General features: G+C 41.3%; 1 long non-coding RNA gene across 1 annotated transcript; it reads left to right on the forward strand.

Moving 5' to 3' along the window:
- Positions 1-19,405: 19,405 nt before the first annotated feature.
- Positions 19,406-57,674, forward strand: LOC126471620 (uncharacterized). Its single transcript, XR_007586354.1, has 3 exons — positions 19,406-19,747; positions 24,612-24,671; positions 57,537-57,674. It is a non-coding gene; the product is annotated as an uncharacterized LOC126471620 (long non-coding RNA).
- Positions 57,675-72,089: the final 14,415 nt, after the last annotated feature.

Here is a 72,089-nt window from a genome sequence, read left to right on the forward strand (position 1 = left end):
CTCTACCGACCGAGCTACCCAAGCACGACTCAGGACCCATCCTCACAGCTTTAGTTGTGCCAGTACCTCGTTTCCTACCTTCCACACTTCAAAGATGCTCTTCTGCATACCTTGCAGAACTAGCACTCCTGGAAGAAAGGATATTGCTTTGACATGGCTTAGCCACAGCCTGGGGGAAATTTCCAGAAAGAGATGCACTGATATGAAACTTCCTGGAAAATTAAATCTGTGTGCTGGATCGAGAGTCGAACTCGGGACCATTACCCTTTTTGGGCAAGTGCTTTACCAACTGAGCCACCCAAGTGCAACTCATGACACATCCTCACAGCTTCAATTCTGCCAGTACCTCGTCTTCTACCTTAAAAACTTCACAGAACTTTTTCTAGATACCTTGCAGAACTAGCAGTCCTGGAAGAAAGGATACTGGGGAGACTTGGCTTAGCCACATCCTGGGGGATATTTCACTTAAACAATGTTTTAAGCGCCAATCAATCAAAAGGAAGGATCCTTTTAGCAGAATAATAAGTTAAGTACATGTCAATCAAAGGAGAACAATAGGTTTGCCCATGAGTGCATACCTGTCTCTGATGTAGGCAACCCGCACTAACAAAATGCAGTGGTGCCCCTCTTGCCCCACTACTCCTATCGTCCTTTGACGCAGATCCATGTATGTTTAGAGGGAGATGGCTCTCTTTTTCTGGAAAGCATCAATGACAGCAGTCATCTTGCATGTATTGCTATTACCTCAATAGACATATAGTAGAATGTTGCCATACGGCAACTGTATGTTAGCTGGAACGGCAAGGTTGTGATTGATGGAGAGTTCAGAGAATCACATTCTGTAAGAGAATAGATTGCTTCTACATATACACACTTTAATACTGAAGATAGGAGGCATTCTAGAGACGTGACGTCAAGGCGAAACGGCAATATTATCCTGCATATGACTAATACAGCATAACATCAGACCACGACTTCTGTGTGCAAGAGGAAGGTTACCAGGGGTAGTGGTAAACTGCAGTAAGACTGTTACATGTCCTCTGGCTACTAATGGTGGTATTTACTCCCATCTAAGATGTCACTGTTCCTTTGAATGCCTTTTCGACTGTCAACGAACATTTTATAGTGCTGTTGTGAGCATGTCATAATTTCCAGGTTGTAATCGAGCATGAACTTAGTAAACAGTAGGTCTCATACACCTCTGGAAACATATGTAGTGTTTATGTTACAAGCGTGTTGTTTGGTGAGCAGGGTAGTAGTTTTATCACTTTACAGTTTGTCACCATAGTTTATTCTGGAGAAACTTGGATGGAGAATGTATGACATGCGTTGGGGATACATTTCTCACATTGGAATATTAACAGCATTGCAATCTGCAAGCCAGCCGGTGTGGTCGAGCGGTTCTAGGCGCTTCAGTCTGGAACCGCGCGACCGCTACGGTCGCAGGTTCGAATCTTGCCTCGGGCATGAATGTGTGTGATGTACTTAGGTTAGTTAGGTTTCGTAGTTCTAAGTTCTAGGGGACTGATGACCTCGGATGTTAAGTCCCATAGTGCTCAGAGCCATTTGAACCATTTTGCAATCTGCGCAAATAATAGGTCGGAAGTCCCACCGCTCTAGTGTTAGAGCGTTTTTCAAGTACAGAACCGTGTTGCCTTAGGAATACATGCGTTTATGTTTCACGAACGTTTCTCTCTTACCAATACCTTTTTGCTACTGAACTCCGACACCAGAACAATACTTGTGAATTGATAGTGCAGTTGATTTACGTAAATGTTTCAAAGTACGTCCGTCTGGAGCTCCATCATTCATAAACCTCACGTTTCATTTTTATCACCGTCTGGTATATCACCACAACACTCTCTTATCTACTATTCTCCGGTAAGGGGTGCTAAACTCCTCGACATGCGCGCATCCGGAGATATGTTGTGCACCTGAATTCGTGCTGTGTGTGAGATTGGTGTGGAACAGCGTTCGCTGAACAGCATTTACGGACTCGGCTCGCTCTGTTCCTTCACGAGACGTGGAATATAGTGTGCAGCGGTCTACTTCTGGTCAGCCGCAAATTAAATCGGCGACAGTGTTGCAAGGAGCATTAGTCAAAGACAATGCGAAGAGATCTTTCAGTCTCTAACTTTATCCTAAGAATGTGAGAATGCTCTGTGACTGCCATCTGCTTAGGGAAAGATTGGCTTTTGTAATCGTAAATTATGCCCCAAGATCGAAGTGTTAGAAATATGTAGATTGCTCTCTGGTATACTTTGGTGCATATGTTCGAGAACTAACAATGAATGGACGTACTGCATAGTCATCTGTATTCGCAGTGGCACTCGCAAAGTAATGGAGGGGTGGTTAACGATGATACAGGAATTGGGAATCATGCTGTCATGTCATGGGTCAACGTTGAAATTACAGAAAAAACTGGTAAAATTGCTAAAATTGATCAAACTATCAACTATGGTGTTTATTACAGTTCATCTACGGCGTCTTTTCCATCCCATCTGTCTACTGGTATGCTGTTGATTACTACATAATGATTGACTAACATTACTTGTTTGAGGTGGAGACAGAATCTTGGTGAAAACAATACCTTCCGAGGATGGCCAGCACTGAAACAGGGATTATGTACATGGCTGCAATATTAAATATTGAAATGTAACTTTAAATGTAGGGGTCATCAACGAGGGATTAATTGAAACGGTATACCTAGACATCTGCTTCAACGTCACTGTGAAAGATGAGTTTAAATGTAGAGGTGATCAATCACCCTCGGACAGCTGCTTGAAAATGCCCCACAATGCTGCAAAGCTCTTCCAGTTTCCATATGTCGCAATGTCTTGTGCATTTTTTTGTCAATAAGATACAATGCTCCTGTCTTTTATTTCCTTGATCCTTTGTATTGTGGAAGCAGCAGCAGGATAATTTACACAGTGCGATATCGAGTTTTCTGTGAGAGCCAATGGATGGAAATGTGTTAATTTTGGTTTAGCACCTGACGCAGACCTCGAAGTCATGGTGGAAAAATAAAATGGTGGCTGTATATGTAGCTGTAGTCAGACACTGCTTGAATGTGTTACAGCAGAAAAAACAATGTATCAAACAACAACACAGGAACCCTCTCTTGCAACTGACAGTCTGTGGGATATGGTCCTCCCACAATACAGGTGACAAAACTTTACACTGGTTTGTGGAAGTGAGTTCAATCATTGGCCACCTGTTCCAAAGAACCAATACCTGTATATTTAGTACGATCGCCACATATGCTCGATACCAGCTTGCAGATGCTATTTGTTATCGATGTATGTGAAGAGAGGGACGCAGTAATATCTTACCAAGTTCTCTGTCGGATGACAGTTCGTAGTTTATCTCTGTTGCATGGTGTAAAATAACGATAATAGAATGGTTGGGTGAGGGACATTAATGCACCCTGAGGGATCCAGATCTCCTTCGGACTGCAGTATCTGTATGTAGTTTGGAGACACAGCGCAGTGTAGTAGCAAAATCCTCGTCCTTCTTCCAGTTCCCGTATCATGTGGGGTCTTCACTGTAATTATTTGTACTGTCTTTTATAATACCTCATGTTGCTGAGAAAGCTTGGTTTGGGCGCTGACCTTACACATCGCACACCATTGGTGGAGCTACGACAAAATGTCCCCATTTCCACCAAGTGGTCAGAACACGGCCTTGTCGCATTAACTCAGCTAACCCTGATTCTCCACGGGTTGCAGGAGGTCTTAGATATAGCGCTCTCCGACTTCTACTCAGTTCCGACTTAAATTGGGACGATCGCATGGACGAAGCTCCAGGGAGGGCGAGGCAGAGATTGAGGAACAGGTTCATGCAGACGGACCGTCTAAAGCCACGTTGAAGTTTTACTGTAACAGGTAGGTTCGAAAAAGGTGATTCGTTTCGAAATATGAGAGTGGCATGAGTATGATTCAACAGTGGCTGTAATCATTAAAAGATGTCCGTGGTATCCAACGCAAGTATGTAGTTGAATGGGGAGACTTGATACCAAATAGCGGACAGCATTTCTACCAGAAGGAGTAACGCCATCAGCGACTCGTTTGTGCCTGCAGAACCGAGGCCGCTTTGTAAACAGTGTGACGGTTACATAGCCGTTGTGATCGTGTTTTTAATAGCGTGGCCCTTAAGCGAAACGTGTGTTGCTAGCTGTAGAATCATTCTGTGGCAAGTTTCAGATGTCGGTTCTCAATAGTGTCCTCGAAGAGAATATCTTCTTCTCTCCAGGGATTCGTATTTGTACTACCTGCTGAATGTAATCCAACTACCGAAAAAGAAAAATTACTCGTCATGCAAAGTTACTGTCATGACCAATATAATTAATTAGCCTATCAATTTTATATCAGTGACATACCACCTGGCGGGCGGAGGGGATGTCTAGGACACCACGGAAATGATTCGGGAGTGGGAGCGCTAATCGGGCGTTTTTTTATTTTTCTTTTATTGAGGCGATATCTTTTAGCGATATTTCTATCTCTCATCTACACAGGGAGAGACGAAAATCGTAATAAAATCAAATCTATTTCGCCGTATTTATCAAGTGATACATAGTATAAATCTTAAATTTAAAACTTCTCTGTGCTATTACCTTAAAAGACCTGGTATATTAAAAGACATTTAGTTATCTTAAGATAAAGTCAGAAAGTGAGGAGGCATCCTGTGATGCAGGTAGGTGTTAGCACGCCATTATGATTTAGAAATTACTTTAATATTCTAGTCTTGTGATGTGTGACCTATCCGACAAGAAAAGATTTCTTCGTACCCCGTGAGAAAATGCTTAGAGGAAATGTAGCTTATGCCATACTGTTACAGGATTTTCACAAGAAGTAACGATACTTGTAGCGATGTGAAGAAGCATGTATGCTTCGATTTCTCTTCCTTCGAAAACAATCCCTACAAAAGGAAGAAATCTACATTTAACGTGAGAAATTCGGGGCATATGATAAACAACATCGCTGCCTCGGATTGAGTAAAGCTGAATTTTTTTAAACTGGTGGGTCTATGTCAGGGTGGAGATGTTTAGAACTACTGTATACGTCCAAGCTGCAGCTGCTCGTTTCGCGCCGGCCGAGGTGGCCGAGCGGTTCTAAGCGCTACAGTCTGGAACCGCGCGACAGCTACGGTCGCAGGTTCGAATCCTGCCTCGGGAATGGATGTGTGTGAAGTCCTTAGGTTAGTTAGGTTTAAGTAGTTCTAAGTTCTAGGGGACTGATGACCTCAGAAGTTAAGTCCCATAGTGCTCAGAGCCATTTTTTTGCTCGTTTCGCAGTGCACCGCGGCTGGCTGCAGCGGCAGTCACAAGGAGTCGGCATTCGGGAGCAACGGATTAGCTCAGCTTGTGACAAGTACAAGGAATGCACCAACCTGTCTGATCTTTCCTGTGGCAGCCAGAGCTGGCGAAGCGACAAGTGTGCTGGGTGTAGAGGCCGTCATCTGTCGCCGTATTCCCGCTCGTTCTCGTAAGCGAGACTGACAAGGGAACCTCCCCATCGCACCCCCCTCAGATTTAGTTATAAGTTGGCACAGTGGATAGGCCTTGATAAACTGAACGTAGATCAATTGAGAAAACAGGAAGAAGTTGTGTGGAACTATGAAAAAATAAGCAAAATATAGCTTATTTTTTCACAGTTCCACACAACTTCTTCCTGTTTTCTCGATTGATCTGTGTTCAGTTTTTCGAGGCCTATCCACTGTACCAACTTATAACTAAATCTGAGGGGGGTGCGATGGGGAGGTTCCCTTGTGAGCAGCGAGAATGCTGCCTGCGAGATTATCGTGTTCCGAGAGCGCGGTCTCGATAACGAGGCGACCCAACACACTCGGCTGGCCACCCCGCAGCGCCGCCGGTCGCATGGGACCGTTCCGAACGCGGATCGTGCTGTGTGCGGCTATCCGAGTTACAAGTGTACTAGTAAGGAACAGGCACGTGTGACATGTCACAGTTGTGCTGGTATGTATGAATGCAATTTGGGAGATTTAAGACACATTTCGTTCGAACGAATCAAAACTGAGACATTCGAACAAATCCAGTCCACGTAATTACAAAAGTAAAGCTGCCAAAGCCGACTGAAAATATACAAACCACAGCAACAGACATAAGAAAAACTACAAAATGCCGGATCCACCTGTTGCCAACTCTGAAAGAACCTTAACATTACGATGCTTCAACTCAACAAAGAGAAATGCGTTACGGAATGATGTTCTGAGGTAACTCATCACTTAGAAAGAAAATACTGATTGCACAATAGAGAGCAGTAAAAATAATATGCGATGTTCACTCACGGAAATCATGTAGGCACAATAACTTCAAGCAGGTTGGCATTTTAACTGCGCCGTCAAAATACATATATTTGCTACTGACATTCGTTATAAACAGCCCATCACAGTTTGAGAAGAACAGTGTTGTCCATAGGGAGAACACTAGAGGGAAAAAATATCTTACCCATTGTTAAAGCTGTCAGTGGCTCAGAAAGGAGTTTAATATGCAATAACAAATATCTCTGATTACTTGCCCAATAACATAAAATGTCTGGCAGGTAGCAAAGTAAGTTCAAATCTAACTTAAAAATTAAAATGTCTGGCAGGTAGCAAGGTGAGTTTTAAATCGAACTTAAAAATTACTTCTCCTGGACAACTCCTTCTGTTCCATTGAAGAATGTCTATTGAAAAGGTGGTAGCCAGAGAAAAAAAAAGACGCTATTTCCACATCATTTCCATAAAACAATCATTCAAATGATCTATCGAAAATTTTACTAACTGACCAACTAAAGACTGTTGTACCGGCAGTCGTACAATAGCACCCAAAAGAAAAACGACTTAAAGCAGCATCTGAGGAACCGATCCACCTGCTAAACAGTACGTTGGAATAAATCTGTTATTTAGTGAGGAAGTAGCGTCTTATACATAACCAATTTTCTTCTACTCAAGCGATGTAAACGACCGTAGTACACAATAATAAATTCATTTTATTAAAAGAAAGTGTACATATTCAAAACGAATAATGTAGAATGTAGTTTCGAAAAATAAATCTGAAACCTTAATTCAGCAGTCCCATTTTTGAAGATATTGCACTGCAGTTGAGTCTGTTCTCTTGTTAGTGCCATAGTTATACAACAATTTACTTTACTTAGTATGAAGTATGCAATATTCACTGCGTAATTGTGCAGTCATTACTTATCACTTCTCAGTATTATATTTGATTACGTACACATCTCAGAAGACCAGTTGTCAGTTGCCTTTGCTTCTGTGATTCAAATTTAGGTTATTTGGTTCTCTTATTGTTATGGATGATGAGAATATCATTAACGCGATCGGAATCTAGACAACTTCTTTTCTGAGTCAGTACCAACCCTGCCTTACTAAAATTTCTTTCACTTGGGGCGCTACTGGCAGGTATACAGAAAACCTCTTTGCTGAGTTTCGACAGGGTAAACGAATTTGTTTTCGACCATGAAAGAAGGTCTGTGAACTCATCGTTTGGACTCTCCATGTTCATATATTTCTCAATCTCATCTTTCGATTTTGAGGTGAATGTTCGCCAATTTCGAAATCTTTTTGTGGGAGAAGGCATGACTTCTTTGGTAACGTTCGTATCAACAACGTTATTTAACATTTTTCGCACATCTTGATGAATTTTTTCTCTTCTTTCTTCGGGAACAACTAATAGTTCCTTGAAACAGGGATGCAAGAACGTTGCCACGTAATGAATGTCATATAGTTCATTTAGAACTTTCTGTTTTATAAACAGTTCTGCCCTTTTCTTTAGCTTACACATTGTCACATCGTCGGTTCCAGTTTCGCAGAGACCTATCAGTTTCAAAATCCACGGCACTACAAATGGTAGTGTTGGCTCATTGTCTCCTTCCAAATCGTCCGTGGCCTCTTTGAAAACCTTCAGAAATTGAATAACTCTTTCCACAGTCGCATTCTGATTCGACTTCATCATCTCGTGTTTGTTTGAATCACGCGAAACCGTCTCTATTTGGTCTCTCTGTGAATGGAATGAGTCTAACATCGTGTACACACTGTTCCACCTGGTTTCTACATCATGGTGTAAGGTTTTATCTAATCTCGTGACTAAGCCAGATCGCTTCATACGTACAGTCAGGATGGAGTCATACACTGCTGGAATCTCATCCATTAAGAAACCTTCATTGAATGTGTGCCTCAGTGCTGTATTAATACAGTGCATCACACATGGGAGTCGTTTGTGTGCTTCTAGTGCTTTCTTGATGTTAGCTCCTTGATCTGTAACGAAAGTAACCTGTCTTAGTTCCGAGGAAGTTATCTGCAACTCTGCCATTTGTTCATATATTTCCGTAATGTTATTCTCACCAGTCTTGGCAACATCTGGAAACCTCGTAGTTAAGAGTACACTGTTTTTTAGTATCCATTTCTCCGTCGACTCATCAATATAGCTGGATGTGACAGTCAGGTAATGGGTCTTACGATAACTGTCTGTCCACAGATCGCACGTCATTGAACACTGGTTTTTACCAATTGCGTCTTTTACTTCTGGAATAAATTCACTCCTGACTTCATCAGCCAATTCCTTAATATGTCGTGCTACAATCCTTGGCGAAGGTAGCACGTCTTGGGCGGTGATTTGTCCATATTTTGCTCCTGTATTTATCAGTTCTTGAGCTAAGCTTATGAATCCTTCACCACTTACCATATTAAATGGTCGGAGGTCCGTTGCACACATCAAAACACATTTGTCCCTAACAGATATTTTATCAGCACTGGCAGCTTCAACGCTTGACAAGTATCGATTATCCTTACATTTATGTCTGTTCATTCCAGTTGTGCTTCCTTTGTAAGCAAGCAATGCTCCACAATTTCCACTTTGGCACTGAACGTAACCAACTGGAAGGTGTGTATCTCTTTCAACAACCACCTGAAACAATCGTAATAAACACCTTCATGTATGTTTCACGAAGACAATTTTTTTTTCGTTTACGGACAGAAGAAACGTATCAATTCATTAAAAATGCTAGACAAACGAAGCGATTCGATTAATCAAATACTATCACGTATCGAATTCGGAAGCTCTATTCTGTAATTATTTAGTAATAATTGAAGGGCTTACCTTAAATTTTTCCCAACTGGAATTTGCCATTCCTTACTCCCACTTTATTTATCAGAATGTACGTCCCATCAGCAAGTTTCTTCAACACAACATCTTTTGTGATGGTGGTCATTGCACTGGTCCCGGTTCCGGAACCACTCATGCTGAGTTTAGTCCCGTGACAGTTTACAGCCTATCGCTACGTTACGATAATGTGAGTCTCTCGGCCAGCTCGCGCTCTCGCAGTCTCGGGCCGGCACGTGTTCTATTCGACAACCCTCGTCTCAGCTCAGTTTCGTAGCGTGACGTCAGTCATCCCCACCTCAGCGCCTGTGCCAGCGATAATGAGCCGCGTACTCAGCGAGAAGCGAACGAGACTGAGCAGCGTTTTGACGTGCTCTAGCTGGGTGAGCGTGACAGAAGCGGACGTGTCTGTGTTGCTTGAGAGAAGATTCAAAGTAATTGGTGTTTGCGCTGAATGTATTGATAATATCCGAACTCGTACCACTCCAATCAACCCCAGACGCCCTCCCTGGCCGGGGTGGTTTACTGTGTCATAGACAGGCGTCCACGACAGCGGCTGTGATCGCAATGGTAATTTTCACCGACCTCTGAACGTCGGTGTACAAGGGGACGGGCGCACTGCGTATGTAACTCGGGACAAGTGCACAGGATGTGCGAGTGTTTTTAGCAGTCTCTGACATCTACCCATGGTAACTACTACTATGTACTGGATCATGGTTTAAGTATGTCGTGTTCAGTACTTCTCAATACATCCCAGTGGAATCTGTCTTGCAGTGGTATTTGCTGTTGTCTTTATCCTATCACACAGCACAGCTTTCCTTGTGCCGAATGTAATGGAGAGAACAAATGTAGGTATTCTATGACTTCCTGACTTAGTTCCTGTTGGTCCCTCTGGAACGTAGGGCCGGGATGAAATTCCTCCACGTGGTACGATTTCCAGTAAGGCTCTTCACTTCACTCCAGGTTTTCCCATCCTCTGCAGCTTCTCTCTATCGTCCTTTTCCTGGTCTGTTTGGGACGACCACGTTTTCTAATTCCTTGTGGGTTCCAATCCAATGGCACGCTTTCAACAACTTCATCTTTGTTTCCTCAATGTATGCCCAATTCAGTTCCATTTTCTTTTCTTGATTTGTATATTTATTGGTTGCTGATTTGTCTCCCTCCAAACATCTTCATTTGTCATTATATGTGACCATCTCAGATTTAAAATACGCCGGAGGCAGTGGCTGATAAAAACTTGCAGCTGGTTTTTGATGTGGTTAGTCACCTTCCAAGTTTCACAACCATACAAGAGAACAGCCTTCACATTGCTATTGAAAAGTCGGAGTTTGGTCTTCTTTGAGAGGTTCCTATTTCTCCAAACAGGGTACACTTATACAAACGCACCATTTGCTTTGCGGATGCGATTACGGACGTCCTCCTCAACCCCTACTGTAGTCATGGCTATACTTCCGAGATAGAGGAAAGATTGTACCTGTTCTACGTTCTCTCCATTAATGGCCCGCCTATTCGTGATGGTCGAATTTATCCGCATTTCTTTGGTTCTGCGAACATTTATCTTGAGGCCTGCAACTTCTGCCTCTCTCTGTAACCTGACCAGTTTCTCTTCGATGTCTCGATATCGTTATGCCATTAAGCAGATCTCGTCTGCGAAATCTAGATCTTCGAGCCTATCCCGCATCCCCCATTACACACCTTTCTTCCGTCCCCCCATCACTCTCTTCATCACAGGATCCAACACCAAAAGAAATAGTGTTGGCGAAAGAATACAACCTTGTCGTACTTCCAAGTTAACTTGGAAAGGCTCTGTTAGTTCTCCATTACGTAGTGCTTGACATTCATAGTCTTCATACATTTCCGTTGTGATGTAAATAATTTTCGTTAATGATTTAAAAACCTGGCCGCAACGCCGAATTCCGGGTTTATAGCGATCTCTGACATCTAGCCATGACAACTTATGATGATGGACTGGATTGTGGTTTAAGTGTGTTGTGTTTAGTGGTTCTCAGTACATCACAGTGGACTTTGTCTTGCATAGATATTTGTTGTTGCAGCTGCTACTAGTCCATCACTCCCATCCTGGTATAGTGAAAATAACCAGTCTATAGCGCTTTGAAAAAGAAAATACACTTAGCAGACCTGTAGTGGTCGGGAACTCTGTAACTGTGACTTAATAAATTCAAGTCGCAATTTGAAATTCCAGCTATCATTCCATACACCACAGCTTCCAATCATGACATGAAATAATAAAAGGTTTTGATTATTTAATAAAATTTCTCGTCAAAAACGTAACACTCTTATTTATGTACCCACACTATTGTGCACTGTTGTTCTTTTTTATTTAGAGTATTTTTAAACTGTGTGAAGCAAATTGTTTAAACGCTATGTTAACGATCTAATTAATATTTCTCGTGGTACATATTCTTCAAGATGTGATATTCCGCACCAGATTTAATAACACCTGAAGCAGTTCCTCAAATGCACCACAAGGAAGTGCGCCAGGAAGGCTGGAGTAATTTAGAACCCATGGCGGAATGAAATATCCCATGTTAATTCCTATGTCATCTGCAAAGCAAACTATAGTTCTCTCTCTTTGAACTATAGTTCTCTCTCTTTGTATGCAACGATCTCTTTTTAAAGTGTATCTATAATCAGCCTGCTAGTAGTTTTGTGACATCATCAATTTGCGTGTGTGAAATAGCTACTGAATCTGCCTTTTATCCCCTACATCACGATCATGTGACCGGAAATTAATTACTTATTAACTTCAGAAGTGTTTCTGGATCGATTCCCCGTCAGGTATTTGTTTCGGAAGGAAGGCGTCTCTCACGTGCGCTGGTGTCCGACTGGTTAGTTCATGCATACAGACCACTTGAGATGGCGGCGGACGGCGACAGGAATTTCTCAGGTATCTGTATCAAAGGGGTGCCGCCACTTGACGCTTTTATTCAGGCATTAGCGCGGTACTTCACCTAGCTGTGGAGCGGCCCACAGCCGTGGTGGGTGCTAGACTACAACCCTGCCTCACTCCCTTCTCGATCACTGCTTCCCTTTTATGCCTCTCGACTCACACAACTGCCATCTGGTTTCTATAGAAGTTGTAAATAGTCTCTCTCTCCCTGTGTTTTAACCCCTGCCTCCTTCAGAATTTCAAAGAAAGTATTACAGTCAACATTAGAAGGAAGGTCAGCGTTGACCGTAATTTTGATGATTTATTAATAAATCATCAATAAATCATCAAAATTACGGCCAACGCTAACCCCACTACTAATTTTATTTATCATTTAGTCGTTGTGCACACAGCACTCTATGGAGTCGCCAATCAACAGCCAACATCGTCAAAAGTCTACAAATGCTATAAACGTACGTTTGTCTTTCCTTAACCTATCTTCCAAGGTAAGTCATTGGGTCAGTATTGCCTTGCGTGTTCCTAAATTTCTTCAGAATCTTGTTTGTTAGTATTTTGCAGCCATGACTTATTAAACTGATAGTTCGGTAATTTTCACAACTGTCAGCAACAGCTTTTTTTTTTTTTTTTTTTTTTTTTTTGGAACTGGAATTCATGTCCCTTGTATAGACCCTCTATATACTCCTTCCACCTTCCAGCTTTTCCTTTTTGTATAGGACTGGTTTTCCATGTGAGCTCTTGATATTGATATAGCTGATTCTCTTTTCTCCAAAGGCCTCTTTAATTTTCCTATCTTTCCCTTAGTGAAATCTGCTTCTATAGCCTTACATTTGTCCTCTAACCATCCCTGCTTATCAGTTTTGCTCTTCCTGTCAGTTTTATTTTTTAAACATTTCTATTCCTTTTCCACTACTTCATTTGCTGCATTTTTAAATTTTCTCCTCTCATCAGTTAAATTCAATACCTCTTGTGTTATCCAAGGGTTTCTTCTATGCCTTGTCTTTTTCCTAGTTGATCCTCTGCTGCTTTCACTATTTCATCTCTTAAAATATGTTTAAACCATGCTTTATCTGAAACAAAGTTTTTAATGGTTGCTGGAAATTTATTGAAAATTTTTGGACCAAGGTACGTTATTTTAGGTTTTTATGTAGATTGTTCTTATTCCTAGTACTGATACTACACTCCTGGAAATGGAAAAAAGAACACATTGACACCGGTGTGTCAGACCCACCATACTTGCTCCGGACACTGTGAGAGGGCTGTACAAGCAATGATCACACGCACGGCACAGCGGACACACCAGGAACCGCGGTGTTGGCCGTCGAATGGCGCTAGCTGCGCAGCATTTGTGCACTGCCGCAGTCAGTGTCAGCCAGTTTGCCGTGGCATACGGAGCTCCATCGCAGTCTTTAACACTGGTAGCATGCCGCGACAGCATGGACGTGAACCATATGTGCAGTTGACGGACTTTGAGCGAGGGCGTATAGTGGGCATGCGGGAGGCCGGGTAGACGTACCGCCGAATTGCTCAACACGTGGGGCGTGAGGTCTCCACAGTACATCGATGTTGTCGCCAGTGGTTGGCGGAAGGTGCACGTGCCCGTCGACCTGGGACCGGACCGCAGCGACGCACGGATGCACGCCAAGACCGTAGGATCCTACGCAGTGCCTTAGGGGACCGCACCGCCACTTCCCAGCAAATTAGGGACACTGTTGCTCCTGGGGTATCGGCGAGGACCATTCGCAACCGTCTCCATGAAGCTGGGCTACGGTCCCGCACACCGTTAGGCCGTCTTCCGCTCACGCCCCAACATCGTGCAGCCCGCCTCCAGTGGTGTCGCGACAGGCGTGAATGGAGGGACGAATGGAGACGTGTCGTCTTCAGCGATGAGAGTCGCTTCTGCCTTGGTGCCAATGATGGTCGTATGCGTGTTTGGCGCCGTGCAGGTGAGCGCCACAATCAGGACTGCATACGACCGAGGCACACAGGGCCAACACCTGGCATCATGGTGTGGGGAGCGATCTCCTACACTGGCCGTACACCACTGGTGATTGTCGAGGGGACACTGAATAGTGCACGGTACATCCAAACCGTCATCGAACCCATCGTTCTACCATTCCTAGACCGGCAAGGGAACTTGCTGTTCCAACAGGACAATGCACGTCCGCATGTATCCCGTGCCACCCAACGTGCTCTAGAAGGTGTATGTCAACTACCCTGGCCAGCAAGATCTCCGGATCTATCGCCCATTGAGCATGTTTGGGACTGGATGAAGCGTCGTCTCACGCGGTCTGCACGTCCAGCACGAACGCTGGTCCAACTGAGGCGCCAGGTGGAAATGGCATGGCAAGCCGTTCCACAGGACTACATCCAGCATCTCTACGATCGTCTCCATGGGAGAATAGCAGCCTGCATTGCTGCGAAAGGTGGATATACACTGTACTAGTGCCGACATTGTGCATGCTCTGTTGCCTGTGTCTATGTGCCTGTGGTTCTGTCAGTGTGATCATGTGATGTATCTGACCCCAGGAATGTGTCAATAAAGTTTCCCCTTCCTGGGACAATGAATTCACGGTGTTCTTATTTCAATTTCCAGGAGTGTATGTATTGAGCTATTGGTTGGAAATAAAAATATATTACTCGTAACAAATTTCATTAAGGAATAAATATACTGAGAAGCAGTGCTTAGAATACAAAGTTCCTTGAACAGGTTTCAACATGGTGATTCTTATTACACACATTTGCACGCTAAAAACTTTTGCTCAGTTTGATGAGTTACTCCAGAATATGATCCTGTATGACATAACAGAGTGAAAGTAAGCAATGTATGTGAATGTTTTTATCTGACATCATTCTCGTTGCAAGTAGAGACATGTTTAGGCACTTCAGCAATTCTGTGGTATGCCCTTCCCAGCTGAATTTATTGCCGAATTGCAATCACAGAAATTTAACGATGTCAACCTCTTTGATCTGCATGTCTTCAAATGTTATACACATGCTGGAAGGAAATTTCTTACAGGTTCTGAACTGCATATAGTGGCTCTTTTCAATGTTATGTCAAACCCATCTCCGGCCATCCTGATTTAGGTTTTCTGTGATTTACCTAAATTGTTTCAGGCAAATGCCAGGATGGTTCCTTTGGAAGGGCACAGTCGGTTTCCTTCCCCGTCCTTCCCTAATCCGAGTTTGTGCTCCGTCTCTAATGACCTCGCTGTCGATGGAACGTTAAACACTTATCTCCTCCTCCTCCAAAGTTTAATGAAAGTGAATTAGCTCTAAACTATTTATTAACATCAGTGAAATTTGGTTAGCAATCATTTCTAAATCTGTACTTGACTTGCCACTTGTTACAATGTTCATATCATCTACAAAGAAAACAAACTTAGCAGCTAGCAGTGTAACAGACAAGTGGTGATTAATGTATACAAGAAAAAGCAACGGATCCAAGATGGAATCTTGAGGAACACCACATGTAATTAACTCCCAATCAGATGAAGACTGCTTACTGCACTGGTATTTCGCAATGACACCCTTTGTTTCCTGTTATATAAGATTCAGTCCATTTTGCAGCACTGCCAGTGACACCATAATATTCGAATTTACTTAAGAGAGTGCTGATATTCACACAGTCAAAGGATTTTGACAGGTCTAAGAGAATGCCAGTAGCCCAAAATTTATTATCTAATGAATTAAGCACATTCTCTCTGTATGTGTAAATAGCTTTCTCTATATCAGAACCCTTAAAAGACCCAAACTGTTACTTGAACAATATATTATTTTTAGTCAGATGCTTAAGGAGAACTTGAGTTCAACTTTTCAAATATTTTTTAAAAAAGCTGGCAAAAGTGAAATTGTTCAACAGTTTGATGGTATCTCTTTATCCTCTTCCTTGTAAAGAGGCTTAACTTCAGCATATTTTAACTAATCTGGAAATGTTCTACTCATAAGAGGTTGATCACACAAGTAACTAAAGATAGAACTCAACTCACATGAGCACTCTTTGATTAACTTTGCTGATATGTTATCATACTCACCAGAATATTTAGATTTTAAGGATTTTGTGATGGATGCTACTTGTATCAGAGATGTGAGTGTCATTTTTCATTTTACTGAAGTTATTTTTGAAGACTGGTCTCAGATATTTCATTGCACTGTTCACTGAACCTAATAACCGCAAACTGTCAGTAACAGAAACAAAGTATTTGTTTAAGAGCTTTGCAACACTACTTGAACATGTTACCGATGTCTCATTTATTTTTAGAGCTATCTGGCCCCACCTGTCTCTGTCTTCGCTATATCACATACAGTTTTTGTTTTGTTGCCTGATGTAATTATCTTTTTCTGATAATAAAGCTGCTTTGATTTCTGGATTACTTGCTTCACTATTTTGTAGTATCCTTTGTAATGCATTACAATGCTAACATCAGAGCTGTTCCTAGATAACAGATACAGTCTCCATTTTGTCCCACATGCCAGCCGTGGTGGTCTAGCGGTTCTAGGCGCGCAGTCCGGAACCGCGCGACTGCTACGGTCGCAGGTTCGAATCCTGCCTCGGGCATGGATGTGTGTGATGTCCTTAGGTTGGTTAGGTTTAAGTAGTTCTAAGTTCTAGGGGACTGATGACCACAGTAGTTAAGTCCCATAGTGCTCAGAGCCCCCCTTGTCCCACATCATATCTTTATTCCTTGTGTAATCCATAGTTTATTTTTAGACTTCTGTTTGATTTGGATTACCTTTAGGGGAAAACAGTGTTCAAAAGAGGAAGTAACTTTATTAACGAATGTTTCGATTTTTCATTTGTGTCAGAAGTATTGTAAACATCTACTCAATTCATGTCTTTGAGCAGTCTCCTAAAATTCTCAATTTTTTACTGATTTGTTACCCTCCTATACTCTGATTTAATACATTTTTTATCCTGAAAAGTTTCATCCTGTAACACAAGATGATGCATGTCATGGACAGATAGACCAATTGCTACTGGTTATGTGATATGCCTTTTTCTTAGGTCTGTCTACAAAGATATTATCAATAGCAGTCTCAGAGCATTTTAATTGTAAAGCTCACAGTAGTAATTAAATTGAATGACAGTTTTACTGATTGCAATAACTGTTCAGTGGCACAGCTTTTCAATAAATCCACATTAAAATCACCAGCAAGCACTATTTCCTTGTTTTTTTAGTGTGAGGTGGGACAACAGCGCTTCCGATTTTTGTATGAAGAAGTTACAGTTTCCTGAAGGTACTCTGTGTATACTTACTATAACAAAGGACCTATTATGAAATACTACTTCTGCTGCACAAGAGTCTAAGTGCTGGTCTGGGCAAAATTTGTTACTATCAATATTCTTGAAATCAAAACAGTTTCTGACGAATGTGGCAACTCCTCCTTTCTCCATATTTTCTCTATTGAAATAAGCAGCTAACTCGAATCCTGTAAAATTTAACGTATCTATACCAGTGGTCACATGATGATCACAGAGGCAGATTATATCAACTGGTTTGCCCAACTCTAATTATTCAACATAAATAAACAACTCATTAAGCGTACCCCTTAGTCCTCGGATATTCTGGTGCAATAAGGATAACTGATTTTGTGCACTGGCTGAATTACAGCTGGATGAACGTAATTTTTCTGTCAATTTACGAATATCTCTAGTTTCAACCAGAGGCTGTCTGCATGAATTGTGTACACTAAAATTTGCTTTCTGGCTGCCTGTTTTATCAATATGAATGTCATTTTCAGCCTGTCTATGAACATCTTTTGTTTCTGCCCTCCTTACACTAGAAGAACTGCCGTTCTCTCTCTTGTAACCACAGATACTTTATGACTTGTGCTAGTGTCCTCCCTTAAGTTATTTGCTATTAGCCCAGACAGTTTTCCCTTTCCTGTTGACATGAAGACCATTCCTAGTATAGTCCCACTTACTGATAGAGTCACAGGAGCCACACCATTATGAGGCCCCAAACCGGATCCAAGCAGCCTTTCCACCTCTAAATCAACTCTCCTAACAGAAGCGTTTAAATAAGGCAGGTCATGACACCTCAGACAGTTACAAGCTCAACACCAGTATGTCTCGTTGTTGAAGTTATCTTTACCTGGTCACCCTCAATTGAATAATTAGGGTCCTTGTTTATGTTTTGCCTGCCTCACCCACTATTACCACGGTTTCTTCCTCTGTGAAATGTTTGCAAAGTGAACCTCTATCCTCTACTACGTAACCCAGACTTGCAATAGGTTTAAAAAAACTTGCGACCTGATAATCTGACCCTAGTTCATCCTGCAACAGATGGACCCTAGTTCATCCTGCAACAGATGGCCAACACCTCTACCATGTGAACTACCTAACAACAAACTTTCTTCTTCTTCACAATTTTTCTGGGGTCTTACCCTTCGAACACTATTTGAAAATTTGTTGTGTCTTGTCTGTTCCTACATGTACTCGTGGCTCATCCGTTTCCAAATGTGACAACAGATCAAACCTGTTTTCCACATTCACAGTAACACTGTCCGAGAAAGTCCTATTCCAATTTCTTCTATAACCTGTCATCACTTCCCACATTTCTTTTCCCTTCTCCACCCTTAACCTTTCCAGATATTGTTTTGCTTTATCTAGTTACGCCTGAAGGGCAGCAATCTTCTCCTGCTGTTCTATTATCTTCCTCTCTCTACAGAAAATCCTACACAACCAATAAGCCTTGTTTATTTCCACAATTCCCACACCGCTACAGTCGCCCACATGAAAGAAACTGCAACAGCTCTCACACCACACTCCGGAACTAACAGTCCTATGGCAAGTCATGCACTACTCACTTATGGCAAACAAATTTAGATTTAGTCTAACAAGAATAACTTCCTAGACTACTCAGTTAATATATTAAATTTCTTAGAAAGATTAGGCCTAAAGTTCCGATACTAATTCAAAACTTCTAGAGAAATAAAAACGATTAAACCTGCATCGTTAATGTGACGAAACTAAAGTAAACAAAGAGCTGACTCTACGTTATACGAACTTTTCACATATTTCGGAATTTTTCACTTCGGCCACTTACTAGAGAACCAAATGGATAGCTTGCAAGAATACACTAACAACTCAAATTGTACTTTATTGAAATAATTACGTAATTTAGAGTATACGATAACATAAACAAATCCTAGTAAAAAATTCGCGCCTATGAAATGTTTTCTTTCTCCGGAAAATACGCAAAAAATGTGAAATCTTCAATTGATAGCCAACAATAGGTATTAATGTACTTATTTATGATATAATATTTCCTTAATTAATTGTTATTACTCAATTAAACACTTATCTCTACGACAGCTCTTAATGCACACCACTCGGCAACCAAAGAGGCTTTTTTCTCTCGCTAGTGCTATCCGTCGGCACGTGTAGATACTCCTGGGGTGGTGGTGTCGGAAAGAACATGTAGTTATAAATCTCGATGGCTTTAAACATTTCGTACTGCCTGTCGGCCGTTATTTCTACCTGTAGGATACTTTCACAGTCAAGTTGACTTGTACAATTCGAAAGGGTGGATGTGGTGCAAGTTTTTAGTGCCGCTAGGAGTTGACTTAATGTTATCTTGTCCCACAGAACTTCATGTGTGAAGATCTTTGAATAGCTTCAATATTTGTTGTATATTGTGTGGTAGCTGTAGTGAAGGAAAATGGGCGTCTGCTATTCGTGTTTTAAAGGTTCTGCGTCGGACTATGAGACTCCTGATATGGTAATTATGTAGAAATGATTTAACTAAACAGGTGATTGAGTCCTTAGCTTAGAAAAAATTCGTGGTTCATTAATGTCATTTCGTAAGAGGACATTTGATAATAATATACCTGCGCAGTGACGTTTCTGGAACCATATTGAACCATTATCCATTTGCGAAATGATACTCCACTCGTGTAATACGTCTATTCAAAGAAAATCTTAAAGGCACTTCAAAGGATCTTCCTTTGAAATGTGTAAATGAGATCAACATTTCGCAATGGTGTCTTAGTTCTAACTCTCACTGTGTATTCATAACTGTACCATGCAATAACATTTCTTTCGAAAGAAAACTATGACTTTTGTCCTGCAATTTATGTTGTTAAGTGTTGGTCAGCTGTATTATGACTGGCTTCTAGAAACTGATGCAGACTTGCTGCCGTGGCCTGATCTGCTTTCACTGTTAATAAAAAGGGTTGTGTAATATTGTCTCACTCTATAAATTTTTTGTGATGATAAATTGACCCGTAGTGCAGCCCGAAATCTCCGTTCCTTTTATTTCAAATGTTTTTGTTATGTGGCTTTAATATATGATACTACGGCGTCTCTGAAAGTATACATACGCAGTATGACAACAGAGGTATTACAAATGTTTGTTGTGAAAATGCCACTGATTGATCTCGTGGACGAGTGGTGATGACGGTAAGATACTACATTCTCATGCTGGGAAAGTGGGATTGAGAGCCCAATATGTTCATCAGTACATGTGAATGCCAGTATTATTTTTCTGCCAACAGCTTTGCCTTGTTGCTACATAATCCTGACATTGCCAGAGCTTAGTGCCTTTAATCCAAGTCATGCCTTGCGAGCTGTTAAAATTCCATTTTCTATGTACTGACAGTGCGAAAGAAGTGTGCTAAAAACTTCTGTGTAGTTTCAAAGGTAGGAGATTAGGTACTGGCACGGAGGCTGCGAGGGTGCATCGTGAATGGTGCTTGGATAGCTCACTTTGTCGAACAGTTCTGTGAAAGGCAAAGATTCTAAGTTAAAGTCCCACTCTAGGACACAGTTTTAATCTGCTAGGAAGTTTCATATTGGTGCATTCTCTACTATATAGAGAATTCATCCTGGAAACTGTATGGTTCCTTTGAAAGGAATGAAGTCAGTTTCATCCAACTTTCTTGTTGAATATGAGCTTGAGCTCACCCGATAATGCTTTGTATGGGCAAGGGGAGTATGACTGCCTCATATGATAAAAGTACTGATGTCCCAGATACTACTGCACTTGTGCTTCACAGTATGTTTATTGACACTACATCCTGCCCTGTGAGTGTAGACCAGTCAACAATTACAGCTCATCTTGTACACTTCTGGTGCGTGACGCTTGTTGGTGTGTTTAGGGGAACCCAGGAAGTCTCTTAGTTTGCTGATATAATAGAATTATTGATTACCCCTCAGTGGAGAATCTAGCCGACTGTCATTAACACCTCATATGTAAGCTACAGTAAGCAGGCAGTTTGCTGTTTAAGTTCCTCTTGGTTGTTATTGACTTGTTCTCTTGTTGGTGTAGCTTTCTTCGTAACTAATTATATCCATTTGCCCTGAAAGTGGTTCATGGCTTCCAAAGGTAAACTTTAAACTTGGCAGTATCACTGATTTGATGTGCTCTCCTGATTTTCTGAATTACAGAGTTCTGGAGTGGATGGTGATTAGACATGGTCTCAGGAATTCGGCCATGCTTGGTAGCTTCCTGAACATTGTGCCCAAAAAAAATGTAATGACTTTTTTTGACATGTTATCCTTCTGTTTCTCCTCGCAGTTGTACCACTGTTTATAACAGCAACACAGAATCTGAGGATAACTGCACAGTAAGTTGTGTCAGAGCTCACAGTAACAGCCCAACATATTAACACACACACACTTTGGCAGCTGCACACAGGCAGTCTCTATGCTGCCAGATGACTAGTAGTATGTTCATGCTCCTCAATCTGGTATGACAACAGATTCATTTATGTAGACACAGGAACCTTGATATTAGCTCACGAATCTTTCATAATCTTGACAATTTTTTTCAAAGAAAATTTTTGCCTTTAACTGGTCATATTTCAGGATTAACTTCTCTACATGGATACTATAGTCAGAACTAGTTTCAAGGCAGTAGCCTAACCAACAAGTGCACCTGTTATGGGCTGAAGCTTGAAGAGACAGTGAACAATGTATACCTAAGTGTACATTATGTACTACAGAACGAGGTAGTGCATTGGTTAAGACACTGGCCTCTGATTTGGGAGGTTGGAAGCTCATGCTCAGTCCAGCCATTGTGAGTTAGGTTTCCTTTGGTTTTGCTAAATTGCTTCAGGCAGTCTTGTGTGGTTCCTTTAACAAAGTTAGGACCAACCACTTGTGTTCTTCCTTCATTGAAAACACATGTAGATTTGTATGTTTCTTTGTATGATTTATGTTCTCCGTGTATTAAGCTGACAGATTGTATATTGTTGTAAAAATGATCCTTAGATGAATGAATTACTAATACTGAAGACATAGAATTAACTCCAATTTAGCATAATGATACAAAGTTGTGAAAAAATGATTAAATGAAAGCACTTGGGACATAATAGTACCTTATCAGACACAAACAGCCCAGAAAATATAAAATTAAAGTTGCAATTACACTTTGAATACACAAAATTGACAATAGGAAACACATGAACCAACTCCAGTAGAGTACACATAGCACTAAATGCTTGTTAAAAATTTAAAAAGTAATCGAAGGAATGAGGTATCCCTTACCTATAGAGTAATACTGAGTCGAGGGAATATACAAAGAATAAAAGTTGCAACATGGAAATGTTGATTTACGTGAATTAGTCTCCCAATGAGAGGTACCAACTGGCAATCAGCTAATTAGCAAGTGACACAGAACCACATAAGATATCCACTGATCCCTCACCATGTCTAATATTTAAGAGAAATAATGACTTGTTTAGGTGTAAAGGAGACAACTTAACTAAAGGCAGAAGGGCCGCATCGTCAACAGATACTCACACAAAAGGTACAGACCTTTACTTTGCTAGCTTTTGGAATAGGGTTCCTGGCTCAAGCTGTAGGAGAAAAAATTACATGCACGCATCTGGCTCCCTACATTGCAGGGAGACAGCATATTGATGACGCAGTGCTTCTGCCTGTAGGTGAGTTGTCTCCTTTATTCCTAAATAATTCATTATTCTCAATCAGAACTTTCTGTACATTAAGAAGATAATTGATACTGATACTAATTATAATTTAAAAAAAAGAAACAGAAAATATTAAGCCTCATTGACCAAAAGACATTCAAAAGAAATACTGAAGCTCTGATGTTTCCTCCTATTCTGTATTTCCTGCTGTTCTGTATAAAAATTTCTGTTATTGTTATGTGTGAAAGATGGTGGGTAGGAATTGCTAACTCACATCTGTATATCAATAAGAATAATAAAGAGAACTTACAAATGTTCAGCATGTAGCCATATTTACAAATTAATTTGAGATATGAATTTAAAGTTACATGCTCCACATTATTACACTTCATCATGCAACTAATCCATGGAACATGTAATGAACTAGCTAACTAAACAACTTCAAGTGCATATGATGCCAAAATATCATATAACTGTGTGTCTGGCAAATAGAATTTCCCGTGTTGTTGACGTAACTTTAAACTTATTTGTGTTTTATGGGCTCTTTGCAGTTGTTAGTCCTATATGATGATATAAATCCATTAATTTAATTATTTTTGGATTACTTTCTATATTTATACTAAACTGAGATTTTTATGTGTAGGAGCACCTTATATTGAGGCTTGAACCTTGATACTAGTTCTGAGTAAACAAAGTAGTAAAGTGAAGCTGTGAAAGAGCATTTTCTTGAAGGATCATGAATCGATGGCACTGGACTATTCTATGATTTGCAATTTACTGATTTGCAATGCATACTTGTCATAGTAAAACAGAGAACTTGCTATAATCCACACAGCATAATGGGAAAAGATTGGAAAAATGGTGATGGAATAATTTTATGGGTGTGTATCAGCAACTTCATTAAAACAAAGAAAACATCATCCTGCTTGTTGCTGTGCAGGCCATACTGATGGGAAGCATTCAGCCTACAGTTACTTTATTTCCATATATCTGTAGATTGTTCTGTGTGGATTATTTCTTTTATTAAAGTTCTTCCCTAGAATGGCTTTATATCCCTTCCTCTGACACTGTTTCATTGATATATTTAGTCTCTAGTGCTGTGGATCTTTCGTGTCTATATTTATGCGTACTACAATATAATTGTACTAAATTTTGACGCAGTCAGTAGTTCAGTATTTTGAAGATAGTTGGATCTTAGAAGAGCCATTAAAATTTCTCCCTTTTTATGTATTCTGATTTGAACTGTATAAGTGTATTTCTCATGAACTCCAAAGAATTTTGGTTCTCTCCACCTACTTCTCACACACCATCCTTTCTGTTTTGGTAATGTATTTTATGTTAAAATATGTTGTACACAGATCACTTACAAACATATAATTAGTGAACGCAAATTACAAAACATATTAGTTCATGCTAAATCTTTGCCTCGCATTAGGTAGAAATTGGTGAATCTTACAGTCTGTAAGCTGTGTGCTCCTACTTTGCCTTTATGTTTTTAGATGTGGTATTTCAACTTTTTCTTTCCTTTCTTGCTATCAGTATTCATTGTATGTTGCTAAATAAGAATGCAGTGGGTGTAGCTCCTCAGTAAAAATAGTGCCCTTACGGATGTCGTTTGGAAGACTTGAATTGCAGAGGGATCTGTCTTTAAGTGTTACATCTGAGAACTTTAGTACTAACTGTAGTCTTGTTTTTACTCGCTGCTTGTTACAGAATGTATCCTGCAACATAGACTGTCAGTCTTTGAAGAATTATTGAAAATTTTGTTGGCTGGTGAGTTTGTCTATCTGGAGAACCGTAGTAACCTTTTTTAACACCTGCAATTATAGAATTTAATTTTGTCCCCAATGATGAAGACAAAATTTGTTTCTCATGTTTTTGCTGTGTGATACTGAGGTAGCTACCAAAAGCTAGTCATATGAAAGCATATGGAAAAGTAGTTATTTGATTATGATTTCTCTTAATCATGTGCATGATAATAAATCACATTTTGAAATGTGCAGTGTGAAAACTGATTCTCTGAAGTAACAATTGCCCATTGTTGTATGGCTGTATGTTAGCAGTTTGCATGAGTATCTAATAGAGGAGAAACAGGAAAATGTGCTTCACTGCCATGATTAACGCGAGTATTTATTTTGTTACTGAAGAGGTTTTCTTTGACCTAATTGGTTATAGACAGACATACAGTTTTAGTGATATCTACACTATGGTATAACAATTAATATGTAATGAAAATAACTAATGACTAGGTGGTTGCCCAGCACTAACAGTTAACAAAATTTATTCTTGTCTGTGGAAGAAGATTTAATCACCGTGATTTGGCAAAAATACAGTAATTGTGATTGCATACCATTTATAATCACCAGACTGTGGGCAGCTGTTACGTGCAAAGATTTGAATGTGTCTGATGGTCTGTATGTATTCACCAGTCCATTGTATGAAATACACGGAAGTGCCAAAGAAACTGGTAGAGGCATGCATATTCAAATACAGAAAGATGTAAACAGGCAGAATATGGCGCTGCAGTCGGCAACGCCTATGTAAGACAAGAAGTGTGTGCCACAGTTGTTAGATCAGCTATGGCTGGCACAATGGCAGATCATGAAGATTTGAGCGAGTTTGAATGTGGTGTTATAGGCGGCGCACAAGTGATGGGACACAGCATCTCTACGGTAGCGATGAGGTGGGGATTTCGCCATACGACCATTTCATGAGTGTACTGTGGATATCAGGAATCCGGTAAAACACCAAATCTCCAACATTACTGCGGCCAGAAAAAGATCCTGCAAGAATAGAACCAACTACAACTTAAGATAATCATTCAATGTGACAGAAGTGAAACCGTTCCACAAATTGCAGTGGATTTCAATACTGGGCCATCAGAAAGTGTCAGCCTGTGAACCATTCTACAAAACATCATCGATATGGGCTTTCGGAGCCGAAGGCCCCCTCATGTACCCTTGATGACTGCATGACACAAAGCTTTACACCTTGCCTGGGCCCGTCAACACAAACATTGAACTGTTGACAGGAAACGTGGCCTGGTTGGACAAGTCTCATTTCAAATTGTATAGAGCGGATGGATGTGTACGGATATGAATCCATGGACCCTACATGTCAGCAGGGGACTGTTCAAGCTGGTGGTGGCTTTATAATGGTGTGCGGCGTGTGGAGTTGAAGTAATATGGGATCCTGGATACGTCTAGATACGACTGACAGGTGACACGTATGTAAGTATCACGTCTGATCACTGCATCCATTCACACCCCACACACACAGAATTGCTACAGAGTGGCTCCAGGAAAACTCCTCCAAGTTTAAACTGTTTCGCTGCCCACCAAACTCTACAGATATGAACACTGTTTAGCATATCTGGGATGCCTTGCAACATGCACTTCAGAAGAGATCTCCACCCCCTGGTACTCTTATGGATGTATGGAGAGCCCTGCAGGATTCATGGTGTCAATTCCCTCCAGCACTATTTCGGACATTAGTAGAGTCCATTGCCACCTTATGTTGCGGCACTTCTGCATGCTCGTGGGGGGCCCCTACACAATATTAGGCAGGTGTACCAGTTTCTATGGCTCTTCAGTGTAGATACAGTTACCATATCATAAATAATAAATGAATGGTGCTCAGTTTGTTGAGAGAAAGAAAAGCTACCCAGACGTTTGCTGGAACCTACCCACTGATTTGTCTGTGACAACAGTTCCATATTTCTTAAATTTTGTATTTGAGCAGTTGTCATTATTGTTATGGAAAAACCATTATTTATGTTTCTGATTAAAAATGAGTTTGATTTTAACAGTTCTTCTATAGAGGGTTGTGTGAGGTTAGGGTGCAATACCTTCTTTCCTGAACCACATTTACATGTTGTTAGTCAACTGGGTATTTCTCATTGGAACTATCCCATATGTTATCTCAAGAGAAGCCCATAGTATCTCAGATTTGTTTTGTCCCTTATACTGTTTTTTGCACCCAAGTTTCTCATTTCATTTCAGCTTCCTCTTTGTTTTTGGCTTACTACTATCCACAGCACAGCCCAGCCCAGCCAGGGGTACCCATGGGAAATGTTCCTCTGCCAAAGTTTTTATGGCTGATATGGAGGAAAACTTCCTAGCCTTCCACTGCACCAAACCTTTTGTCTGGTTCAGGTTCATTGATGATATCCTCATAATATGCACCAGGGCCAAGGCACCATATCCTCATTCCTCCACAAATACCTTCTCTCCCCTCTGCTTCACTTAATCCTCCTCATCCCAAAGTGCCACCGTCTTTGACATTGAACTTCACCTCTCTGATGGCTCCATTTGCAGCTATGTCTGTATTAAACCCTCAAAACCACGAACAATACGAATTTTGGCAACTATAACCCCTTCCACAGTGTACAATATTCAGTATTTACTTTTATTAGTGTCGTTTAGACTTGATACATTGAGGTAGCAGTTTTCATACGTTTTATTAGGAAAAGGGATACTGACAGTGAATTCTAACCTCACTTTTGTACATTTGACTAACGCAACCTGCGAGCGTTAACGGTTAAGCAAATGTAAAATACGTGGTAAATTAGTGTCACACAGCTCGTTTTGTATTATCATGTAATAGGGGAGAGAGTGTGGCAGATATGATACGCGAGTTGGGATGGAAGTCATTAAAGCAAAGACGTTTTTCGTCGCGGCGAGATCTGTTTACGAAATTTCAGTCACCAACTTTCTCTTCCGAATGCGAAAATACTTTGTTGAGCCCAACCTAAATAGGTAGGAATGATCATCAAAATAAAATAAGAGAAATCAGAGCTCGAACAGAAAGGTTTAGGTGTTCGTTTTTCCCGCGTGCTGTTCGGGAGTGGAATGGTAGGGAGATAGTATGATTGTGGTTCGATGAACCCTCTGCCAAGCACTTAAAAATTGAAAATCAGGGTAATCATGTAGATGTAGACTACAGTATCTGAGTAAATCGGTGTTTGTAAAAATTTAAAAATGCTACAGATAACTGCCCGTTGAGAATTACATATCCAGAGAAATATTTTGTAAGTTTATGTTTCATTCAGAGAAGTGTGGGGTTTCAACTTGCCTAAAAACAGTAGGCCTAGCGAATATTTTAATTATTTTTTCTGCCAGACTTATGGTAAATGATGTTTTGCCTGGAATAAGCACGGAAGTTAGTGCATGGAATGATAAATCTTCGATTAAAATGTATAAATTTACTTAGTTACCCTAGTTTTAAGGTTCTTTAACTGTTAATATGTGTTACAACATTCAAAATCTAAAAATTTTCATTAATTCCCAATTTTTGGGAATCTTCCTGGGCCAAAGAAATATTCCCGGCAATATTCCCATTTTATAAGTTCCCTCCCACTGTGAATGTACCTGGCCCACATCATTTACTGTAAGCCCATCAGCTCCTATAAAGTAGAGTTAGTATTTGTGCTTTACATTCTGAATTCTTATTCTTAGCTAAAGGTTTTGTTTTGTACCTGCATCTGTCAGTGTACAGTACTCAGTATTTATGTTTATTAGTGTCATTTAGACACTATACATCGAAGGTAGCAGTTTTTACAGTTTTATTAGGTAATTTAAGCATGTACATAAATGTTTGTTTACATTGTAAATACGAGGGATAATCAGCAGGTGTAGCTTATCGTAGGTTACTGTTGAATTCTTTAATAATATTCACTAGATAGCCCCTAGCAGGAAAATAAGCACCAGAACTAGCTTCTACCATACATTTTTATTGTTTTTCATTGTTGTGTAGCTGTTAACCTTGTGTGGCAGTAGGTTTCCTTAAGTTTCTTACATTAAATCACATATTACCTAAATAGATAGGGACTGTGTCTATTGTGTGTGGATGCAGGAGGAGTTGGCCACAGTCCAAACGCAGCTGGAAGCTTTATTGGCCACAGTCAACAGGCTCCATAGTGCCACCTTGAGGTGCGGTGGGGATCGGGTGCCTGGGGCAGCCTCTGCTGTACTAGATGTGCAGGGGGGGATGCCACAGCTCTCTGTCACCGAACCGACCTCAGGTGTGACTGAGCTGGCTGACCCACTCTAACCTCAGTGTGGGTGGCGGACTGTGTTGAGGTCTCGAACCTCAAAGTGAAAGCTGCATGGGGGACGCAGGCTACTGCCAAATCCCACACCCTTTGCTAATAGATTCAGTGTGCTATCTGATTCTGGGGGGGGGGGATGAGCCGGATCAGAATGCGCCTTCTGCCAGATAGTGGCTGCTCCATCAGCAAGGTCCGAACAGGCACATGGGGATAGGGGTTTGTTAGTTATTGGGAGCTCCAATGTTAGGCGAGTCATGGAGCCCCTCAGGATCATAACAGCTAGGACGGGGAAGTAGTCGAATGTTCACTCAGTGTGTTTCCGGGGAGGGGGGGGGGGGGTCCTCGTCTGAGATGTGGAAGGGGCTCTTCTGGCGGCTATCGAGCATGCAGCATGCAGCCAGCTGCAGATCGTTGCACATGTCGGCACCAATGATGCCACTCGTCAGGGTTCCGAGGAAATCCTTGGGTCCTTTCGACGGCTGGCTAAATTGGTGAAGGCGGCCTCCATCTCTCGAGGTGTGGAAGTCAAGCTGACGATTTGCAGCATCGTATCCAGGGTGTCGAGTGGAGAATCTAAACCAGAGGCTACGTCGACTCTGTGACAAAAATGGTTGTAGATTCCTCAACCTACGCTATGGGATGGAAGGTTGTAGGATGCCCCTCGATAGATAATGGGTGCACTACACACAGGAAGCAGCCTACATGGGTAGCACAGTACTTGTGCCATGCACATAGAGGGTTTTTAGATTCGGTTCCTGCCCACAGGAAACAAACTGTTGGCCTGAAAAATTACCAGTTCATGACACTGATGTGGGTGTACCAACTGTAAAAATTATTAGTTCGTCTAAACAGGTCATTCCAACAGATTTAAATGTACTAAATCTCATGTTAGTAAATTGACGAAGTGTCTGTAGCAAGATCCCTGAGTTACTGTCCAAAATAAACAATAGTAATGCCAATATTGTATCAGGTACTAAATGCTGGTCGAAACCAGATATAAATAGCAGTGAAATTTCCAACTCGGATTGGACAATGTTTAGGAAGGATAAGACTGATACTATGGGAGGTGGTGTGTTCATTGCAGTTAAAAACTGTTTAAACACAGTTGAGATTGATACTGGGTCGGATTGTAAAATAGTCTGGATAAAGCTGTCAATCAGCCAAGGAGTGATCATTGTATTAGGATGTTTTTATAGACCACTAGCATCAAGAACAAATGTCGCAGAATGTTTCACGGAAAGTCTTGAGTACATAGGAAATAAATATCCATATTATCCATTAGTTATAGGTGGAGACTTCAATTTGGCATCCATTGAAGTGGGAGAATTACACGTTTATCACGAGAGGCAGAAACAAAAACTCGTGTGAAGTTATTCTAGGAGCACTCTCAACATAAACCTTGAGTAATTGGTTAGAAAACCAACATGAGATGGGAACATATTAGATATCTTGGTGACACACACCTGATCTTTTTGAGGAAGTTAATCTAGAAGAAGATAGTAGTGACCATAATGTACGCTAAACAGATTAAGAAGGATGTAGGTTGCAGTAGGTACTGGGAGATGAAGAAGCTTGCACAGGATAGTGTAGCATGGAGAGCTGCATCAAACCAGCCCCTGGACTGAAGACAACAACAACAACGTCGTCGTGGCTTCTATGGCAGTGGAAGTTGCAAAAAAACCAAAGAAACAGCATAGAGTTTTCTTGTTTGGGAAAACAAACAAAAGTGTCGTTAATGAATATCTTCATAGTCAGCTCCAAGCATTCACCATGGGATACAAAGATGCTGATCATCTTTGGTTGGAATTTAAAGGTATTGTCCACCACATGTTGGAGAAATATATGCCTAGCAAAAATATAGGAGAGTGAAAGGATCCAGCTTGGTTCAACAAACATGGTAGGAAGTTGCTGAGAAAGCAGAGAATTTTGCACAGTCATTTTAAACGTAGTCACTGCCCCACTGACAAACAGAAATTATGCAAAATGAAAGCAGCTGTCAAAAGGTCAGTGAGAGATTCTTTTCACAAATTTGAAAGCAATATTGTATCTGCAGATTTTAAAAAAAAGCAAAATATTTCGATCATACATAAAAACTATTAATGCTACAAAAAATTCAATACCTTCCCATGCTAACAGTACAGGTAATGTAACGGATGTTCAAAAACTCATTTACGGTAGAGGACTGCAGCACCATTTCCCCTTTCAATTATTGAACAAACTCGAGGATGGTTGACATAGTGATTAGTGTATTTGGGATTGTAATAGTTAAGATACTTAGATGCCAGCAAGGCATCTGGCCCAGACGCTATCCCCATAAGATTTTATGTTGACTATGCTACAAATATAGTACCATTCTTATCCATAATCTATCATAGATTCATTGGGACAGCGGAAAGTTCCACGGGACTGGAAGTAGGCCCAGGTCATAGCAGTCTATTAAAAGGGTGTAAAATCAGATGCACCTAAATACTGGCCAATTTCACTGACATTGATTTGTTGTAGAATCATAGAACATATTTTTTGTTCAGACATAATGACCTTTCTAGATTTTGAGAAGCTCATCTGCAGAAACCAGCACAGTTTTAGGAAACAGTAGTCATGTGAGACACAGCTGGCCCTCTTTGTGCATGATAAACAACAGGCACTAGATACTGGCTCTCAGGTTGATGCCATATTCCTCGACTTTCAAAAGGCATTTGACTCAGTTCTGCAATGTCACTTGCTCCAAAAAGTGCGCTCTTACATGGTCTATCTGATGATATATGCGGTTGGATAGAAAGCTTTCTAATACACAGAGAGCAATATGTCGTCCTGAATGGGAGACTTCAACAGAAACATCAGGTGTGCCACAGGGCAGCGTAATAGGTCCACTGCTTTTTATGATTTACGTAAATGATCTGGTTGATGGCATTGACAGTGGCATTAGACTGTTTGCCAGTAATGCTGTAGTCTACAGGAAAGTAGTATCACACGAAAGTTGTGAACAAATCAATGAGGATTTGCAGAAAATTAATGCATGGTGTAATGACTGGCAGTTATCTCTCAATGTTTGTAAGTGTAATCTACTGTGTATAACAAAGTGAAAAACCCACTTAATGTAAGAGTACAAAATAAATGCCTAGTCTTTGGAAGTGATAACATCTGTCAAGCATCTGGGTGTGACTATTTGAAATGATCTCAAGTGGAACGATCAGATTAAACAAGTATTGGGTAAGGCGAACTCTAGATTGCGGTTTATTGGTAGAATACTGAAGGGATGCAGTCCTTCAACAAAGGAAGTTGCTTACAATACTTTAGTTCATCCACTCTTAGAGTATTGTTCATTTGTATGGGACCCTTACCAGTTGGATCTGATTCAAGAGATTGAGAGGTTCAAAGAAGAGCGGAAGGATTCGTGACTGGTACATTTAGCCATCGCAGGAGTGTTAAAGATCTCATAGAAAGTTTGAAGTGGGACACACTTGGAGATAGATGGCCCGTTAAATGGAAGGGGCTGCTCACTAAATTCCAAAATCTGATCTTCGCCAGTGATGTAGAGCATATATTATTACCACCGACTTTCAGATCGCGCAGTGATCACCATTCAAAAATAAGTGAAATTAGAGCTCGTTCTGAGGCGATCAGTCATTTTTCCCTCATGCGATCTGCGAGTGGAACAGAGAGGGAGAAATATGACTTTGGTGCAAATAGTGCCCTCCACTACACACCGCTTGCTGGCTATAGTGGAGTATATATGTAGATGTAGATAAATAAAAAATTCTTCCATACAGCATGGCCACCCTTGTAAGGCGTATCTGTAGTGACAAGAATTCCCTTGTCCTGTATGCCTACTGTTTCAGAAGAGCTATGACTGACAGGTAGTACCTCCGAACGAAACCTACCCCACAAACAGATATCCACTGCTATACCTTCATACTCTCCACCCACGCCCCCCCCCCCCCCCCCCCCCCGTCAAGAATCGGCTAGGAAGGAGTGCCCTTTTCGCCTTTCATAACCCAATACTGGCCTGGACTCGAACTGAACCAAATCCTTTGTCAGAGCTTTATCTGTCATTACACCCATGAATGATGTTCATCCTATGCAAGAGCTTTCCCACACCTATGAAAGTGGTATTGTCACCCATCCAACCTACACAAAATCCTGGTCTGTCCTGATGTCACTCTGAACTCCTTGCCATAGGGAAGGCACAGGCACAAGACCTGCTTGATTCACTCACCCAGCACTTCCTACTCCAGTCCTGCCAACAGTTTGTATCCCATCAGTGGCAGGGCCACCTGTGAAAGCAGCCCTATCATATACTAACTTTGCTATGATCACAACACAGCCTTTTATGTTGCCATGATAATGGTGATTACCAAACTGTGACCAAGAATGAAGTTGACCACCCATTGGCACAACATTTGGATGAGCATAAGATGCTAGAGTTGTTTAGTGGCTCATTCACAATTCATGCCATTTGGATCCTTCCTTCCATCAGCCACTTCTCGGACTTAGAAAATTTCTGAAAAGTAGCGTCAGCCAAGAACTGGGGAACGTACTTTGAGAACCAGGGGCTCAAGAATGCTATATAAGTAATGAATCTGGTAAGACGGTGTCACTCTTCGTGCAGCCGCACTAGCAACAGCATTGGACCGCTCACACAGAAGATGCCATGATATTATAGGAGAAGAAGGCGTACGCACCTTACAGTTTATAAAGCAATAGGCAATATTGTTATTAATACTGAGAACTATGTAGGTGCACAAGTCATCCTGCATGGTCCATCAGTGTTCTGTGGTGGAGTTCTGAACTTTACTATTAGCAACAGTGATATGTTGCAGCATGGTAACGGCTGGGTAACCGTAGCCCTCGTCCGTGGGCCTAAAGTTGACAAAGTTCCAGGGCTAGAAAGTTTTAACAGCCGGGACGTCATCACTTATCGGACATTTGACATTGCAGAGGTCTACAAGAGAGATATGGGTAAATCATGTTACCTGTCGACCATGCCTTTTGTTCTCAGGACCAAGAATCATCGTAAAATAAATGAATCTGAATCCATGTCAGTGTGGGTTAAAGGAGTTAACTGTAAGAAAATTAAACTTGTTGGTGATCTCACTCATTATTATAGAAATTAAATAAAATCTTCCCTTTACCTTATCCTTACCAAAGAAAATATATTAAACAAACAAAAATAATTAATTAGCCTGTTGCATCAGCCACATGGGGGAGATATATATATGGGTGTTATTCTTGCAACACATTCTTTGTTCCCGTAATACTCCTGGCCTCACTCTCCAGGAACCCGCTGTCTCTCACACTCTATGCAAAGTTTCACCCTTCCCCTCTTTTCACCCTTCCCCTCTTTTCACCCTTCCCCTCTTTTCACCCTTCCCCTCTTTTCACCCTTCCCCTCTTTTCACCCCCGTCCCAACCCATGCATCCATGTCACTTCACTGTACGTCACACCTCACCGGTTCCAGCACTTGTGTGTCACATGTTTAGCCCATGCACCTGCCACTTCTCCCTCTCACATTCCTAGCCAGTGCACTTGCTGCCTCCCTCCAAGCTGCTACATACCCATACCCATACCCATACCCAGCCACTCTTCCTGCCTCTTTCTTCCTCTCCCCAACTCACCCGACACAACCCTCACTCCACCGTAATCCACCTGCCAAACTGCATTCTTGGCATTGTGCTAGATGGCACAGTGTAGGGCCTTAAAGGGCTGTGTGCACTTGCAAGCATGCATGACCCAATGCTTGTGCTGTTTGGTGAGTGGTCTGCCTTACTCCTAAATCAGGGTTGAAGAATGCTGTATGATCTGCACTCCTCCTGACTAAGTACATTAACATTGTCTTAGCACCTCTCATGGTATGATTTGGAGAGAAATCAATATACCTATTTTTAAAGGATCTTACAACATTACCAAGAAATATACTCAGTGATATAACTAAATAAGACCCAGCATTTTGTTATATTACATATGCAAGAAATGTAAAACATGACTGCATTACATAACACTTATTAAAAAGTAAAACGTGGAAACACCTGTCAACACTGTATCCATCACAACAATTCTTGCAACTGATCACTTCTCTGAGGAGATCTGTTTCATTGTATCTGAAACAGTGAAAACAATCAATTGCAGAAACATTCTTATACAGATATGGCGGTGTCTCTGTTAATAGATTAAAAAGCACTCAGCAATAGAGAAGGGTCTAGTATATGTGTGTAAGCTAACACATTAATTTACAGTATAGAGATGCTTTTCAACAAGAAATGAGTTCAACTCTGCTCTGAAAGCTGCTTCCTTCTTCATCTTCTTTATGTAAGGTGGCAGTATATTATAAAGGATGACACTAAAGTGGCTCTCACATATTTGTGTGTGAGTTATGTTTAACTCTACATAGAGGGACCCACAGTTGTGTTAATAGCTATGGTAATAACTATTAGTCTTTAGATCTGCAGGATTAGCTCATCAACACACATTTGTATATTATAGAGAGGGTACAGTAAATACACAACTTTTTAAATAGGGACTCGCAAGAGCCCTTGTGGAGCTATGTGACAAGATTAAAATATCCCTTTCGTGCAGTGTAAAAAAAACCCATTTAATTGACTACATTTGTACCCTAAAGAACTATTCTGTATGTTAGAGAAACTATTCCGAAGTTTGAATGGACTTGAAGTTACCAAAATAAGCCATTTTAGTATATTCTGAGGAGAATACCTTAGAAATGATGCTCATGGTGTGATGGTGCACCTTTGGTTTCTTTGTTGATTGTCCTTGGTGTCAATGTAGTGCGTTGTTACACTGGCTGAAAAATGGTTGTGCAAGTACAACACTGACTACTTTAAATGATGTAGCTGACAAGTGCACATTTGCGTTTCACAGTACATTACTTTCACTGTTCATACATCCAATCTTTTTGCCAATTAAGAACTTCGACATAATGTTATAAACAACACACAGTACATCAGGTCGTTAACACCCAACTCAGCTGTTAACATATGATGTATAATATTTTACAATAATTATTCATTCATAGTTGTCAATATTATGTACCAAAAGTTTTGCAAAATATTAATATGTAACAACAATTTTACAGTTAGAAAATAAAAAAGTAACCCACTGAAGATAGCACAAAAAGTACTGAAACATGTCTGGGTGAAAGAAAACAGAAAAAAGGTGTCGTGCATAACGCGGAATTTCTCTCCCTATTTCGTAGAAAGCATGGACACAAAAAGAACTGCAACACCACAAGATGATTAGTTCACATCTGTGTTTGACTCAAGGAAAGCAGAAAGCTTAAAGTTGAGTCATTTGCCATGCTGCTGCAAACCTTTCTTCAAATAAATGAAGCAAAGCTGTATCCCACGCTGAAGTAGATTTTCGGAAAAGTTTTATTTTACTCATAAAGAATAGAAAACCACCAGTTTTGAATTTATATGTATCTTTGCTGTGCGGTTTTCTGAAATGATTTCGATTAATTGGATATCTCTTAGGTGTCTTGCATGTCCCAACTAGTTATCCAATGACAGAAAGGGGACTTGCAGTGTAACATGGAATCCAAGCCATGTTCTTCTATTAGTGTATCATTGACTTGGTTATACTACCATGTGTAGATGTAGCCATTCATGAGGTGGAGTGAATAAAGTGCAATGAGATTATTAACTTCTATTTGCATAGCCATTTTATTGACAAACTTCTTTACTGATAATTTCCTTTAACACAACATTAAAGGAAATATACACTTTAATGGCTCAGCATTCCAGCAAAAATACAATTAAGAGTAAATCACAATTTGGATTCCAGGAGATTCTGAACAGAACACAGTACTTACAGTTAAATAAGAAAATATTTAAATGATGTATCACCAGTCAGAGTTTTCTGTGATGTATTTAAAGATTTTCTAAGGTTAAACAGGTAACTTGTTTCCTGAATATGTAATATGTTTAAAGTTTGTGATTTTTGCCTAAGGAATCACTATGAATATGCTCCAACATTTAGTGTTGGGTGCACTTCTTTTGTGTAATGGACCCTTCATTTTATTTTTGTAAAGTCAAAATATATGTTTTTAAATTCCAATGATGAAGTGCATGTGTCATCAGGCACCAGCAGAATAAATTCCAATTTTAGAAATCGAGTTTCTCTCAAAAATATTTTTTTTTTTTAAATTGAAGTACAAGGTATAATTGTATACTTAAGCTACTACCTCCCCAAAAACAATGAATTGTGTGGTAAATTTATTAATTGTAGAAGAGTTGTCACTTTTATAGCTGTGCGTAATAACTAGCTTGTGAATGGAACAATGATAATGACAATTACAGTCACAATTCCTTGGCGATTAGTGACTATGTATCATCATACAAGGCACAGGTTTGTAAGAGCCTGGCTCAAAAGTGTTTGCAGTCAGCATGGCAGAGTCCCAGGTGTACTAAAATGGACTGACACTGTCAATTTCAAGTGGGGTGGCAAGTACCCTCATGTCTACAGTTGTCAAGAGTGGACCATTCTGACATCTTGATACCGAAGCAAATACCCTTCCTCCCTTTAAGGTTTAAGGTGAGAGATTCATTTCTCTTTATAAAATGTTCAAATGTAGCTAGAGGTAAATAAGGGTCCATTATCTGAAACAACTGTAGTATTCCTGTGGAGAATATTGTCATGCTTGCTTCTGTAGTAGTGCTTCATATCATATTGATAACGTAAAGAAAATGGAATGATGTGTCAAAAGTGATGAAATAATACTTTAGGGCTGTGTTGACAGTCTACACAATGTGGTGTTAGCTGTGAGAGGAAGATTGACTGTGTACCCGAATGGTTTTCAGCTCAAAACTGGCGAGGGTGTTTAACTTTTTAGTATTGCCGTATAAGAGTGACTATTATGCATGGTGACAAGGTAGCTGTTTCATCATTGTTATTCTCCTATGTCTCTTTGTCTCTTGTGTCTGTGCAGTGCTTGTGGTGACAGATTTGGAACTAATATTCAGTGTTCGTTCATCAGAGTACTTACTGTAATGCCTTGATAATATTTGCAGTGGAGGGAGAAAGGTGCATATTAAGTGTTCATTTGGTATGTTCTCAGGCCATTGAATCTGTAATCTCTCTTGCCAGCTGTGGGTTGTGTTCCATTACTACTGTAATAATTTGTATTTTAAATGGAACCCACACTATTGCCATTTGTAAATCCTTTCCATGTTGACAACAAAATTATGTCCAGCTTATTATAGCCATGATCCGGAGCCCATTGGCAATAGCTGCACCTGCATTGGCTTGCCAAGAACACAAACCAACAAAAAAATTTGGTGACCTTTTTGAAATCCAAGTACTTACTTCATATGTTGTAGACGAACAATTTACATAATCGGTTTTCATGTATCGCATCAGGAATCAAAAATTGTACTTAATACAAAGGCTTACAATGTGTTTTAAAGCAGCAATTCAGCATTTCTTATGAGCTGTCAGACCAATATAATGTACTAAACATGATTTAAATTCATATTGTGTTGCACTATTTCCATAGAAGAGAAAATTTAGTACACAAAAGTAAAAACATCCTAATTTAAGACTTACTGTAACATATCAGATTCAAAGGAGAAACATCAAATTCAATCCTTTTGTTCACTTATGCAAACAATTAATAGTTCAAATATTGTTTGGATGAAACACTTCTTGTGCCACATTTTCTCTTCTGTTGTGCAGGACTATCATGTTGCAACAATCAACAATAGCCAGCCATCATGCATGCAGTCCATTGCTAGTGATACCTCCTTTCCATTTGTTTAATGTCTTGGTGAAACTTTTCACATATTCAGTCACTGCCCAAACTTTTTCTGGAAACATGTCTAAATGCGAATAAAGGAAGTGTACCTAATACTCTATATTTTTCCAGTATGTTTTTCACGCATTCCACTTAATTTGAATCTTTCTCATTTCCCAAAAACTTCTGAACCACTTCTTTGAAACCAATCTATGCTTCCTTGCTTCAAAACTTATATTTTTACTTAGTTCCCTTATATGTGGTTCTACAAATATATCCTCTTTGGCTTTTGCCTCTGAGAGCACAGAAAACATGTTCATTAGGTGTTAAAAACAATTGCAGTTTTTATTCAGTGTCTTTGTAAATTGTTTTGTTAGTCCCAATTTAATTTGCAAAGGTGGTAGCAGAATTTGGTGATCTACAAAGCTTCTGCCGTAATGGTCTTCACTGACTCAAGTAAGAGAAGTTTAAAATGTGTGTTGCTACGTAATGGCAACAGTCTAGCACCAGTCTCAATAACTTACCGGGTTCAGGGGTTAGAGTAGGCCCAAGGTATTCCTGCCTGTCGTAAGAGGCAACTATAAGGAGTGTCCAACCTTTCGGTTTACTGAGTTATGGTCCCCTTTCAGGGTTTGACCTCCATCTTTCCAAATTTTCCGAAATGCGGGCCATTTGGGGAAGGATGCCTTATGTGGTGCACCATATTTCCATCAAACAATTAGACCTTCTGCACCTCTTATTGCCATAGCTCTGCAACTCTACCAGCAATCAAGCTATTTGGGTGAGGACACCTTATGGGGTACATCATCTACTTCCATAGTCCATTGTGCCCTTTTGCCCCCATGACAATATTGGATTTCTCTTCACCCAATATCCAGCCCAGTAGCCAGTCCAACGTGGTGGAGCTGTTATGTACCCTCTTGGTCGTAGTCTCTGACAACACAGGAAACGCATTGCTGATGCCTGAGCAGCTAACTCGAGTGTATGCTAAAGAGTAGATACCAGTCATCTTTGGGCGTCAGGACTCCCGGTAATGGCCATCATGCCAGGTAGTCTTTCCTGTTGCTGGGTGGTGCCCATAGGGAGTCCCCTGATGAGAGTGTGTGGCATCAGGGCAGTTGACCCGTAATGAAGCGTACCAAGTCATCTATTGTTGGTGACTGACTGTCCCCAGCAGTCTCTAAGAAGAGCAAGGTGGACTATAATGCAGCAATGTATGATCCCAAATGGTTCCACTTGCTAGTTAAACTATGGGAGGAATGTAGGGCGGTGGAAAAAAGAGAGCCTTATTTGTCTCAGTGGTCAGTGTGCAGCAGAACAGATGGGGACTTCTGACTACAAAGCCTCTATTTTTTTTGTTGAAAACCTGGAGGATATGTTTGTGAAACTGGCTGCACTGTCCAAAATGAGAAATGGGGCAGTCCTGATTCAGACAGCATTCCCAGACCAGTCCCGGGCGTTGATCACCTGTGACCAGCTGGGTAATATTCCGTTTCCGTCACCCCCCATAAATGCCCCAACATGGTTGAGGGGATTATTCTCCATCACAACCTTCTCTTGCAGTCCGATGGCAAGGATACACTCATCAGGATACTGTATTGAGAATCCTATGACCCAGAGAACGCAGGGGCCCAGAGGTGCTACAAAGGAAAACAAATAGCTTCTCGGCTTTTGGAAAGATCAGTGTGTAATTTTATTAACCTTTACTATTCAATTACAGCAATAAAATGTTACCTCACTAATAATCTTAATGCTTTTACAATGTAAATTGACTTTAAACCAAATGGAAACTTCCTCAGACTTGTTTAGCTTATGACAATTCCTAGTCCTCAAAACCAAAGGCATTCTAGAAACAAAATAAGAATGACCTATATCTGTTATATACCTCTCCAGTCTTAAATGTCCAATAAGCTGTTACATCATGACTGTTGAAACACTCAAGACCAGGAACTGTATTAGCATTAGAGCAGTGCACTATAGCAGCAGTTATCCAACCATTACCATGTTGCCTGTCTTGACACAGTAAAATTAAACACACAGCCGACAAACGATGATGGTCCCTGCAAAGTAACTTGTGCTCCAACTTTGGATGATGCAGTCACTAACACACTATCAATAACTTTATGAACAGGAGGCTCATGCCTACGATGCCTATAGTAACTATGAAACGGTGTCATGAACGCAGCAGCGCTGCTTGTGAACGGTCAGTCAAATGGTAACTCACTCAGTTGCATTGCTGCACCGATAACTGACTTAGAAAATTTTAGCGGCTCTGGTGACAATGAGCAGTTTAGAATGGCGGGATGTTCAGTTCATCTGGTGCACCTATAGAGATCCAAAAGGGAATAGGGTCACTACTGGTGCCTTCATCTCTGCCTTTGAGGGTGACTCGTTATCTGAAAAGGTCAACGTGATGGTATATCAATGTGACATAAAACCATACATTCTTCCCACTATGTGGTGCTTTAAGTGCTGAAAATTTGGGCACATATCCTCCTGGTGCAATTGCAGTGCCACATGTCGAGACTGTTGAAGCCCACTGCATCCAGTACAAGATCTGGATCGGCTGGCGTACTGAGTGGTTAAATGGAAATATGAATGGTTGTATCCCATTCGCTTGACATCGTTGTATGCTGAAGCTGTGTTGACATCACTCTCACTGGCGATGGTAGTCTCCTCGTCTCTGCCTCGTACAGTGGGCCATCAGGGCCTCCCCATTACACCCACCCCCCCTCTCCTTGGTGGTTGGGGGCACTTCTTCCATTGCTCCCAGAGCTTCTACTTTGGGGGGCAACGTCTCCCCAAATGCCGAGGACATCGGTCCCCACATCTCAGCCAGAAGCAACAGGCTTATCTGGCTCCTCTCGCACGGAACCAGCCCCTCAGAACTCTCCCTTACAAAGTCTCCACAAGTGCAAAAATGGACACTAGCCAGTGGCTGAAGGAGTCATGTGATGCTGATCAAAGGGATTCGTGCTTTTCTACTGTCGCCACTTCAGTTAAGTCCTCCCAGCAAGCCCCTAAAGAGCAGCGAGAGGACAAACCGATGAAGAAGAAATTGGCTAAGAAACATGAGACTCCAGTGCCCATCACTCCTTAACAGTTCCACATCTGAGGATGAAGTGGAGATTCTAGCATCCCCTGAGGACCTGGGTCTCACCAACACTTCAGACACAATCATACTGGATACCAGCACTCAACCTGTGGCAGCAGGTGGCCCTAAAGCATAAACTGCCTCCTTGGTCCCTTTGTGCCATCCCAGACTACAGACAGTGTCATCCTCCATTGGAATTGGGCGGTTTTTTCTCCCATCTGGCTGAATTAAGTCAACTCTTTAGCGGTACACCTGCTTCAAGAATGGTGGTAGGACACTTGTCCGTGAAAGGCAAAGGTTCTGAGTTTGAGTCTCGGTCCGGCACACAGTTTTAATCTGCCAGAAAGTTTCATATCAGTGCATACTTGTCCGCAGAGTGGAAATTTCATTCTGGAAACATGCCCCAGGCTCCGGCTAAGCCATGTCTCTGCTATATCCTTTCTTCCAGGAGTGGTAGTTTCGCAGGAGAGCTTGGAAGATAGGAGATGGGGTACTGTCAGGATTGGAGCTGTGTGGATGGGTTGTGTGTCATGCTTGGTTAGCTCGGTGGGTGGAGCAGTTGTTGCCCACGAAAGGCAAAGGTCCCAAGTTCGAGTCTTAGTCAAGCACATAGTTCTAACCTGCCAGAAAGTTTCATTGCACCTCCTTTTTGTATTGCCTTTCAAGAAACCTGGTTTCCTGCAATGAGGACCCTCGCCTTTTGTGGCTATTGGAGGTACTACAAAATCTGTAACAACTGTAACAGGATGTCAGGTGGAGTCTGTACCTATGTCCTTACCTGTGCCCATTCAAATACCTTTAGAAGCTTTGGTCATCAGTGAGGACAAAGCAGGAAATTACCATCTGTAACATCTACCTTCCTTCAGAAGGTGAAGAGCTGCACCAAGTGTCGGCTGCCCTTATTTCTGAACTCCTCTCCCCCCCCCCCCCCCCCCCCCCCCCCTAACTCTTCTACTTCTGGGTGATTTTAACACCCATAACCATCTTTAGGGTGGAATAAAGATTACTGGCCATGGTAAAGATGTCGAGGATCGACTAACTCAACTCGACCTTTGCCTCCTAAATGTAGGTGGCCCCACTCATTTCAGTGTTGCACATGGAACATTCTTGGCCATTGATCTCTCAATTTTCAGTCTTGGCCTTCTCTCGCCTGTCCAATGGAGAGCTCATGGTGACTTGTGTGGTAGTGACCACTTTCCAGTCTCCCTATTCCCCCCCCCCTCCCCACCCCCGCCGAGCATCACTCACCTGGATGCTTGACCAGATGGGCTCTTACCAAGGCTGACTGGGACACCTTCATCTCCCAGAATGAGATGGTTCTGCTTGATTCGCAGAAGAGTTTCTGTGAAGTTTGGAAGGTAGGAGATGAGGTACTGGCAGAATTGAAGCTGTGAGGATGGGTCATGAGTCATGCTTGGGTAGCTCAGATGGTAGAGTATTTGCCCACAAAAGGCAAAAGTCCTGAGTTTGAATCTCGGTCCGGCATGCAGTTTTAATCTGCCAGGGAGTTTCACCTTCATCTCTGTTGCGTGGTGACATCAGTGAGGTGATCCAGATCATTTCTGCTACCATTGTTACTGAAGCTGAATTGGCAATCCCGTGTTCCTCAAGTTGCCCCCAACGGAAGACTGTGTCTTGATGGTCACCGGAAATTGTAGATGCCAATAGAGATGGTAGGCGAGCCCTCCAGCGTCATAAGCGGCACTCGTCCCTGGGGCACCTTGTTGCCTTAAAATAGCTCTGTGCCCGGGTTCATCAACTCTTCAAGTGTCAGAAACAGGAGTGTTGCGAACAGTATGTCTCCACCATTGGAACCTGAAGCTCTCCTTCCCAGGTGTGGAAAAGTTCAGACACCTTTACGGATTTCAGGCCCCCTGCCGTTATACCTGGAATTTCCACAAATTGAGCTGTACATACCAACCCAGACACAATTGCAGAGTGTCTTGCTGAGCATTATGCTTGCACCTCTGCTGCCACACATCACCCTGAGCCATATAATGCTCCCTTCAGTGAGTGGCAATTTCTCAGTGCCCTTGTCAATTGTCATGACACATCCCCTCAACCAGTCCATATCCATCCCGAAATGATTAAACATCTATCGGTGGATTACCAGTGCCATCTTCTTGCGGTCTTCAACTGCATCTGGAGCGGTGGCGAATTTCCATTGCAGTGGTGGGAAAGTGTTGTCATTCCAGTGCTAAAACCTGGTAAGGACCTGCTAGATGTGGGTAGCTATCATCCTATCAGCCTCACCAATGTTCTGTGCAAGCTACTCAACTGGATGGTGAGCCAGCAGTTGTGTTGGCTGTTTGAGTCTCGGGGCTTTCTGGCTCCGTCCCATGGCAGTTTTTGCCATGGATGCTCCACCACTGACAAATTGGTATACCCAGAGTCTGCCATCTGAACAGCCTTCTCCTGCTGTCAACACCTTATTGCTGTCTTCTTTGACCTGACAAAAGCCTATGACATCACTTGGCAACATCACATCCTTGCTACATTGCATGAGTGGGATCTCTGGGGCCAGTTACACACAACTTTTTGTTGCTCTGCTCCCTCAGAGTTCTAGTTGGTGCCTCTCACAGTCCCCCCCCCCCCCCCCCCCCCCCTCCACGTCCAAGAGAATGGGGTCCTGCAGGGCTCTGTTCTGAGTGTCCCATAGTTTTTAGTGGCCATTAATGGTCTCACAGCAGCAGTTAGGTCGTCAGTCTTACTCTTCTTATATGCTGATGACTTTTGTATTTCCTTTCGTTCATCTGCTGTTGGTGTGGCTAAACGTCTACTGCAGGGAGCCATTGAAAGGCAGTCATGGACTCGGTCACAGCTTCAGTTTTCAGCCTCCAAGACTTGCCTTATGCACTTCCGTCATTGGCGTACTGCCCACCCTCATCCAGCACTTTACCTTGATGATCAAGTACTTAACATAGTGGAGACTTACTGCTGTTTAGGACTGGTTTCCAATTTCCGCTTGTCTTGGCTTCCCCATCTTTGTCAGCTTAAGCAGAAGTGCTGGCCCTATCTTAACATTCTTCACTGTCTGAGCCGTACAAGCTAGAGTGCAGATCGCCTTGCACTGTAGCAGGTCTAGAAAGCCTTGGTAGAGTCCTGTCCTTGACGATGGGAGACTGGTGTGTAATTCGACTTTTGACCTCAACATTGTGGATGCTGGACCCTATACACCACTGTGTTGAACTTACGACGGGAACTTTACAAACGAGCCCAGTGAACAGCCTCCTTGTGGAATCTGGGGTTCCTCCATTGCGGATCAGGTGACAGCAACTGCTTGCCACTTATGCCATATACATTCGCAGTTCGCCTCAACATCCCAATTAGACTCCTTTTTCCTAACACAATGATCCATCTCCTGCAATGATGGCCCAGATCAGGGATTACAATTGCTGTCCGTGTGTGGTCCCTTCTCACTGAACTCGAGTCTTCCCTTCTACCACCTTTCCACTGGGTCCACTCGCATACACCTCCATCATCCATGCCTCAGCCCCAGCCTCATCTGAACCTGGTGCAAGGCCCTAAGGACTCATTTTTTCCTGAAGTCCTCCGCTGCCCATTTTTCTCTCTTCTCGGCGAGTTCCAGGGCTCAGAAATAGTTCACACTGATGGCTCGATGCTCATGTAGAGGTCACTGCTGCTCATGCTGGACATACTGAACAGTGCTCCTTGCCAGATGGCTGCAATGTTTTCACTGCAGAGTTGGTAGCCATCTCTTGTGCTCTTGAGCACATCAGCTACTGCACAGGTGACTGCTTCCTCATGTGTAGTGGCTCCATAAGCAGGTTACGAGCTCTCGACCACTGCTTCCCCCACCATCCTCCGGTGACAACTACCCAGGACTCTGTTTATGCCTTCGTAAACCGTGGATGTTCAGTGGCCTTCATCTGGACTGCTGGATATGTCAGGATCCCAGGAAATGAACTTGCTGACAGTCTGGCCAAACAGGCTACTGGTAAACTGATCCAGGAGATTGGCACTACATAGACTGATCTCCGATCAGTCTTACGCAGTAAAGTTTTCAGGATCTGGGATACTGAATGACGCACCCTCAGTACACCTAAGTGTTATCAAGGAGACAATGAATGTGTGGAGGTCATCCATACGAGCCAGTGGCAGGGACTCCATTCCCCTTTGCCAGCTCCGCATCAAACATACTCGGCTGACTCACGGTCACCTCCTCCATCATGAGGACCCACCTCAGTGTTGCTGTGGTTCCCACTTGACTGTGATCCACATCTTGTTGGACTGCCCAGTTTTAGCCCTCCATGAGGGCTCCCTACAGTGTTAGGGAGACTGCTTTGATGGGTGATCTACTTTTACGTTTCATTTGTGAGCCAGGTTTTTATCACTCAATCTAAGGGTGGGCGTCTGGCCTTCTCTCCTAGACCTTCACCCTCCCTCCATTTCAACTCTTCCTTGCTCTTTCTTGGCTGTTTGCTTGCCTTGGTGTTCGTCTTTTCCCTAGCTGTGTATCTTTAGCCATGTATTTTTAGTCTGGACATTTTAGTGTGTTGCGGAGTGGCTGGCTCATCCTTCTTTATTCTTGGGATCAGCCAGCCCAGGCCATTTGCTATATTATTTTAATACCTTCTGCTTCTTTTTTCCCTTTTAGTGCACGTTTTCCCGTTTCGGCTTCTATCATTTTCTCTTTTAGAGTGGTCCCAGTTAGAGGGGTGGATGATTTACAGTGATTTGAAGACATTTGTTTATTAGGATAACAACAGGGTTATACCAAGTACTTAAGTTAACATGTAGCCTTGTTAATTAATGTGGCAGATGACCTTGTAGCTCCTTGAAAATTAATTTTCTGATTCTTTGTATGGAGTTAAAGTGAAAGCTGATGTGATGTTTTAGAGCCTGCATAGTACTGTAGATATTGGTGCTTACTTGAAATAGGGGTTCAGTTTTTGCTGGTGTTCAATTTTGACATAGTGAGATACGTATGCACATTTGTTACAGTAGCTGCAAGTTTCCTGCTGCATTGGGCACATTGATCAGTCATGAAGAACAAAACATTAGAAAAAGATAGATATGCATAACATTGCTGTGATGGTTTTGATTTTAACCATAAATGTCATTGTGGTGAGAATTTTATTTCGAGGCAAGAATCACCTCTTATTGTATACAACTGGTTGGAGTGACACTGTGCCAGCAAAGCTCTTTGTTTCCTGATGGTTTTCTATGGCCAAGCACAACTGTGCAACACAATATTTACTTGGAAAGATCTGATAAGTGGTAATGAGGTGAATATTATACTTCGGAAATGTCCAGCTTTTGTTGCAACTGCTTTGCCAATAGCTTGTGGCACACTGAATGCTGTGATAATTAGTCAACAGAGGGATCTTACAGTTTTAATGCCTCCTGTTGCATTAGTAGATCTTAACACTATATCACATTTCAAGGAGTTTGCATATGACTGACATTTGTGCCAGGTATAACAACAATTGCAACTTAACCTAGGAAAGCATGAAACCTAGCAGTAATGAAAACACTATGATTCACTCTGATGCAACTTTAGTTATCACAAGCTGGGAATGGTTACAAATTGATAACTTGAAAGGTCACATATATCTGTACAAGGGAAAGGATACAGTGTCTCCTTGATAAGAAAATGTATTTATCATTTATTAAAGATCTGCATTCAGTAAGAGAGAAAAAAATACTTGAACCTGTTGATCAGTCACATGGAAAGTGTGGAAGTGTTGTCAGATTAGTTCAATGAGAACAGAGCTTCCTTTGACTTACTGAAAGGTGCAGATGTGGGCAAGACTGAAGACAGAGAATGTGGTGCTGATTAAAACAGATGCTCGTGATTTTTTTATTGCTGCAGCAACCGGCCCAGCAGGAGCAGCTGTTGTTCAAACATACCTGATGACATTCTTCTTATTATATCTGATGCCTGTACTGCTGTTCCACATATTGCTAATGTTGTAACAGTGATTGCTGCTGATATTCAAAAATTTTTGGTAACACTGAATCCATTTCTCTGTATTGCACTCCAGAGTACAAGAATTTTCCTCACTAGAGTTACATCTACATCGACATCTGCTTTCTTAACAATCATGAATAGTATTACAGAACATGTTAAATTCATGAAGTGATTGATGCACAACAATGACTGCGTAGAAGTTTTTACATCGGAGCAAGGTTAGTAGTGTTCTGAAGAGCAAGTCCAGACAAAGTATGCAGAGGGTGAGGTCCATAATTTAGTGTTCCAACAGCAAAGCATTCAATATACTATAGGCCTAATCACTGTGGCCAGTCTGTGTTGTGTCCTTTATGGGAAGTAGGCTGTATGATCAGGTGGCAGCAGCCTGTTGGTGATGAAGGGCATCTCGGAACAGTGTCCTCCCGAACTGTGCAGATTCCACGGACTCTTCTGTATTATCATCTATTGACAAAGACATATAACCCATAACAGATAGTAGTATTTGCAGTATGTTAAATGTCATCCTCTTCATGTGAAATTTTCCTCCTACATCCTTGGAATTTGACAAATATATTGTTGTAGATGCTGATTTGCTGCATGAAAACTCAAACACTCTCACCAGCCTGGTCCTCAGGCATGTTGCACCTACAGTGACTGTATTACTACTTGCTCCTCAGAAAACAGTGCTGCTAGAGTACATTAAACTATGTCAAGCTTGCTTACAGCAAGGAAGGAAGATAAATTTAACACCCAATTGCAGTGAAGTCAATAGGGATCGACAAGGATAGGAGCAAGAAATCGGCTTATGTCCTTTCCAAAGGAAATTTGAATGGCCAGAGAGAGATCTGGAATCTACTTCTCCCAAATACAAGTGGAATGTCTTAACCAGTGTTCACCATTGTAGAACATCTTATTCTGAAATTAAATCCAACTTAGCCATTCTTTTCTCCATACAACCCTGAGTAACTTTGGGCAACCTCACACCACCCTTTCCAAACTCTGCAATATATAGATCACACACACTCTTCACATCTTAATGCTTCATATCCACATGGCCACTTCAGCTACGAGACTGGGGCTAGTGCACTCTCTTACTAAATTCTTCTTCTGCTATGTCGCTGGTAAGAATTGCTCAATCATAAAGATACCCATTTTAAAGACAACCTGTGGTATACATCACATTATGTACAACTTTTATTTGCCCTTTCATATCAACATGTGAGCACAAAGCTGTCAGTGAAGATGTGTGGACACAGATTAGGTTTGTGGTGTCATGAAATACCTTCTGTAGAGCATGGTCTGTGACAAAGTAACCCTGACCTCTTCATCACATTTACTGCTCAGAACTTAGTAGGGTAAGTCACTCAACTACAGGTGCTCTTGTCCCACCATTCATCTCTTACATCTGTATTGCCCCTATCGGTTTTTACTCCTTCTCTCTTCTCCACTGATGCTATGGTTTTTGAATTTGTTTTGTGGCCTCAGGTGTATTTTCTTTCCTAGTTTCTGTCTTGCTCTTTGTTTGTATCTTGTTCGATTTTATCTATTGCTAAACATTCTCACTGCAGTTCTGCACACATTCTCATTGCTTCTCGTACCTCTGGGTAGTGATCATCCCCTCTGCTCTTCTAAGTTCTCAGATTTTTAAATCTTCTCTTTCAGCATTTGGTTCTAGATTTCTCTCACCCTTTCATAGTATGTGTTCCTTATGGTCATTGATACAAGACTAAGAAATTGCTGCTTTTATGTTGTGTGCAAGAGTGCCTGTATTTTCATGCTGAAATCCATCGGAGATGAGGATTAATTTAAAAAGTCAGTATGAAGATACGTAAACGGCTCCTAAACAGCAACTACAGTGAATGTGTTTCTAATGTGGAAAATAGACTTGATCATCATTATTTCAATGTATTTAAGTTTGCTATTATACCTATGGTAATGTGAAGTTCAGTAGATTGAACATTTTTACGAGTGAAGGTAAACACACACTTCTTTGAACTAGTGTGTGCATGGGCACACTCACACAAGCACGCTTGTGCTCGCTACAGTTTTGTGCGCGCTTGTCTCCCCCCCCACCCCCCCCCCCCCCCACCACCCCCCTGCGGTTCCGGGGGTTAGAATAGGCCCAAGGTATGCCTGCCTGTCATAAGAGGTGACTAAAAGGAGTCTCTCACATTTTGGCCTTTATCTGGTGGTCCCCTGTAGGGTTTGAAGTCAATTTTTCGAAATTTTCCTAAAGGCAGAGCCAATTGGGGAAGGGCGCCTTACATGGTGCATCGTGTCTATTGTGCATTGAGATCTTTAGCCCACTTTCTCGTCGTTGCATTGCAGTCCCGCTCGTTCTCCATCTCTTGGGCGAAGACACCTTCTTGCACAAATTTTCCGCCATGCACTATGCAGTGTCACTTTCTGTGCTGACGATGACCATGGACTTCTTTGCACCTCATATCCAGTATGGTAGCTAGTCTGTTGTGGTGGGGCCGCCATGTACCCTGTTGGTTGTAGCCCCCTGACAACACAGGGATCGCCCTGCTGATGCCTGCGCCTTTGAATCCCCATGTATGCCAAGGAGTAGATGCCTGTCACTCTGGGGCATCGGGACTCCCGGCAATGGCCATCCTGCCAGGTGGCCTTTTCTGTGGCTGGGTGGTGCCCATGGGGAGGGCCCCTGGTCGGAGTGGGTGGCATCAGGGCGGATGACAAACCATGAAGTGTAGTACGTCATCTCTTGCTGGTGGTCAAACACCAGCAGTCTCTAAGCGAGCAAAGTCTAATTTCAGTACTAAGAAATATGACGCCAAGTCATTCCCCTCCCTGTCCACACCATGGGAGGAACACCAGGCTAAGGATGGCAGTAAAGCTTAATCGCCCCAGTACCTCATATGTACGAGAGTTGATGGGGATCTTTCATGTCCATCAAGCCTCAGTTTTTTGTGGAACATTTGGAGTACAAGTTTGGGGAGGTGGAGGGTTTGTCCAAAATGCACTCTGGATCAGTTTTGATAAAAACAGCATCCTCTGCCCAGTCATGAGCTTGGGGCAAGTTGGGGGATATTGCTGTTACCATCACACCTTATAAGAGCTTAAATATGGTCCAGGGTATTATATTACACAGGGACCTTCTTTTGCAGTCTGACAATGTGCTGCGTGTCAATTTAGAACAGCGAGGTGTTCATTTTGTCGTGTGCATCCATCAGGGTCCGAGGGTGACGCATTGCCTGAGAAGGTGAAGGTGATGGTCTACCAATGTGATGTCAAGCCATATATCCCTCCCCCTGCGGTGCTTTAAGTGTTCGAAGTTCGGCCATATGTCTTCCCACTGTACTTCAAGCCCCACCTCTTGAGATTCTGGACATCCATCGCATCCCAATACCCCATGTGCCCCACCTCCCATCTGTGTCAACTGCGGAGAGCATCACTCACCTTGCTTGCCAGACTTTACAGAAAGAGAGGAAAATCATAGAATATAAGACCTTGGACTGACTGACCTACACTGAGGCTAAGAGGAAATTTGAGTGCCTACATCCTGTGGGTATGACTTCCTCACATGCCGCTGCTGTGAGAACAGTTGTCGCTCCATCAGTTCCTCAAATTCTTGTCGCCTCTCAGAACCGGGAGACTACACCTGCCCCCTTGATGGCTTGATGGTGGGGGTCACTTCGCTCCCTGTTGCTCCTGCACCACCTACTTCGGGAGCAACACCTCCGCCCCCTCCCCCCTCCCACCCATTGGGGATTTCAGTCCCCACTTCTGAGCCAGAGAAACATAAGGCTTCTTCGGCTCCTCTTGCTAGGAAGGGATCCCTTGGGTCACTCCCTTCCCAGGTTTCTGCCAGTGGGAAAGATGACCCCAGCCAGTGGCTGAAGAGCCCAAAAGCAGCTGGTTGTAGGGCTTCATGCTCATCTTCAGTCCTGGAGACTGCTTCAGTGAAGTCCTCTCCGCCAGGGAAACCCAAGGAACAGTGTGAGAAATTGAAAAAGAAGACCCTCAAGAACAAGGAACTTGTGTTGGTACCCACACCACCACTACCTACAAGCTCTGTGTCTGAAGATGCGGTGGAGATTCTGCTGTCCGCTGAGGACCTGGATCTCGCTGGACCCTTAGACACCATGGATATAGATTGCTCAGGCAAAAAGTCGGTGGCAGCAAGTGACACTGCGGCGTAAACTGCCTCATTGAATGCTCCATGCCTTACCAGTCTCACCATGATGTCATCCTCCAGTGGAATTGCTGCGGTTTTTTCCACTGTCTGGCTGAGCTGCAGCAACTGTTAAGCTTTACACCTGCTCTCTGCATTGCTCTCCAGGAAACCTGGTTCCTGGCAATGCGGACCCCTGCCCTCCATGGCTGTAAGGGATATTATAGGAAACATAGTGACTATAATCGAGTGTCAGGTGGAGTTTGCGTTCATGTCCTAAACTCAGTCTGTAGTGAAACTGTGCCCCTTCAACCCCTCTTGAAGCTGTGGCTGTCGAATACGGACAACGCAAGAAATAACTGTCTGCAATGTATATCTTCCTCCAGATGGTGCAGTACCCCTGAATCTATTAGCTGCACTGATTGATCAACTCCCTAAACTGTTCCTACTGTGGGGAGATTTTAATGTGCATAACCTGTTGTGGGGTGACACCATGCTTAATGGCCGAGGCTGAGATGTCAAAACTTTACTGTATTAGTTCGACTAATGCCTCTTAAATACTGGGGCCACCACACATTTCAGTGTGGCTCGAGGGAGTTACTCAGCCGTTGATTCATCAATTTGCAGCCCAGAACTTCTCCCATCTATCCACTGTACAGAGCATGATGACCTGTGTGGTGGTGACCACTTCCCCCCTCTTCCTGTCACTGCCCTGGTGTCAGGCCCACAGATGCCTGCCCAGATAGGCTTTAAACAAGGCAGACTGGGAAACTTCCACCTCTGATGTCACCTTTGAGTCTCCCCCACATGGCAACATCGATTTGATGGTTGAGCAGGTCACTACCACAATTGTTTCTGCGGCAGATAATGCGATCCCTTGCTCTTCAGGGTGCCCCCGGCGAAAGACAGTCCGTTGGTGGTTGCTGGAAGTCGCTGAAGCAATTGCAGAGCGTTGGTGAGCTCTACAGTGACATAAACAGCACCCTTCCCTAGAGCAACTGATAGCTTTTAAGTTGCTCTGTGCCCACATTCGCCAACTTATCAAACGACGGAAGCAGGAGTGTTGGTCGAGAAACGTCTTGACCAATGGGTGCCATACATCACCTTCCCATGTGTAGATGAAGATCAGACGTCTTTTTAGGTACCAGACCCCTACAGGTGTCCCTGGTGTTACCATCAATGGCGTGCTATGTACCGATGTAAACACGATTGCTGAGCACTTGGCTTGAGCACTATGCTCGAGCCTCTGCATCGGAGAACTACCCCCCAGCCTTTTGCACCCTCAAATGGCAGATGTAAAGTCCTCTCGTTCACTACACACCACAGTGAACCCAGTATCGCCCCATTTACGGAGTGGGGGCTCCTCAGTGCACTTGCACATTGCTGCAACACAGCTCCTGGGCCAGATCGGATGCACAGCCAGATGATTAAACATCTCTCCTCTGACCACAAGTGACATCTCCTTGTCATCTTCAACTGGATCTGGTGCAATGGTGTCTTTCGATTGCAATGGCAGGAGAGCAAAATCGTTCTGGTGCTCAAACAAGGTAAAAACCTGCTTGATGTGGATAGCTATCGGCCCATCACCCTTGCCAATGTTGTTTGTAAGCTGCTGGAATATATGGTGTGTCAGCGGTTGGGTTGAGTCCTGGAGTCACGTGGTCTACTGCCTGCATGTCAGGGCAGCATCCGCCAGGGGCACTCTACCACTAATAATCTTGGGTCTCTCGAATCTGCCATCCGAATAGTGTTCTCCAGACGTCAACATCTGGTTGCCGTCTTTCTTGACTTGCATAAAGCATACGACATGACCTGGCGACATCATATCCTCACCACATTCTATGAGTGGGGTCTCCAAGGCCTGCTCCCGATTTTTATCCAAATCTTCATGTTTCTCCATACTTTCCGTGGCCAAATCCGTGCCTCCCATAGTCTCCCCCCCCCTCCCCCCTCCTAATGAGAATGTCATTCGTATTGAGTCTCTCTCTATTTTTAGTGGCCTTCAATGGTCTAGCAGCAGCTGTAGGGCTGTCTGTCTCACCCTATCTGTATGCAGATGAATTCTGCATTATGTACTGCTCCTCCAGTACTGGTGTTGCTGAGTGGCACCTACAGGGAGCCATTCCCTAGGCGCAGTCATGGGCTCTAGCCCACGGCTTCCAGTTTTCAGCCGCAAAGTCGTGTGTCGTGCATTTCTGTCGGCGTCGTAACATTAATCCAGAACCAGAACTTTACCTTAATGACGATCCACTCACTATAGTGGAGACATATCGATTCTTATGATTGGTTTTCAACGCCCCGTTGACTTGGCTACATCACCTTCGTCAGCTTAAGCGGAAGTGCTGGCAGCACCTCAATGCTCTCCGCTGCCTGAGCAGCGCCAACTGGAGTGCTGATCGCTCTACTCTGCTGCAGCTTTACAAAGACCTTGTTCAATCCCGCCTTGACTATGGGAGTCTGATTTACGGTTCGGCAGCACCCTCAGCATTGCATGTACTTGACCCAGTGCACCACTGTGGTGTTCGCCTAGTGACAGGAGCTTTTAGAACAAATCCGGTGACCAGTTCGTGGTGGAGGCTGGAGTCCCTAAGTTGCAGATCCGTCGTGCACAACTGCTTGCCAGATATGTTGCATTCATTCGTAGTTCTCCTGCATATCTGAATTACCATCTTCTTTTCCCAACCATGGCAGTTCATCCCCCGCATCGGCGTCCCAGGTCAGGGCTAATGATTGTGGTTCGTTTGTGATCCCTTCTGTCTGAACTGGGATCCTCCCCTAAAGGGTCTGTCCGCATACACCTCCGTGGTGTACACCTGGGCCACAGATTCATCTGGATCTTTCGCATGACCCTAAGAACTCGGTTACTCCTGCCACTCTCCACTGCCACTTCCTCTCGATTCTTGATGTTTTCTGGGCCTCTGAAGTGGTTTACACTGTCGGCTGAATGGCTGATGGTCATGTTGGCTTCACCTACATCCCCAGAGGACTTTTTGGACAGCATTCCTTGCCTGATGGCTGCAGTGTATTCGCTGCAGAGCTGTTGACCCTCTCTCATGCACTTCAGTATATCCGTTCATGCCCCGGGGAATTGTTTCTTCTGTGTACTGACTCCTTGAGCAGCCTACAAACTATTGACCAGTGCTACCCTCGCCATCCTTTGGTAGTGTCCCTCCAAGAGTCCATCTATGTCCTGGATCGGTCCTGTCGTTCAGTGGTGTTTGTGTGGACCCCAGGAAACGTCGGCATCCCAGGCAATGAACTTGCCGACAGGCTGGCGAAACAGGCTATGTGGAAACCGCTTCTGGAGATAGGCATCTCTGAGCCTGACCTGCGTTCTGTCTTACCCTGCAGAGTTTTTCGGCTTTGGGAGATGGAATGGCATAACAGTACACACAACAAACTACGTGTCATTAAGGAGGCTATGAATGTGTGGAGGACTTCCATGAGGGCCTCTCGGAGGGAATCAGTTGTCCTCAACCGGCCCCACATTGGCCACGCTTGGGTGACCCACGTTTACCTCCTGCGCTGTGAATACCCACCTGAGTGTTGGTACCGTGCCTGGTTGACAGTGGCCCATATTCTGGTGCACTGTCCCACTTTTACTGCCCAACGACGAATTCTTGGGTTACCGGACTCATTGCCGCTGATTTTATCTGACAACGCCTCATTGGCTGATATAGTTTTACGTTTTATTCGTGAGGGTGGGTTTTGTCATTTGACCTAAGTTTTAGCACGTGTTCTTTGTCCGCCACCCTAGTGCTTCTAGGGTGGATGTTTTAATGTGTTGCTGCAGAGTGGCTAGCTTCTACTTTTTTATTCTCATGGTCAGCCAGCCATGGTAATCTGCTTTGTTATTTTAATCTCTTCATCCCATTTCTTGCGTTCCTGTGTTTTTCTTGTCCCATTTTGTCCACTTTCATGTTTGCTGCCCTTCATCGCTCTTGGGATTTTTCCTTTCATTCTGTTTTGTGTTGTCAGTCTCGTTTGTTTTATTCTCACACTTGTTGCATTGTTTTATTTGGAACAATGTACTGATGACCGTATAATTTGGTCCCTTTCCCCCTCTTTTAATCGAACCAACCAACACACCTCTTCCCCTTCTCTGTCCCCCTCTCTCCCTACCACCACCTCACCAGCCTAACCCACTGCCCCCCCCCCCCCCCCACCCACCCACCCTCCACCTGGTCTTGCCCCACAGCCCCCGCCACCCAGTTCTCGCCCCCCCCCCCCCACACGGTTGCCCCAGTGCCCCCCACCCCCCCTTCTTTCATGTGTACAGCTACATTGTGCTGATTGACTATTAATCCTTTTTATGGTTTGTAAGTTGCACTGTGCAGACTTTCCTGCAAAATTCAGTTTATACGAGGAATGTTAAAAAAATCTTGGGAATTTTCGTTTTCCAGAAATAAGTATATTTTTTTATTTATATTAATGCTATCTCCTCCAAAGTAGTCTCAGTTAGATATTATATACTTGGGCCAGCATTTCTTCCAATCCCCAAAACACTTCTGGAATTTGATCTTTGGGTTAGCACTTAGCTCGTTCAGCGATGTGCTTTTAATCTTGTCTAATCTTGGAAAGTTCTCTTTGTTTTTGGATACAGAAAAATATCTGGCAAATAGGGAGGCTAGGGCATCATTATGGTGTCGGTTTCCACAAAAAATACGTGAACAAGCAATGAAGTGTGAGCAAATGCATTATTGTGGTGCAAAAGCCACAAATTTTTTTTTGCCAAAAATCTGGGTTCCTTTTTTTCCGATTGCTTCCCACAAATGCCACTGAACTTGTAGATAGTACTTGTTGTCGATGATTTAACCTTTTGGCAACAACTTGTGATGCACTATGCTGTTAAAATTTGAAGAAAACATTGACCATAGTCTTGACATTCGACCACACTTGCCAGATGCCTCCACCCAGACCATTGAGCCTTAGTTTTGATGTCATACCCATACACTCATGTTTCGTTACCTTTTGAGACACGTTTCAGTAGTTTTGTGTTGTTGACATCATTTGGTAACTCCCTAGCAATTTCCATTCCCAACTGGATTTGCTCGCAATTTGACACCTCCAGCACAGATTTTACTGTTACGTGTGTCATACCCAAAACATCAGAAAGAATTTCAAGGCAGGAGCTGATTGATATACCAACACCATCAGCAACTTCTCTGATAGTGAGTCAGTGATGGTTCATAATCATTTCTCTAACTTTTACCGACTTTTCTTTGGTGGTTATTGTTCTGGGGCATCAAGAATGTTGGTCATCTTCAGCCTCTTCACAGCCATCCTGGAAATGCTTATACCTCTCATAAATCCCAGTTTTACTCATAGACGTTTCACCAAAAGCAGTAGTAAACATTTCTAAAACTCTCTTAAATTTTATTCCATATTTATAGCAAAATTATTGCAAATTCTCTGATGCATTTTTAAAACAAATCAGTAATCCTCAGTTGTAAGCCGAGAGACATAACCTTCATGACAACTGATGATAGACCAAATGTCCAATGTGGCTACCAGTGTGCAGACATGTTTCAGACATGTTTACCAACACAACAAATCAAAATTGTGCCAACTCGACTAATACAGCTCATGATATTACAAAAATCCTAATATTTTTTTTAACACACTTTGTACATTGGTGATAATGTATAGCAACCATTGAACCTTTCTTTTTTTTAATTTCAGGAAACAAAACGGAAACAGATGGCTGAGGCAGCAGAAAGGCGACAAAAGGAGCAGGAGTCAAGGGGAGTGAAAAATCCTCAACAGCCACGGAAAAAAATGCCAGCAGCAGAATTACCTGAAAATTCTAATGCAGTTCTGAAGGTAAAGAGAATAAAGTCATATTACTAATATTTTAATGGTTTTGTTGCACTGTGGTTATTCCAACTTCAGATTTTATGGTAAGGGACAGATATTCAGGTAGTGAAGAAAGGGGAAAATTTAATTGTGATGAGGGACTGGAATTAAATAGTAGGACAAGGAAGAGAAGTAAAAATAGTAGGCTGTGGACTTGGGAAATAGAATAAAAGAGGAAGCTGCCTGGTAGAATTTTACACAGAACATAATTTAATCATTGCTAACACTTGGCTGAAGAATCCTGGAAGAAGGTTGTATACATGGAAGATGCTCAGAGACACAGGGTGGTTTCAGATTGCTTATATATAATGGTAAGATACAGATTTAGGAAGCAGATTTTAATCTGTAAGACATTTCCAGGGACAGATCTTCGGGAGGCCGACGGTTCAAACCCGTGTACAGCTATCCAGATTTAGGTCCTTTGTGATTTCCCTAAATCACTTCAGGCAACTGCTGGGATGGGTCCTTTGAAAAGGCACAGCCGACTTTCGTACCCATTCTTCCACAATCGGAGCTTGTGCTCCATTTCTAATGACCCCATTGTCGAAATGGACATCAAACACTAATCATCTACTCCTCCTCCTCCTCCTCCTCCTCCTCCTCCTCCTCCTCCTCTTCCTCCTCCAGGCGCAGATGTTCACTCTGACCATAATTTATGAGTTACAAGCTGTAGAGTAAAACTGAAAAAATTGCAAAAAGGTAGAAAATTAAGAATATGGGACCCAGGTAAGTTGAACAAACCAGAAATTGTTTGGTAGTTCAGGAGGCAGCGTTAGGCAATACAGAAGACAGTGAATGGGTAGAAACAAGAAAGGAATACAGAAGATAATGAATGGGTAGAAACAAGAAAGGAATACAGAAGGCTTGGTCCCATAGGAACTTACCACAAAAATACAGAAGATAATGAATGGGTAACCTGAAAGATGAAATAGTGAAGGCAGCAAATTATCAAATAGGTAAACAAAGAAAGCCTTTCAGAAATCCTTGGATATCACAGACGATACTGAATTTTATTGATGAAAGGAGAGGGGAAAAAAGAAGTAGAGCATATGAAGCAGGCAAGAAGGAATATAGACTCCCCAGAAATGAGATTGACTGTAAGTGCAGAATGGTTAAGCAGAAATGGCTTAGAGGACAGATGCAAGGCTATATATGCATATACAACTAGTGGAAGGATAGACACAGCCTATAGAAAAATTAAAGCATTCTTTGGGGAAAATAGAAGCAGCTGTATGAATTATAAAGGGTTCAAACAAGAGAAAGCTCACAGGTGGGAGTGTATAGAGAGGCTGTGCAAGGGAAATGAACTAGGAGGCACTATTATTGATAGGGGAGATGACATACAAGAAGGCAAGATGGGAGACATGACACTGCAAGAATAATTTGATAGAACACTCAAAGATCTGACTGGAAACAAGGCCCCTGGAGAAGACAACATTCAGTTAGAACTACTGATTGGGAGAGCCAGCCATGACAAAACTTTTCCGTCTGGTGTGCAAGATGTATGAGATAGGTGAAATAATCTCATGCTTCAAGAAGAATGTAATAATACCAATTCCAAAGAAAGCAGTTGCAGACAGGTGTGGATATCACTGAACTATGAGTCTAATAAGTCGTAATTGAAAAATATTGACACGAATTATTTCCAGAAAAAGGAGAAATTGGTAGGAGCCTACCTTGGCGAGATGAGTGTGGACTTCCGAGAAATATAGGAACACATGAGGCAATACTGACCCTAAAACATCGCTTAGAACACGACCATTCAGCAGTGCTGGTCAGGATCATGTAGCCTCTGGAAATAAACAGAGCAACAGGCAAGAGCAACTGAAAGAGTGTGAGCCTCGTTGGCCGCCAGTTCAAGTTGTGAACAGTTAGATGTGGCAGAAGCAGGAAGCAGCTCCCAACAGCAGGCCCTCAGAACCACCTTCTTTTAATCCTGCATGAGATGATCTATATCTTTTTACTGGATATGATGCCTGTGTAAAATGTAGTGTGTCACACAGTATTAAACCACATCAGGAAATTCAATTTGTGATGTCATTACGCAGTACATCATGTGGCAGATATGACAAATATATCGACAGCAAACGAATTACAATAATCCTTGTACTGAAAGCCAGGTTTTCAAACAAAGTAAGTCACTTCTTAATAACTTTCTGTTGTAATATGGTGACAGTGGAAGAAATAAAACAAAATTGCTTTGTTTCAACAATCACCCTGCCAGTTTTGAGAGCTCATGCTACAGATATTATTTGATAAAAATATTTTGTATTATTTGTAGGGTGTTGATCATCTTGGAAGAGACTCTTCTGTGAAAATAAGCTACAGAATTTCTCATCAAATAGCTGTGAACTTGAAGCCATTTGCTGAAGGTGAATTTATTAAGAATGCTTTGTGATAGTGAGGCACTGTAATACAGGCCGAATTGAAGAATTAGCAGAAGATGTGGAGGCTCACCTGAAAATGAATATTAATGACAGTGTTGTTTTCTTTATGACTCTCATGACTTGTCAGACACAGCGTAGCTGGTAATTTTCATCAGGACCACAAACAAAATGCAGGAAGTTCATGAGGAGATGTTAGATCTCATCCCATTGAAGGACACAACAACAGATAAAGACATGTCCAATGCACTTAAAAGATTGTGTAGAAGTTTGGTCTGCTGTGGGAATTACTAACTTCCGTATCAACAGACGTTGCTCCAGCTATGACTGGCAAAATCAGTGGTTTAGAAGGCTGCTTCCAGAGAAAAATCAGGATTCATGATCTTCCGGTTATCCCTATACATTGCTTGATTCATCAACAACATTTGTGTTGCAACAGCATAAAACTGAATAATCTAATGAGCTTGGTTGTGAAAATCGCTAATTCTCTTGAAGCAAAAGGATTCAATAATCTCTTGTTCAGAGCGTTTCTGTATGATGTTGACTGTGAATATGAAGATTTATCCCATCACTGTTAGGTTTGCTGGCACAGTCGTGCTAAAGTTCTGGAATGCTTCATGTAGTGGCACGAATAAATATTGTTATTCATGGAATTGAATGGAGAAAGTGTACCTGAACTGTCGAATGATTGCTGGATAATGTAATTTAACCTTTTTAACTGTTGCTACAGATCGTCTTCGTGTCTTGTTTTTGTTGCTTCAAGGGAAAGATATTCTCATTGTCCATTTCTGTGCCGAAATAAAGGCATTCAAGATGAAACTACTATTCTGGGCAAGGCAGCTGGCAGCTGGTGGCTATAAACATCTGTTACTGTCCAAAATGGTCAGCATTAACAAATGTTACCATTGCTGCAGATTTTGAAGAGTATGCAGATCTTTTAAGAAAATTACGTACTTTATTTGAAACAAGATTAACTGGTATTTCAAACTTGTAAACAGATTTAGGAACCTTTGATACTCCATACTTTGTGGACTTCAAGTGACTTTTACAAACATTTGTCACAGAAGCATTACCCGAAACTTCATAGACATGCAGCATGGATGCTTAGTCTGTCCAGATCAATGCACAATTGTGAAAAGTTCTTTTCACTAATGAAACTGTGTAAAACATAACTGAGCTGTTCCATATCAGATTATCATCTGAAATGTCTTTTGAGACTGAACTATGTTGAATCAGTCCCAGCATTGAAGCTCATACACAAAGAAACATAAATAAATGTAGAAATCAGCAATAGAAAACTAAGGTGGATTAATTTTTTGTATTTTCTTTGTTATTCGGTTTCCTAGTTTTGCCTTACAGTTTGCCATCATCCATTAAATGTTGTACTTAGTATGTAATTACATTCATTTTTGCCCTTCTTTATTTACTGGCAATCTGTTTGGCATTAAGACTATTGTAATTCGTGTCTTCATGAAATGTTCAAAATGTTTAGTCAGAATTGCTGTTTCTTTTTACAGTTCCTTTAGTAAGCATATCCCCAATTGCTCACCAGAGTATTGATTTACTCGTGACTAAATAATTCCAAATGCTATCTTCTGTTAACGACACCACAGTATTGAACAAAGGAATAATAAGCCAGCTTTGTGCAGTGCCACTTGGCTGCCACTGCCAAATGAACAGTCAAGTGCTCTGTGCTCCCACTTGCAGTGTACTGACAGAGCCAGAGCAAAGAACAGAATCATGCTGCTCCGTAAAATGGTACCATGAACGGCCCTGTCTTATAACATAGGTTAAGGAAAGACAAACCTGCATTTATAGCAATTGTAGACTTACAGAAATCTTTTGACTTGATACAAGATGAATGGAATACTCTTTTTGAAATTCTAAAGGTAGCAGGAGTAAAATACAGGGAGCAACAGGTTATTTACAACTTCTGCAGAAGCCAGATGGCAGTTGTAAGAGTAGAGGTACATGAAAGGGTGACACTGGTTGAGGAGTGTGAGAGACATGGTTGTAGCTTATCAACAATGTTATTCAGTGTGTGCATTGAGCAAGCAGTAAAGGAAACCAGAGAAAAATTTGCAGAAGGAATTACAGTTCAGGGAGAAGAAACAAATACTTGGAGGTTATGGATGACATTGTAATTGTGCCAGAGACAGCAAAGGACTTCAAAGAGCAATTGAACAGAATAGGCAAGAGTCTGGAATGTAAGATATAAGATGAACATCAGCAAAGCAGAACAATGATAATAGAACATAGGTGTGAGCTAAATCAGGGAACATTGAGGGAATTGCAAGGGTTGCCCTGAAAGTAATTCACCACTTTTTTTCCTCAGTCAAAAACAATGCTACAAATGCAAAATGTTACATATGTATTATTTGAAATCTGAGTAAGCGTGCCAAGTTTCCGTCACTCCTGACAGGTAGCATAGCTGGAGGACAGTTTCAAAATGGTGTCTGTAGGGGATGTACTTTACAAGCAACCTGTCATCATTGAATTTCTCACTGCAGAGAAAGAAACTGTGGGAATATTCACAGAAGCTTGTGCAAAGTCTATGGAGTATCTGCTGTTGACAGAAGTACAGTTAGTCCCTGGCCAGGAAGGGTGAGGTCATCAAAAGAAGATTCGGTAGAGTTCCACAATTTGCGGTGCTCAGGGAGATCATCCATGACTGTCACACTTGACAGCCCTGACCTACCCACTTCGGGCTTCTACTTGTTTGTGCCATTAAAGGATGACATTCATGGGATACATTTTGAGGACGATGAGGAGGTGATTCAGATTGTGAAGCACTGGCTCCACTACCAGGACAAGGATTGGTACCTACAGGGCATACATGTCCTTGGTTCGCACTGTGGGAAGGCCAAATGACAGGATGGAGATCATAGAAAAATAGAATGTGTAGATAAAACACCATTCTTTCGTGTGTGTAATTCTCAGTATGTTCAATATAGAATTGTTGGAAAAAAATGCTTTGTATTACTTTCTGGGCAACCCTCATATATTAGGAAATGAGACATTAGAAGTAGTAGATGACTTTCACTATTTGGGCAGTAAACTAACTGATGATAGCTTAGGAAGGGAGAATATAAAATGGAGGCTGATAATGGCAAAAAAAGCATTTCTAAGTAAGACACACTTGTTAACATCAAATAAAGATTTAAGTCCTAGGAAGTCTTTTATGAAGGTATTTGTCTAGAGTGCAGCCTTGTACAGAAGTGAAATGTAGATGGTAAACAGGTCAGACAGGAAGAGAATACAAGCTTTTGAAATGAAATGTGGTGCTACAGAAGAATTCTAAAGATTAGACAGTAGCTCGTGTAAGGTGGGCAGCCCTGACCCAAATGGCAGAGACTGGAATATTGAGCTCATAAAGATAAGTTGTTAACTGTTAATAGCTGTTAATTAATTTAAGATTATATTGTAAAGAAGTTAATTAGCATCTGTTTCAACTTAATTATTGAAGATTTCATTATTTCAAACATGTTTTTCAAGAAAAGAAAAAATTTCTTAAGGATCAGTTTTTGCATGTTCCAAATGTAAGTTTACACAAACTGAACGAGTCTGTATAACTGTTACTTGCAGAATTTTGTTTTCATTTCACATATATGTAGCAGAGTGTTATCTAATTGGAGAACTAAAGATTTGATATTCCGTGTTTTATTTCTTTTAGAGGGGAGATGTAGTGGCATGGGAATTGAGGAAGTAAATAAGACTTTTCTATGGTATTGCAAAGTATGTTCAAGAGACAGGAAAATACCTAAACAAGGAGAGAAGATCAGAGCCCTTAAGGCTGAGCTGGATAGTGCTAGGAAGGAACTGATGATGCTAAGAGGGAGATGGGTAAAGATAAGTGGGAAGTGGTAGCAAGGAACACAGGGGCCACAGAAAGAAAACAGTATCAGTTTCATCATTGGCAGAAAAAATCAATTTGCTTTGCTACCTCAGTTAAGCAAGGGAGAGGCTCAAGTAGATGTACGTGTAGTTAATACCCAACAAACTTCAATCAGGAAACCAGCAGTTAAAAAAGGTAGGAAGTAGGAGGATAGTTTTGTTGCTAGGAAGTAATTGTGGAAGAGGTGTGGGCCAGGTTTTGCTGGAAAAGTTAGGTGACACGTACTAGATCACAGCCCAGTATATGTGGTAGATGATGTTAAGAGCCTTGTGAAAGGGCTTTACAAAGCAGGATCATGTTGTGATAGTGTGCGGAGCATGAAACAGTATTGATAGGGACTAAGGCCACAATATTGAGAGTGACCCAGTAAAAATATCTTATACATTGAACCATACAAATGTAGGATTGGTGACCGCTTTCATGCAATATGATTGGCCCAGTTGAACAGCTCTGTAAGAAGGATTGACATAGATTGGCTGCTTTGGGTGGCTACTGGGTGAGACATGGATTTGGTTCCTGTTGATGCTGTTGGAAGGAGGGATGTCACGAGGCATGGCCTGCATGTCAGTAGGAAAGAGAAAGATATGTTGGCTGGGTTGATAGCAAAATCCTTAAAGGGGGATGGCACTGAAACTCAAGGGGTACATTTTTTATAGGCTAAGTTCAGTGTCCATTGATTCAGCATTAAAAGGAATTAAGCTTAATTAGAAGCTGAGAGAGGCAGGTACTAAAAATGTCAAAATATCACAAGATTCTCATAAAAGTAAAGTTGAAAATATTGTTACTATATTGTATCAGAATATCAGTAGATTAAAAACAAACTAGATGAGCTTCTTGTTTGGAAGATCTGGAAACTCAGGATATAATAGAAGTGCTATGCCTGTCTGAACGTAATATAATCATAGATTTGATAAAAGAAAATGTAAGCAGATATAACCTTTCAGCACATTTAAGTAGAGACATCATAGTGTGAAAAATTTAAAATCAAAAACTTTTTGCGAAGAGCAAAGTATAGAACAATGTTCCTGAGAGCTTAAAATACGTTGTGGTACTTCTGTAATTGTAACTGCATATAGGTCCCCATTGGGAAATTTTCAGCTGTTACTAAAAAAACTTGGATTCTTTGTTCTGCTATCTGTCGGACAGAGGGAAGCAAGTTATTATTTGTGGAAATTTCAGTGTAGATTTTTGAAAGAGTCTGTTAGGAAGAATGACCTTTAAGTATTATCGGTTCTTCCAGTTTGTCATCAGTTTTTGATGTACCTACTTGGGTAGTATAGGAAAGCAGCACACTGATAGCTATTATTTTCATAGGCCAAGATAAATTTAAGCAAATAAACATTGATCCTGTTAACACATTGTGTACGGCTCACATAAATTTACGTTTTTCGTTCCACACGTTTTCTGAGACCTGTTGCTCATGCCAGTAACAATTTCAATTTAACAAAAGGTTATATACAAATTTGAGGGCTCAGTGCAGTGAACTACAGCATGAACATATTTTTATATTTCGTTATTCTGCCAACAATCAGTACGGCAAAATAGTCGGTACTTTAGTTATTGCCTTGTGCAGTATGGTGCGGAAACAGTTGACAGAAAGAGAGATTCTTGCTGAACTGTTTGTAGACAATTGTTCTGTGTTCCAAGTGATCGAGATGATGCTGATACTGGTAGTGGAAGTGAAGAAGAAAACAACATGGCTATAATCAGCCAAGCGAGATAATAGTGAACAATTTAGATGACTAAGCTTTTGACAGTGAAAGTTGGCTGAAGGAGGTCAAGATAATTGTTTTAGAAACATTTAGAGGAATTCCAGATGTAAAAACGCTTCTGAGTTATATCAATAGCATTATAAGCACTGTGGAATTATTTCTAGAGGATGAATTGTTTGGTCAGATGGTGACACAAACTAACTTTTATTACAAACAAAGCAAAAACCTTTATAAAGAATCTCCCAGGTCTCCTTAATTTGTAAAATCACTGCTGCTGAACTGAAAAAAAATTCTGGCCATGATTATTTGATGGACTATTGGTCAACAGATTTTTGGCAAGCTAATGAGCAGATATTAATTTCAGCAGATAAGAACCTGTGCTAAAGTACCTCCTAGATGAATTTCAGACCATATACAAATCTGAACAGGAGCTTTCACTTCATGAAGCAATGATACCATGGAGAGGAGGGCATCTTCATTTCCAGACAGGTCATCCTGGAGTTTGCATGTTCGTATGGTTTGTGAAAGCATAAGTGGGTATATCTCTTATCTACAAATATACACTAGGGAAGAAAAAAAGCTTCACAACACTATTCTGTCTGTACTTTCACCTCAGTTTGGAATATGGCACTACATTTATCAAGACAATTGTGACAATAGTACAGCTGTTGCCAAAGCACTTCTGGAAAGGAAAAAAAAATACTTTGTGGTACAACATGAATCAATAGAGGTCTCGCTCAGTGTCTACAAACAAAAGCCAAACCTGTAAAGAAAGGTGACACTACCTTTTGAAGACAAGGTGACATTTTGCTGCAGGTATGGAAAGACAAAAGGGAGGTGAGAATAACAGTTCATGATGAGTCCATGGTTGTGGCAGGTAAAAAACACAAGGGGAAATTATACAGAACCTAAAATGTGTGTGACATACAGTAAATTTATGAAAGGTGTGGACAGAGCTGATCAATATCTTTCATATTGTGGAATAATGAGAAAAACCAATAATTTGACAAAGTAGTTTTGTTTCTAATGAATTGTGCTTTGTTTAATGCATACAAGATGTACAGAAACTTAAATCCAGATATACGAAAAAGTATAAAATGTTCCTAAAAGAAGTTGCAAGAGCCTGGACAAGTGATCAACAAGATGGCGCAGCAATTGTGGAGGAAACTGAAACAGTCTGATCTACAGAATGAGCACCTAATAAGGATCCACTTGGTCCATTGTCATGGGAAGTGGGAAAGAGAAATGTCCAGCACAGCCTTGCAGAGTTTGTGCAGTGCATCGTAAAAGAAGTGAAACGAGATATTACTGCCAGTTTTGTGAAGTACTGTTACATGAAGGTATGTGTTAAGAGAGATGTCACATCCTTCAAGAATATTAGAATATCATAAAAACATGTCTGCCAAGTTTCATCAGCATCAGACACCAGTAAGTGTAACTACATTCAAATAAGGAAAATGTGCTCATTTCATGGTGTTAAGAATGGTGTTTCTAATTATGATGCACAGCTAGTTACAGTATGACATAGCTTCATACAATAAAGCAAAAAAGTCCTCCAGAATGGTACTTTCAGTTAACGATTTAACAAATGCATATTTTAGGGAAAGCTTGCAGCAGGTAGATTGGAATGAGGTTTAGTTGGTATCTGGGGCTAATTTAAAATATAACTTATTTCATGATATACTCACAAACATATTTGAAAATAGTTTCTCTAAGGAAAGAGTGAAATGTAATTATAAAAGAACCAAGTAAAAAAACAGTGACTTACTAACAGGATAAAAATATCTTTCACTGGAAAAGGAAAACCTATTTTATAGCAAGAAAGAGTGATGACCTGGAAACAGTCAAATATTATAAAAACTACTGTACTGTATTAATGGAAGTTATTAAAAAGTCCAGAAGCATGTTTATTATGTCTGAGCTTAGCACATCTGATGATAAAAGTGAAACTATTTGGAATATTGTTGAAAGAGAAACAGGGCAACCAGTGTGTACAGGAAGACTGAATTATCACCAAACTGAATAATAAGTTTATTAACAAAAAATTAGTAGTTAGAAATATTGTTAATAATCTTTTTTAGATGTTTTGGAGAAAATAAGATCATGACGTTCATTAGAAAAGGCAAAAGTCATATACGAAAGAGGCAGTACCTATGAAATTTGATAAAACTGAAATTCTACCCACCTGTCATTTTGGAATCAGGAAAATAATAAACTCACTCAAAACTAAAATCTGGCATGGAATTGATGGCATTTCCAGCAGATACTACAATCTTGTTGCCAACAGATAAGTAGAATCCTCAACCACTTAATAGCTCACTGAAACATGGCTTTTTTTCTGATAGACTGAAATATACTATTGTTAAACCAACGCATAAAAAGCCGATTAGGTTTGATGCCAGCAACTACTGCCCAATCTCTCTCTTCTGATAGCTTTAACCAAAATTCTTGAAAAAGTAATGAATTCAAGGGTAGCTTCACGTATTTGTAAAAATAAAGTACCAACAAAATGCCAGAATGGTTTTCAGAAAGGCTTTTCAACAGAAAATGCTACATAAGCTTTCACTGATCAAATATTAAATGCTCTAAATAACGTAACATCACCCATTGAGATTTTTTGTGATCTCTTTAAAGAGATGTGGTATGAGTGGGACAGTGCACAAATGATGTAATTCATATTTAACGGAAATAGTGTGGAACATTGAAATAAACAGTTCACTTAATGGGGAAAAATCTGCAGATTCCTCAGACTCGGAAGGTATCAAGAATGAGGTCCCACTTTTTTTTTTTTTTTTTTTTTTTTTTTTTTTTGCTGATGATACAATTATAGTAATCACACCCACCAACAAGAATTAACTGAGGGAATTGTAAATAATATTTTTCAGAAAATTATTTATTGGTTCTCTGCAAATGAACTCACATTAAATTTTAATAAAACACAGCCCATACAGATCTGCACAGTAAATGACATAATACCATTAATAAATATAAAGTTTGAACAGAAGAGTGTAGCTAAGACAGAATATGCCAAATTCTTGGGTATGTGCATTGATTGTATTGTATTGGAAGAAACACATTGATGATATCCTGAAAGTTTGGAGTTCAGCTACTTCTGCTGTTGGGGCTATTGCTAATTTTTGTGAATAATGTATTAGTAAATTAGTTTACTAGGCCATTTTCATTCAGTGTTTTTGTGTGGCGTTATACTCTGTGGTAATTCATCATCAAGGAAACAAAGATCCATTGCACAGAAACAAGTAATCAGAATAACAGCTCGAGCCCACTTGCAGACTTTATTTAAGGAACTAGGGATATTCACAGTAGCTTCATGAAATTTGTTACTAATAATGCATCCCAATGCTAAAGCAATAGCAGTGTGCATAGCTACCACACTAGAAGAAAAGCTGATCTTCACTACTCTGGGTTAAATCCAACTTCGGCACAGAAAGGAATGAATTCTGCTCCATAAGTCTTTGGTCATTTACGAACGGAACCAAAGTGTGACAGATAGCCACCCAGCATTTAAATACAAATTGAAGGAATTTCTAAACAGCAGCTCCTTCTAGTCAAAAGATGAATTTTTAGATATAAATTAGTAATCAGATAATTATTAAGAAAAACCGAAACCATGTTGAATTATCACATACAAAGAAACTTTTGTTAAACTGTTATGTTCAAGATCTATGGAACAAGTATTATTCTAACCTAAGCTATTCTAACAAGAAGGTACTGAATAGAAATGGGGAGAAAAGAAATTTGTGGAACAGCTCAACTAAAAGGAGGAACCTGTTGGTAGAGCACATTCTGACAAGGAACTCCTTGAGTGTAAGTCACAAGTTCAATTTTAGTAAGGATTATTTGAAACTGTTGTGTTCACAATTACAACAGGAACAATATTAGCTGCTAATTACACATCATGTGCATCATTAGGGCAACAGAAAATCAGTGTCCAGGAGATGTATAGATCACAAAATAGATATTGCCAGCATTCAAGGAATCTTCAAAACAAACCATTAACTTGCACCATGAAAAATAATTTCCCTTTCCCTTTTAAGTCTCACAGGGCAGTATTAATTTTCACAATACCAGAAGATACTTTGCAACACTGAAAAATTATACTGATTGCATTTTTGTGTTTTTGTTTCAATGGTATTAATTACGCTTCCTCTTTCAGTGGAACGTTGGCTGATGGACAACACAATTCCACCATTTGGACTGCAGTGAATAATTGGACATTAAAGACATTCATGTGTATATATTATAATTCACTGCAGTCTTACATCAAGATAATGTCAATTTTGTTGATATGTACAAAATATTTATAATGTATACAGATCTGAGGTATGTGGTATATTTGTTACTGTATTTTTATTTCATAAATTCTCAGAAATAAAGATTTTTATATTTATGTCATTTGGGTTAAATGCTCCCAATAAATTAACCCTTTTTCCTTTTATCAAGCAGTGTATGTGTGTGACTGAGGAGACGAATTACGTGTGTGCTTGACTACACTGACACCTTGTAACCCAACTTCAGGAAGCTGATTTGTACACAGTTTTTTTATGAGGAGAAGTTGTGTAGTGTTCCTGTGTGCTTTTATTGTTGCTTTCCTGTTCTGTAATCACAGGAATCCATTTAACACAGAACTATTGATGGAGTAGTCATGTGAATGGACTGTTCATCCATGGAAGCTGAGGTTAGAGCCTTCTTGTCCTCAAGTTTTCAACATGATTTGACAAAATATTTACCACTACAAACTTTGGTTCAAGCAGGCAGTTGGTCACTTAAGTAAATGCAGTCTGCTTGTGCCATAATTTCTGTATACTTATACGTTAAATTCCATTGGTTGCTAAGTCTTCTCAGATTTCCTTAAATCATTTAAGAATAATGCTGGGATGGTTCCTTTGGAAAGGACAGGCAGATATCCTTCTCAGATTCGAGTTTGTACTCCATCTCTAATGTCCACATCATCAACAGACATTAAATTGTAATCTACCCACCTTCCATTTATTTCTGTAAGTCTGCTACTGTGGTTGAACAGGTATTTGTGATTACACTGTTTGTAAATGTCATATTAAACAAAAGTGTGTCATAGTTGTAGGTGGACAACATTGTAAAGCTTTTGACTGCAATTATAAGTGTATGTTGTGCTTGTCCAACCATTAAAAGTTTATATTTACATCTATCTGAATTTACAATAATTTTGCACAGTTTATCACCATTAGTTGTATCATATTGCAAAACTTGGTTGGTACCATTTACAAAGCCCACTTTCGTTTGTTTCACTCCACACTTTTACCATGGAGCCATGGTGAATTGTAGTGCACGTAAAATAAACTGGTGAAACCAGAACTGTTCAAATTCACTGCTAAATGTTGACACTATAAGAAAAATTCACCATTAACAATTTGCCACCCAAACACTCGGAAATTTTCAGCTCTGAAAAATCTGTCACTTAAGACTTTTTGTCATCAGTCCAGAGAATTTTGTATGTAAACAACTTCATGTGTATTCCACGTACAAAACGGTCTGAAGCATTCTGGCAAGTAAAGATATTACAGCCAGAACACTACCAGATTGTTCTTCCTATCTGCTTTGCCACTGGATTGTTTGGTCTTTACCAAATAAATTTGATAAATTGTGTATAGTTGTTGCTCCTCTGCTACAGGATTTTTTTTCTTGAATTTATTGTGTGTTCCCACCTCTCACTATATGAGAATATGTAATACACCAAGGATATATAATGCTCCCAGGAACATTGTCGAAAATCATCATTTTGGAGGTCTAACTGTTACGGTGTGGAGAGCATAATTTTTCATGAGCCTATTGACCTCCAAATCTTTGAACATGCTACAGTCACCCATCAACATTATTGTGACACTGTACTCCTTCCCCATGTACACCATTTTATGGTTTCACTCAGTCCTGACTTCATTTTTATGGATGACAAAGCATGACTGCATTGAACGGTGCAGATGGAGGTGGTCTTCGAACAAGAGGATATTCAGCAAATCGACTGGTATGCCGATTTCCCTGAGGTAATTCCCATTGAGCATGTGTAGGATGTGTTGGGTAGACATTATATGCACCAACGACCATCCAACAGTTGTCAACCATACTGGTGGAGGCATTTGTCAACCATACTGGTGGTGGAGTGAAATGCCCTACCACAAGAACTGCAACATGGTGGCCAGCTGGGAGCACATTGCAGACCATGCATTGCCATCCATGGTTTTCACACACCATATTAAGAACACTGTCCCACCTGTAAATTGTAGTGACTTCAGAGTAATTGTTGTCTGTGAATAAGTGTTGTTTCTTTTCATCTCATTGTGTATTTCATTCAGTTTCCACCTGTACTATACTGTAGCAGTTCATTCTGCGTGCG

This window comes from Schistocerca serialis, chromosome 3 (genome assembly GCF_023864345.2).
Source record: "Schistocerca serialis cubense isolate TAMUIC-IGC-003099 chromosome 3, iqSchSeri2.2, whole genome shotgun sequence".
Classification (NCBI taxonomy): domain Eukaryota; kingdom Metazoa; phylum Arthropoda; class Insecta; order Orthoptera; family Acrididae; genus Schistocerca; species Schistocerca serialis.